We start from the raw sequence: 72,089 nt of genomic DNA on the forward strand, positions 1-72,089 counted from the left end.
AAAACGTTCATTGCAGCTCTATTTACAATAGCACGGAGATGGAAAGAACCTAAATGCCCATCATCAGATGAATGGATAAAGAAGATGTGGCACATATATATAATGGAATATTACTCAGCCATAAAAAAAAATGAAATTGAGCTATTTGTAATGAGGTGGATAGACCTAGAGTCTGTCACACAGAGTGAAGTAAGTCAGAAAGAGAAAGACAAATACCGTATGCTAACACATATATATGGAATTTAAGCAAAAAAATGTCATGAAGAACCTAGGGGTAAGACAGAAATAAAGACACAGACCTACTGGAGAACAGACTTGAGGATATGGGGAGGGGGAAGGGTGAGCTTTGACATGGCGAGAGAGAGGCATGGAAATATATACACTAACAAACGTAAGGTAGATAGCTCGTGGGAAGCAGCCACATGGCACAGGGATATCTGCTCGGTGCTTTGTGACCACTTGGAGGGGTGGGATAGGGAGGGTAGGAGGGAGGGAGACACAAGAGGGAAGAGATATGGGAACATATGTATATGTATATGTATAACTGATTCACTTTGTTATAAAGCAGAAACTAACACACCATTGGAAAACAATTATACCCCAATGAAAGATGTTTAAAAAAACAAAAAAATAAAAAGTAAAATAAAAAAAAGAAAATCAGAAATGAAAGAGAAGACATAACAACTGACAACACAGCAATGCAAAGAATCATAAGAGACTACTATCAATAATTAAACACCAACAAATTTGATAACCTAGATAAAATGCACACATTTCTAGAAATATATAACCTACCAAGTTTGAATCAGGAAGAAATAGAAAATGTGAACAGACTTATAACAAGTAAAGGGATTGAAATACTAATTTCCCAACAAAGAAAAGCCCAGGAGCAGATAGTTTCACTGATAAATTCTACCAAACATTTAAAGAAGTATTAACAGCAATCCTTATCAAACTCATCCAAAAAATTGAAAAGGGATCAAACTCAGTTTACAAGGCCAACATTATATTGATACCAAACCCAGATAAGGACACTATGAGAAAAAACAAACAAACAAACAAAAAAACCACAGGCCAATATCCCTGATGAATATAGATGTAGAAATTCTCAACCAAAAATTAGCAAACTGAATTCAGTAAGTCTTTAAGTATTATACAATTTACATTCCCACCAACAGTGCAGGAGGGTTCCCTTCTCTCTACACCCTCTCCAGCAGTTATTGTTTGTAGATATTTTGATGATGGCCATTCTGACCGGTGTGAGGTGATACCTCATTGTAGTTTTGATTTCCATTTCTCTAATGATTAGTGATGTTGAGCATCCTTTCATGTGTTTTCTGGCAATGTGTATACCTCTGGAGAAATGTCTATTTAGGTTGTCTGCCCATTTTTGGACGGAGATGTTTGGTTTTTGATATTTAGCTGCATGAGCTGCTTCTATATATTGTAGATAAATCCTTTGTCAGTTGCTTCAAATTCAAATATTTTCTCCATTCTGAGGTTTGTCTTTTCGTCTTGTTTATACTTTCCTTTGCTGTGAAAAATCTCCTAAGTTTCATTAGGTCCTATTTGTTGATTTTTATTTTTATTTCCATTTCTCTAGGAGGTGGGTCAAAAAGGATCTTGCTGTGATTTATGGCATAGAGTGTTCTGCCTATATTTTCCTCTAATGGTTTTATAGTGTCTGACCTTACATTTAGGTCTTTAAACCATTTCGAATTTATTTTTGTGTATGGTGTTAGGGAGTGTTCTAATTTCTTTCTTTTGCATGTAGCTGTCCAGTTTTCCCAGCACCATATATTGAAGAGGCTGTCTTTTCTCCATTATATATCCATGCCTCATTTAATAAAGATAAGGAGAACATATGTGGTTGGGTTTATCTTGGGGCTTTCTATCCTGTTCCATTGATCTATATTTCTGTTTTTGTGCCAGAACCATACTGTCTTGATAAATGTAGCTTTGTAGGATAGTCTAAAGTCAGGGAGCCTGATTCCTCCAGCTCCGTTTTTCTTTCTCAAGATTGCTTTGGCTATTCGGGGTCTTTTGTGTTTCCATACAAATTGTAAAATTTTTGTTCTAGTTCTGTGAAAAATGCCACTGGTAATTTGATAGGGATTGCATTGATTGTTTAGATTTCTTTGGGTAGTAGAGTCATTTTCACAATGTTGATTCTTCCAATCCAAGAACGTGGTATATCTCTCCATCTTTTTGTATTTTCTTTAATTTCTTTCATCAGTGTTTTATAGTTTTCAGCATACAGGTCTTTTGTCTCCTTAAGTAGGTTTATTCCTAGGTATTTTATTCTTTATGTTGCAATGGTAAATGGGAGTGTTTCCTTAATTTCTCTTTTAGATTTTTCATCGTTAGTGCATACGTATGTAAGAGATTTCTGTACATTAATTTTGTATCCTCTTACTTAACCAAATTCAATGATTAGCTCTAGTTGTTTTCTGGTAGCATCTTTAGGATTCTCTATGTATAGTATCATTTCATCTGTAAACAGTGAAAGTTTTAATTCTTTTCCGATTTGAATTCCTTTCATTTTCTTCTCCGATTGCTGTGGCTAAAACTTCCAAAACTATGTTGAATAATAGTGGTGAGAGTGGGCAACCTCATTTTGTTCCTGATCTTGGAGGAAATTGTTTCATTTTTCATCATTGAAAAAGATGTTGTCTGTGGTTTTGTGATATATGCTTTTTATTATATTGATGTAGGTTCCCTCTATGCCTATTTTCTGGATAATTTTTATCATAAATGGGTGTTGAAATTTGTTGAAATCTTTTTCTGCATCTATTGAGATCATCATATGGTTTTTATCCTTCAATTTGTTAATATGGTGTATCACATTGATTGATTTGCGTATACTGAAGAATCCTTGCATTCCTGGGATAAACCACAATTCATCATGGTGCATGATCCTTTTAATGTGCTATTGGATTCTGTTTGTGAGTATTTTGCTGAGGATTTTCAAATCTATGTTCATAAGTGGCATTGACCTGTGGTTTTCTTTTTTTGTGACATCTTTGCCTGTTTTGGGTATCAGGGTGATGATGGCCTTATAGAATGAGTTTGGGAGTGTTCTTCCCTCTGCTATGTTTTGGAAGAGTTTGAGAAGGATAGGTGTTAGCTTTTCTCTAAATGTTTGATAGAATTCACCTGTGAAGCCATCTGGTCCTGGGCTTTTCTTTGTTGGAAGATTTTTAATCCCAGTTTCAATTTCAGTGCTTGTGATTGGTCTGTTCATATTTCCTATTTTGTATTGGTTCAACTTTGTAAGGTTGCACTTTTCTAAAAATTTGTCCACTTTTTCCAGGTTGTCCATTTTATTGGCCTATAGTTTCTTGTAGTATTCTCTCCTGCTCCTTTTCATTTCTGCAGTGTCAGTTGTTACTTCTTTTTCGTTTCTAATTCTGTTGATTTCAGTCTTCTCCCTTTCTTTCCTGATGAGTCTGGCTAATGATTCATGAATTTTGTTTATTTTCTCAAAGAACCACTGTTCAGTTTTATTGTTCTTTGCTATTGTTTCCTTCATTTCTTTTTCATTTATTCCTCATCTGATTTTTATGATTTCTTTCCTTCTGCTAAGTTTGAGTTTTTAAATTCTTCTTTCTCTAATTGCTTTAGATGTAAGGTTAGGTTGCTTATTTGAGGTTTTTCTTGTTTCTTGGGTGAGGATTGTTTTGATAAAAATTCCCTCTTAGAACTGCTTTTGCTGCATCCCATAGGTTTTGGGTCGTCGTGTTTCCATTGTCATTCCATTTTAGGCATTTTTTGATTTCCTCTTTAGTTTCTTCAATGATCTCTTGGTTATATAGTAGTGTATTGTTTAACGTCCATGTGTTTGTACAGTTACAATTTTCTTAAATTTACCAAGGCTTGATTTGTGACCCAAGATATGATCTGTCCTGGAGAATATTCCATGAACACTTGAGAAGAAAGTGTGTTCTCCTTTTTTGGGGATAGAATGTCCTATAAAGATCAATTTACTCCATCTTGTCTAACGTGTCATTTTAAGCTTGTGTTTGCTTATTTTTTATCATTTTGGATGATATGTCCATTGGTGAAAGTGGGGTGTTAAAGTCACCTATTATTGTATTACTGCTGATTTCCCCTTTTATGGCTGGTAGCATTTGCCTTATGTATTGAGGTGCTCCTATGTTGGGTGCATAAATATTTCCAATTGTTATATCTTCTTCGTGGGTTGATCCCTTGATCATTATGTAGTGTCATTCTTTGCCTCTTGTAATAGTCTTTATTTTAAAGTCTATTTTGTCTGATATGAGTACTGCTACTCCAGCTTTCTTTCTTTTGATTTCTATTTGCATGGAATATCTTTTCTATCCCCTCAGTTTCAGTCTGTATGTGTCCCTAGGTCTGAAGTGGGTTTCCTGTAGACAGCATATATACATGTCTTGTTTTTGTATCCCTTCAGCCAGTCTATGTGTTTTGGTTGGAGCATTTAATTCATTTACATTTAAGGTAGTTATAGATATGTATGTTCCTATTACCATTTTCTTAATTGATTTGGGTTTGTTATTGTAGGTGTTTTCCTTCTTTTGTGTTTCCTGCCTAGAGAAGTTCCTTTAGCATTTGTTGTAAAGCTGGTTTGATGGTGCTGAATTCTCTTAAGTTTTGCTTGCCTGTAAAGATTTTAATTTCACCATTGAATCTGAATGAGATCCTTGCTGGGTAGAGTAATCTTGGTTGTAGGTTTTTCCCTTTCATCACTTTAAATATGTCTTGCCACTCCCTTCTGGCTTGCAGCATTTCTTCTGAAAGTTCAACTGTTAACTTAAGGGGATTCCCTTGTATGTTATTTTTGCTTTTCCCTTGCTGCTTTTAATATTTTTCCTTGTATTTAATATTTTATAGTTTGGTTAATATGTGTCTTGGCATGTTTCTACTTGGATTTATCCTGTGTAGGGTTCTCTGCACTTACTAGACTTGATTGAATATTTCCTTTCCCATGTTAGGGAAGTTTTCAACTATAATCTCTTGAAGTATTTTCTTAGACTCTTTCTTTTTCTCTTCTTCTTCTGGGACCCCTATAATTCACATGTTCGCACGTTTAGTGCTGCCCCAGAGGTCTCTGAGACAGTCCTCAATTCTCTTCATTCTTTTTTCTTTAATGTGCTCTGTGGCAGTTATTTCCACTATTTTATCTCCCAAGTCACTTATCTGTTCTTGTACTTTAGTTATTCTGCTATTGATTCCTTCTAGGGAATTTTTAATTTCATTTTGTGTTGTTCATAACTGTTTGTTTGCACTTTAGTTTTTCTAGGTCCTTGTTAAAGGTTTCTTGTATTTTCTCCATTCTATTTCCAGGATTTTGGATCATCTTTATTATCGTTACTCTGAATTGTTTTTCAGGTATACTGCCTGTATCCTCTTCATTTTTTTGGTCTGGTGGGTTTTTATCTTGCTCCTTCATCTGCTGCATATTTCTCTGTGTTCCTATTTTGTTTAACTTACTGTGTTTGGGGTCTCCTTTTTGCAGGCTGCAGGTTCGTAGCTCCCATTGTTTTTATTGTCTGCCCCCACTGGGTGAGGTTGGTTCAGTGACTTTTTTAGACTACTTTGTGGAGATACTGGTCCCTGTGTTCTTGTGTGTGTGGCTGGATCTTGTCCTTCTCCTTCTGGTGGGGAGGCCCATGTCCAGTGGTGTGTTTTTGCATGTCTGTGAACTTAGTATGATTTTAGGCAACCTCCCTTCTAATGGGTCGGGCTGTGTTCCTGTCTTGCTAGTTGTTTGGCAAGGGGTATCCAGCACTGGATTTTGCTGGCCATTTGGTAGGCCTGGGTCTTAGTGTTAAGAAGGAGATCTCTTGTAGAGTTCTCACTGTTTTGTTTTACTTGGAGTCAGGAGGTCTCTGGTGGCCCAATGTCCTGGACTTGGCTCTCCCACCTCAGAGACTCAGATCTGATACCCAGCTGGAACAGCAAGACATTGCCAACCACATGACTTGGAAGAAACGGAAGAAGAATCATGAACAGATATAACCTCAAACCAAATGGTAAAAGGAAAACTAAACAGACAGTATCACAGAAAGAAACATACACACACACACACACACTCTTAAAAAAAGTAAACAAACAACAACAACAAAAAAGAACAGTGAGAACCATAGGATAAATTGTGAAAGCAAACCTAAACAGACAAAAATCACACAAAGAAACATATACATACACCCTCACAAAAAGATAAAAAAGGAAAAAAATATAAAATATATTAAAATAAATAAAATAAAAAAAGAAGATGGCAACGAAGCCAATAAACAAATCTACCAATGATAACATGCACTGAAAACCAAACTAAGATTAACATAAAAACCAGAAACAAATCAGAAGCAGAAAGCAAACCCCAAGTCTACAGTTGCTCCCCAAAATCCACCACCTCAGTTTGAGGAACATTCATTGTCTATTCAGGTATTCCACAGATGCAGGGTTCTTCAAATTGATTGTGGAGATATAATCTGCTGCTCCTGAGGCTGAACAGAGAAATTTCCCTTTCTCTTCTTTTTTCACACAGCTCCTGGTGCTCAGCTTTGGTTTGGGCCTGCCTCTGAATTTTGGCTGGCCTCAGGCTTCTGTTCCCCACCCAGAAAGGAGGGAGTTAAAGCAGTGGTTGATTAGGACTGTCTTGCTCACTCAGTTCGGGGAGAGGGAGGGGTACGGTAGTCATAATTGGAATGCAGGTCGAGCCTGTGGCAGTAGAGGCCAGCATAACATTGCAACAGCCTGAGGCATGACGTGTGTTCTCCCAGGAAAATTGTCCCTGGATCTCAGGACCCTGGCAGTAGCATGCTGCACAGGCTCCTGGGAGGGGTGGTGTGGATAGTGACCTGTGCTTGCACAGAGGATTATTGGTGGCAGCATAAGCAGCCTTAGCATTTTATGCCCGTCTCTGGGGCCCAAGCTGATAGCCGTGGTTTGTGCCCATCTCTGGAGCTTGCTTACACAGTGCTCTGCCTTCTGTGTGCACAAAGAGCAGGAATCCCCTCTCCTCACACACCCAGAGACCATGGTATTTTGCTTCTTTGGCAGGTCCAGACATTATCTTTGACTCCTTCCCAGTTAGCTGTGGTGCACTAACCCACTGTAGGCTGTCTTCATGCAGCCAACCCCAGTCCTCTCCCTGGGGTCTGAGTTCCAATGCCCAAGCCTCAGCTCCCAGCCCCCACCTGCCCAAGTGGGTGAGCAGACAAGCATCTCAGGTTGGTGAGTGCTGGTCATCACCAATTGTCTGTGCAGGAATATCTCTGTTTTTTCCTCTGCACCCCTGTTGCTGCACTCTCCTCTGTGGCTCTGAACCGTCCCCCCACCCACCCTCCATCCCCACCAGTGAAGGGACTCCCTAGTGTGTGGATACTTTTCCTCCTTCACAGCTCCCTCCAGAAGTGTGGTTCCCATCCCTATTCTTTTGTCTTTGTTTTTTTTTTTCTTTTGCCCTACACAAGTATGTGGGGATTTTCTTTCCTTTTGGGTAGTCTGAGGTCTTCTTCCAGTGTTCAGTAAATGTTCTATAGGAGTTGTTCCACATGTAGATGTATTTCTGATGTATTTGTGGGCAGGAAGGTGATCTCAATGTCTTACTCCTCCACCAACTTGAAGGTCTCCTGTACGCTCTCACTTTAATGTGGAATCTAAAAAAGCTTACCTTATAGAAATATAAAGTTCATACAGTCAAATGAATAAGTTCTGGTGTTCAAACATATGTCATTGTGACTATTATTAATTAACAGTACTATATTATATACTCGAAAGTGTTAAGAGAGTAGACCTTAAAAGTATTGCTACCAGAAAAAGGTAATTATGTGAAGGGATGGAGAAATTAACTAACTCTATTGTGGTTTCACAATCTATAGAGGTATCATATCATCACTTTTTACTCCTTATACTTACATATGTTTTATGTCAATAATATCTCAATGAAACTGATGAAAATATGTAGCCTATATAAATATTGAAAGTTCAGAGAGATATAAAAATAAAATAATAATTATAGGCAATATTTTTATATTGTTTACCTGATGTCAGATAGTGTTCTAAGTGTTTTCCATAAATGAGATCATTCAATCTTCAATCATCCTTACTATTATTTTCCCATTTTACAGGTAAGGAAACAAGCTCATGGAAGTGAAGTCACCTGCTCACAGTCATATAGCTAGAAAATGGTGAAGTTGGGATTTGAACCCAGCAGTCTAGTTTTGTAGTCTGACTCTTAATCATAAAACAAATCACAAATGCAGGGACCACATAAGTGTGCTCTCTGGTTTCAGACTGCCTGGGTTTCAGTTCAAGCTCTGACATTTGCCAGTTGTGTGAAATCAATCAAATTACCTCATTTGTCTGTGCCTTGGTTTCCTCATGTGTGAAATAGAGATAATAATAGCACATACCTCAAGGGGCTGTTGAAAACCATCAATGAGATAAAGCATATATGTATGCCAAGGCTTCCTCTGACACACAATATGTTCAATAAATGCTACCTACCTGAGCATATAGAGAAAGAGGAGCAAAGAACAGAACTTTGTGGGACTTCTATATTTGGGAATGGCAGAAGCCAATAAAGAAGGATAGTCAGAGATTTCGAATATTGTGGACTAGAAGGATGTGAGCTCACTCCCTTCTTATAAGAACATCAAAAATCACAACTAACTGCTGAACAACCATTGGCAAAAAATGCTGGAACCTGCCAAAAAAGATTCCCTACAACAACAGAAAAAGAAGAAGCCACAGTGAGATGATAGGAGGGGTGCAATCACAATAAAATCAAATCCCATACCTGCCAGCTGGGCGACCCACAAACTGGAAAACAATTATACCACAGAGGTTATACCACAGGAGTGAAAGTTGTGAGGCACATGTCAGGCTTCCCAGCCTGGGGGTTCAGCAAGGGGAAGAGGAGTCCCCAGGGAATCTGCTTTGAAGGCCAGAGGGGTTTGATCACAGGACTTCCAGAGGACTGACAGAAACAGAAACTTCACTCCTGGAGGGTGCACACAAAGTCTCATGTGCACAAGCATCCAGGAGAAAATGCAGCGACCCCATAAGTGACTGGGCCAGACTTATCTGCTAGTATTGGAGAGTCTCCTGCAGAAGCAAGAACTACAATACAGCAGCCTGTTGAATGGAAACTGCAATCACAGAAAGTTCAACAAAATGAGGTGGCAGAAGAATATTTCCCAGATGAAGGAACAAGATGAAACCCCAGAAGAACAACTAAATGGAGATAAGCAACTTTCCAAAAAAAGAATTCAGAATATTGGTAGTGACAATGATCCAAGACCTTGGGAAAAGAATGGAGGCAAGGATCAAGAAGATGCAAGAAATATTTAAGAAAGACCTAGAAGAACGAAAGAACAAATAAACAGAGATGAACAATACAATAACTAAAATGAAAAATACACTAGAAGGAATCAATAGCAGAATAAGTGAGATAGAAGACTGGATAAGTAACCTGGAAGACAGAATGGTGGGAATCATTGCCATGGAAAAGATACAGAAAGAAGAATGAAAAGAAATGAAAACATTCTAAGAAAACTCTGGGACAACATTAAACGCACCACCATTCACATTAGAGGAGTCCCAGAAGGAAAAGAGAGAGAGAAAAGACCTGAGAAAATATTTAAAAAGATAATAGCTGAAAACTTCCTTAAAATGGGAAAGGAAACAGTGACCTAAGTCCAGAAGGCGTCCAGGAAGGATAAACCCAAGGAGGAACACGTGGAGACACATAGTAATCAAATTGAAGAAAACTAAAGTCAAAAAATATTAAAAGCAACAAGAGAAAAATGACAATTAATATACAAAGGAACTCCCATAAGGTTATCAGCTGATTTCTCAGTAGAAACTCTGTAGGCCAGAAGGGAGCAGCACAATATATTTAAAGTGATGAAAGGGAAGAAGCTACAACAAAGAATACTCTACCCAGTAAGGCTGTTATTCAGATTTGAGGGAGAAATCAAAAACTTTACAGAGAAGGAAAAGCTAAGAGAATTCAGCACCACCAGACCTGCTTTGCAACATATGCTTAAAAGAGCTACTCTAAGCTGAAAAGAAAAGACCACAACTAGAAACAAGAAAATTGGGAATGGAAAAGCTCACCAATAAAGGCAAACATACAGTAAAGGTAGAAAATCATCCACACACTAATATGATATCAAAAACAGCAATTCTGAGGAGACCACAAATGCAGGATATTGGAAATGCATTTGAAATTAAAAGGCCAGCAATTAAAAATATATATTTTTTATATATAGACTGCTATATCAAAACGTCCTGGTAACTGCAAACTGAACATCAATAGTAGATACACACACACAGAAAAGAAAAATGAATCCAAAGAAAACACTAAAGTTAGACATCAAATCACAAGAGAAGAGAACAAAAGAGGAAGAGAAGAAAAAAGACCTGCAAAAACAAATCCAAAACAAGTAACAAAATGGCAATAAGAAAATACATATCAATTATTACCTTAAATGTAAACAGATTAAATGCTCTAATCAAAAGCCATAAACTGGCTGAAGCGATACAAAAACAAGACCCATATATATGCTGTCTACAAGAGACCCAATTCAGATCTAGGGACATATTCAGACTGAAAAAGAGGGGATGGAAAATGGTATTCCATGCAAATGGAAAGCAAAAGAAAGCTAAGTAGCAATACTCATATCAGATGAAATAGACTTTAAAATAAAGAAAAGTTACAAGAGACAAAGAAGGACTCTACATAATGATTAAGGGATCAATCCAAGAAGAAGATATAACAATTGTAAATATATGTACACTCAACATACGAGCACCTCAATATATAATGAAAATATTAACAGCTATAAAGGGAGATGTTGACAGTAACACAGTAATAGTGGGGGATTTAACCCCCATTGTCATCAATGGAAAGCTGATCCAGACAAAATCAATAAGGAAACACAGGCTTTAGATGACACATTAGACCAGATGACTTAATTGATATTTATAGAGCATTCCATCCCAAAGCAGCAGAATACACATTCTTCTCATGTGCATGTGGAACATTCTCCAGGATTGACCACATGCTGGGCCACAAACTGAGCCTCAGTAAATTTAAGAAAATTGAAAACATATCAAGCATCGTTTTCAACCACAATGCTATGAGATTAGAAATAAACTACAAGAAAAATAAAACTGTAAAAAACACAAACACATGGAGGCTAAACAATATGCTACTAAACAACTAATGGATCACTGAATAAATCAAAGAGGAAATCAAAAAATACCTAGAGACAAATGAAAACTAAAACTAAACCTATGGGATGCAGCAAAACAGTTCTAAGAGGGAAGTTTATAGCAATACAATCTTACCTCAGGAAACAAGAAAAAAATCTCAAATAAACAACGTAACCCTACACCTAATGCAACTAGAGAAAAAGCACACACACACACACAAACAAACTAAAGTTAGTAGAAGCAACGAAATCATAAGAACAGAGAAGAAATAAATGAAATAAAGGTGAAGAAAGCAATAGCAAAGATCAATGAAACTGAGGGAGGAGTCAAGATGGAGGAATAGGAGGACACATAATTCGTCATTCCTCATAAGTACATCAAGAGTACATCTGCAAATGGCACAATTCTGGGGACTTCCCTGGTGGTCCAATGGGTAAGACGCCACACTCCCAATACAGGGGGCTGAGGTTAGATCCCTGGTCAGGTGACTAGATCCCACATGCCACAACTAAAGATCCCACATGCCGCACCGAATATCCCACATGAAGCATCAAAGATCCCACATGAAGCATCGAAGGTCCCACATGCTGCAACTAAACAAATGGGGCCTAATTAAGCTTAAAAGCTTTTGCACAGGAAAGGAAACCATAAACAAGACGAAAAGGCGACCCACAGAATGGGAGAAAATATTTGCAAATGAAGCAACTGACAAAGGATTAATCTCCAAAATTTACAAGCAGCTCATGTAGCTCAATATCAAAAAAACAAACAACCCAATCCAAAAATGGGCAGAAGACCAAATAGACATTTCTCCAAAGAAGATATACCAGATTGCCAACAAATACATGAAAGAATGCTCAACATCATTAATCATTAGATAAATGCAAATCAAAACTACAATGTGATATCATCTCACACCTGTCAGAATGGCTATCATCAAAAAATCTACAAACAATAAATGCTTGAGAGAGTGTGGAGAAAAGGGAACACTCATATGCTGTCGGTGGGAACGTAAATTGATACAGCCACTATGGAGAACAGTATGGAGGTTCCTTAGAAAACTACAAATAGAACTACCATACGACCGAGCAATCCCACTACTGGGCATATACCCTGAGAAAACCATAATTCAAAAAGAGTCATGTACCACAATGTTCATTGCAGCTCTATTTACAATAGCCAGGACATGGAAGCAGCCTAAGTGTCCATCGACAGATGAATGGATAAAGAAGATGTGGCACATATATACAATGGAATATTACTCAGCCATAGAAAGAAACGAAATTGAGTTATTTGTAGTGAGGTGGATGGACCTAGAGTCTGTCATACAGCGTGAAGTAAGTCAGAAAGAGAAAAACAAATACTGTATGCTAACACATATATATGGAATCTAAAAAAAAATGGTCATGAAGAACCTAGGGTCAAGATGGGAATAAAGATGCAGACATACTAGAGAATGGACTTGAGGGCATGGGGAGGGGGAAGGGTAAGCTGGGACAAAGTGAGAGAGTGGTAGTGTATATATGGACATATATACACGGCCAAATGTAAAATAGATAGCTAGTGAGAAGTAGTCACATAGCACAGGAAGATCAGCTCGGTGCTTTGTGACCAGCTAGAAGGGTGGAAATGGGAGGGAGGGAGATGCAAGAGGGAAGAGATATGGGGTTATATGTGTATGTATAACTGATTCACTTTGTTACAGAGCAGAAACTAACACACCATTGTAAAGCAATTATCCTCCAATAAAAATGTTAAAAAAAAAAGAAAAGACAACACTCAGAATGGGAGGAAATATTTGCAAATGAAGCAACTGACAAAGGATTAATCTCAAAATATACAAACAGCACTTGCAGCTCAATATTAAAAATAACAAACAACCCATTCAAAAAATGGGCAGAAGACCTAAATAGACATTTATCCAAAGAAGACATAGGGATAGCCAACAGACACATGAAAAGATGCTCAACATCACTAATTATTAGAGAAATGCAAATCAAAACCACAATGAGATATCATCTCACACCAGTCAGAATGGCCATCATCAAAAAATCTACAAACAATAAATGCTGGAGAGGGTGTGGAGCTAAGGGAATCCTCCTACATTGTTGGTGGGAATGTAAATTGATACAGCCAGTATGGAGAACAACATGGAGGTTCCTTAGAAAACTAAAAATAGAACTATCATAGAACCCAGAAATCCCCTTACTGGACTTATACCCAGTGAAACCATGATTCAAAAAGTCACATGGACCCCATTGTTCATTGCAAAACTATTTACAATAGCCAGGACATGGAAGCAAACTAAATGTCCATCAACAGGGGAATGGATAAAGGTGTGGTACATGTATACAATGGAATGTTACTCAGCCATAAAAATAATTAAACTGTGTCATTTGTAGAGACGTGGATGGACTTCGAGTCTGTCATACAGAGGTAAGTCAGAAAGAGGAAAAGAAATATCACATTAACGCATATATGTGGAATCTAGAAATATAGTGTAGATGATTTATTTGAAAAGCAGAAGTAGAGACACAGAGGTATAGCACAAATGTATGGATACTAAGTGGGAAAGGGGGGTGGGAGGAATTGGGATATTGGGATTGACATATATACACTACTGATACTATGTATAAAATAGATAACTAATGTGAACCTACTGTATAGGTCAGGGAACTCTATTAGATGCTCTGTGGTGACCCAAATGGGAAGGAAATGCAAAAATGAGGAGATATATGTATACGTATAGCCAATTCACTTTACTTTACAGTAGAAACTAGCACAACATTTTAAAGCAACCATACTCCAATAAAAAGTTATTTAAAAAAACTATTTGATTTATGACCAGTTGAAAACATTTGATGTTTGGGCATGGAGATAGGAGAGAGAGAGGAACAGGGATAAACTGCGAACAGAGCTATTGTTTATTAAACTTCAACTAAATGCCAGGCATTCTATATATAGTGCTTAATTCTCAGACCCCTAAAATTAGTTGTTGTTACCGCAAATTAGAAAACTGAGGCTCAAATATGAGAGCCTCATATTTGAGGCTGTTTGTTTTACCAGTCAAACAGCTGGTAAATTAAAGAGCAATTTGAATTCATGCCTGTTTGATTCCAAAACCTATGCTCTTTGCTCTAATCTATACTGTCTCTAGATACCTTACATAGATGTCATTAATCAATTTGGCCTTTAGTGTGACAAAAAATTTTGGAGATAACCAATGCCAAGACCAGGTGCTACTCTTCATCCTAATGGAAAAGAGAGAAATAAATAACTAAAGCAAAAATGACTGAACAGGGCTTCCCTGGTGGCACAGTGGTTGAGAGTCCGCCTGCCGATGCAGGGGACACGGGTTTGTGCCCCAGTCTGGGAAGATCCCACATGCTGTGGAGTGGCTAGGCCCGTGAGCCATGGCCGCTGGGCCTGCGTGTCCGGAGCCTGTGCTCCACAACGGGAGAGGCCACAACAGTGAGAGGCCCGTGTACTGCAAAAAAAAAAAAAAAAAAAAAAAAAAAGACTGAACAGAAAGATTAAAGGAAATAGTCATTGAAGAGTGTTCATATATCCACTAGATACCAATTTTTTAACCTCATAATGTCAATCAAGCAGACACTTAGCAGATGATCATTATATACAGGAGCCACACGTGGCATGGCAGAGAAAAAAAGGGAATCTACAGTCTAATGTGAATCTACAGTCTAATGTAAGTAGGAAGCAGGGGAGAGGGGAAAGGATTAGGAAAACTAGGTAAGAGCTGTATTACTATGGTCCGTAAGGTAGAATATAACCCCAAACAGCCTGAGTATTCCATCACATGCAGAGTACTCTTTCCTTTTTGCTTAAAGGACAACATTCCAGGCATAGAAATGAGGTTTTGTTCAAGTGAAGAGTATTCAAGGGCATGACGCCTGTAGCCCTTTGCACAGGTGTTGCCTTGCAAAGCCCTTGGCTTGAATTCTTACCTTTCTAAAAATAAATGCTAATTATTATTAAAAAATAATTCATGTTTTTTACAAAAAAACAATGTTGAAATATGGAAAATAAGAAGAAAATATTACCTTCCACTATTTCTCCGTGGCATGTATACACACACACACACATACCAGTACACATGTAGTACATATAGTGATCATTATATATTTATTTATTTATTTATTTATAGGATCATATTAGATCCATTGTTCCAAAATCAGCTTAAAAAAACACTTACCATACTTAACTTCTAAGGGCAAGTCTCGAGACAACTTTCTTCCTAAAAGTAAAAGAAACCGTGTTGTATATAAATTTTTTAAGAAATCAATGAAACTAAAAGATGGTTCTTTGGAAAGATAAACCAAATTGAAAACCTTTAGCCAGTCTCATCAAGTAAAACAGGGAGAGGACTCAATAAAATTAGAAATGAAAAAGGAGAAGTTACAACTGACATAACAGAAATACAAAAGATCATAAGAGACTACTACAAGCAACAGTATGCCAATACATTGGACAACCTGGAAGAAATGGACAAATTCTTAGAAAGGTACAGTCTCCCAAGACTGAACCAGGAAGAAATAGAAAACACGAACTGACCAATCACAAGTATTGACATTGAAACTAATTTTAAAATTCCCAGCAAACAAGAGTCCAGGTCCAGATGGCTTCACAGGCGAATTCTTCCAAACGCTTAGAGAACAGTTAACTATTGCCCTTCTGAATCTGTTCCAAAAAATCACAGAGGAAGAAAAACTTCCAAATGCATTCTATGAGGCCACCATCACCCTGATAGCAAAACTGACAAAGATACTACAACAAAAAGAAAATTACAAGCCAATATCCCTGATGAACATTGATGCAAAAATCCTCAACAAAATACTAGCAATCTGAATCCAAAAATACATTAAAAGGATCATACACCATGATCAAGTGGGTTTTATCCCAAGGATGCAAAGATTTTTCAACATCTGCAAATTAATCAGTGTGATACACCACATCAACAAATTGAAGAATAAATGCCATATGATCATCTCAATAGACGCAGGAAAAGCTTTTGAAAAAATTCAACCCACATTTATGATAAAAACTCTCCAGGGCTTCCCTGGTGGCGCAGCGGTTGAGAGTCTGCCTGCTGATGCAGGGGACACGGGTTCATGTCCCGGTCCGGGAGGATCCCACATGCCGCGGAGCGGCTGGGCCTGTGAGCCATGGCTGCTGAGGCTGCGCGTCCGGAGCCTGTGCTCTGCAACGGGAGAGGCCACAATGGTGAGAGGTCAGCATACCGAAAAAAAAAAAAACTCTCCAGAAAGAGGGCATAGAGGGAACATACCTCAATTTAATAAAGGCCATATATGACAAACACACAGCTAACATCTTACTCAATGGTGAAAAGCCAAAAGAACTTCCTGTAAGATCAGGAGGAAGACAAGGATGCCCAGTCTCACCACTATTATTCAACATAGTTTTGGAAGTCCTAGCCATGGCAATCAGAGAAGAAAAAGAAATAAATGGAATTCAAATTGGAAAAGAAGTAAAACTGTCACTGTTTGCAGATGACATGATACTATACATAAAAAATCCTAAAGACACTACCAGAAAACTACTAGAACTCATCAATGAATTTCATAAAGTTGAAGGATACAAAATTAATGCACAGAAATCCGTTGCATTTCTATACACTAACACCAAAAGATCAGAAAGAGAAATTAAAGAAACAATCCCATTTACCACTGCATTAAAATAAATAATAAGTAAAATACTTAGGAACAAACCTACATAAGGAGACAAAAGACCTCTACTCTAAAACCTGTAAGACACTGATGAAAGAAATCAAAGACAACACAGATGGATGGGAAGAATTAATATTGTCAAAATTACTATACTACCCAAAGCAATCTACAGATTCAATGCAATCTCTATCAAACTACTAATGGCATTTTTCACAGAACTAGACAAAAAATCTTAAAATCTGTATTGAGACACAAAAGACCCCAAATAGCCAAAGCAATCTTGAGGAAGAAAAATGGAGCTGGAGGAATCAGGCTGCCTGACTCCAGACCATACTACAAAGCTACAGTCAGCAAAACAGTATGATGCTGGCACAAAAACAGAAACACAGATCAGTGGAACAGGATAGAAAGCCCAGAAATAAACCCACACACTTATGGTGAATTAATCTATGACAAAGGAGACAAGACTATACAATGGAGAAAAGACAGTGTCTTCAATAAGTGATGCTGAGAAAACTAGACAGTTACATGTAAGAAAATAAAAGTAAAACACTCTTTAACACCATACACAAAAATAAACTCAAAATAGTTTAAAAACCTAAATGTAAGACCACACACTATAAAACATTTAGAGGAAAACATAGGCCAGAACACACTCTGCCATAAATCGCAGCAATATCTTTTTTGATTCATCTCCCAGAGTAATAGAAATAAAAACAAAAATTAAAAAATAGGACCTAGGGCTTCCCTGGTGGTGCAGTGGTTGAGAGTCCACCTGCCGATGCAGGGGACACGGGTTCGTGCCCCGGTCCGGGAAGATCCCACATGCCGTGGAGCGGCTGGGCCTGTGAGCCATGGCCACTGAGCCTGCGCATCCGGAGCCTGTGCTCCACAACGGGAGAGGCCACAACTGTGAGAGGCCCGTGTACAGCAAAAAAAAAAGGACCTAATTAAACTCAAAAGCTTTAGCACAGCAAAGGAAAACATAAACAAAACGAAAACACAACCAACAGAAGAGGAGAAATTATTTGCAAACGATGCGACCGACAGAGGGTTAGTCCCAAAATTTTACAAACAGCTCATGCAGCTTAGTATCGTAAAAACAAACAACCCAATCAAAAAATGGGCAGAAGACCAAAAGAGACATTTTTACGAAGAAGACATACAGATGGCCAAGAGGCGCATGAGAAGATGTTCAACATTGCTAATTATTAGAGGAATGCAAATCAAAACTACAATGAGATATCACCTCACACCAGTCAGAGTGGCCATCATCAAAAAATCTACAAACAATAAATGTTGGAGAGGGTGTGGAGAAAAGGGAATCCTCCTACACTATTGGTGGGAATGTAAATTGGTGCAGCCACTGTGGAGAACAGAATGGAGGTTCCACAACAAACTAAAAATAGAGCTACCATATGATCCTACAATCCCACTCCTGGGCATATATCCAGAGAAAAACATGTTCCCAAAGGAAGCATGCACCCCAATGTTCATTGCAGCACTATTTACCATAGCCAAGACGTGGAAGCAACCTAAATGTCTATCAACACAGGGATGGATAAAGAAGATGTGGTACATATATACAATGGATTATTACTCAGCCATTAAAAAGAATGAAACAATGTCATTTGTGGCAAAATGCATGAACCTAGAGACTGTCATACTGAGTGAAGTAAGTCAGAGAAATACAAATATCGTATGACATCACTTATATGCGGGGTCTAAAATAAATGATACAAATGAACCTATGTACAAAACAGAAACAGACCCACAGACTTAGAGAATGAACTTATGGTTACAAAGGGGGAAGGATGGGGGGAAGGATAGTTAGGGAGTTTAGTATTGACACATACACACTGCTACATTTAAAATGGAAAACCAACAAGGAACTATGGAATAGCCCAGGGAACTCTGCTCAGTATTATGTGACAACCTAAATGGGAAAAGAATTTGAAAAGGAATGGTTACATGTATATGTATAGCCAAATCACTCTGCTGTACACCTGAAACTAGCACAACATTGTTAATCAACTATACTCCAATAGAAAATAGAAAATCTTTAAAAACTAAAATCCCTTTTCCAAAAAAAAAAAGAGGAAGGTGATACTATCACAAAAGGAAATAGAAAATTCTAAATAAGCAGAACCATGACAGCCAAGAGAAGCGTTTGATAATGTAGTGTAGTAGTTCAGACCACAACCCCAGGGTATGTCTACCTGGGTTAAGTTCCAGATCTGCTATTTGCATTGGTTACATGACACTGAGCAGGTTACAATCCTAAATATGCCTCAATGTCTTTATACATAGAGGACACCAATAGTATCTACCTTAAAGGCTACTGTGAATATTAAATACATTAATGCATGCAGAGCACTTATAACAATGTTTGACACACAAGAAGCTCCTGAAGAATGTTGGCTTGTATTATTTCCAGAATGAGGGGAAGATTTCCCTAAAGAAGTCTGGTAGTGCTTGTGAAATGAAGAAGTAGACTGAACTAAGAGAAACTTACCTTTTAAGTGTGTATCTCTTCAAATCCATCCCCTATTCTTCATCCCCACTTCCTGGGACCTCATTTGAGTCTTTATTATTTCTCACCTGGTCTTACTGTATATGGATTGGGACAAGTAGAGCATAGGTTGAGGTATAGGAAGTAATCTTGTTTGCCTGGAGCACCAGACTGATGACGAGTCAGGTTGGATAAGGGTCTTGATTGCCTGGTGAAAGAGTTCAGACTTAATCACGTAGGCAATAAAAAGTCCTGGAAGATTTTGGAACAAATAATAATATTGCAGAATTGTATTTTAAGGAAAATTCTCTTAATGGGAGAAAGACTAGGTATGGGAAACTAGTTAAAAGGCTTCCGCATAATCCAGGTAGAAGTGGTTAGTGCCTGACAAGGTACTGAAGAAGGAAGAACAGGATGAAAGAGATATTGCGGAGGCTGATGATATTTTGCAAATTAGTTTATTCATTCAGTATTCATTGAACACCTACTATATGCCTGGCATGGTGCCAGGTATTGGGGACACAGCAACATATAATCATTCATTCATTCAACAAGTATTTATTGAACAATTACAAAGTGTCTCACATTGTTCTGGGAGCTGGAGATACAACAGTGGTTCCTGTCTTCAAGGAGCTCACAGCCTAGACTGGGGGAAAGAAAACTAAACAGATAATTATGGTACTTTTTGACAATGTTGGGATGAAGATTAAATCAGCATCTAACCCATTTTGTTTTGGCAATAGGAGCCATGCCACCTAAACTGTGGTGTTTGTGAGTAAAAGAGCAAAGGTGGAGGTCAGAGAGGGAAGAAGAGACAAGATTGTGAAGGTCTTTAATGTCACAATATGGGATTTGAGCTTTCTCGTGGGCAAAAGGGAAGGATTAGGGGATTTAAAAAAGGGTGTGCAAACCTATTTTAGAGATGTTGCTCTGGGAATTAAGGTAAGGGTGGCCTAGTTTGGAAGTGTAAAGAAAAGAGAAGACTTAGAATCCTAACAGGTCACAAAAGGCTCATAAATTTCCTCCAATATTAATCAACCCTTTCAGTTTTATGGACTGAGACCCTAGAGAGGTCAAGTGAACTGATCACACAGATAATAAAGTGACAAAGTTTAAATCTGAAGTTCTGCCCTGATTCTCAGTCTAGTGCCTTGATTACTACTCCCTGGTTTTGAACTTAAGTGTGATCAGCAAAAAACGACTACAGGGATGGGCATAGCAAGTGTGAAGAGCAAGAAAATGAAAGATCAGAAGAGGAGGTGTTAAGCTGGGTTCTTGGGGGGACGGCTTTGTTTTTTCCACATTTTTAACTACAGAGTTTTGCAAACTTTACTACTAAAAACAGACAAAAGAACATCCCTTGGTCAGAAGGCCAAGAATGGTTAGTGGTAAGAGGGTTTGAGGGAGTGCGTGCTAAGGAAGCTTATTCTGTCTGAGAAGAAAACATGTGGTCCAATCCCTAAAGAACAGGTCAGAAAGCTGAGGTTTCTGCCTATTTGGCTAACCACAGGCTCCACCTCGAAAGATGTACTCCAGCGCCCTCTGCTGAATCCTAAAAGCTGGTCTCCCTAGCTATTGCTGACGCAGACAGTAGGAGAAGCCAAAATGGTGGCGACGCCCCCACGCGCCGTACTGTGGAGGATGACGGGAAGGATTCAGCAGCAATGACTGGAGGATGGACCCCGGGCGCTGGCCGCTGAGTTTGGGGTTTTGGACCACCAAGCTGTGACAACACCTTCTTGTGAAAGCGCTTTGGAAAATTTAAAGAGGTCTCTAAGCTACAGGTATGGCGATGTTGTTGTCATTACAGCAGACAGTCCAGTAGGCGGCGGTAGAGTGTAGCATGGGAGCCTCAGCTGATCCCTATTTATTTCTAGAACTGGGCTGTTATGACAAGATTTGAGGCTAAATTAGAGTTTAAGATTGGTGGAATTTAGACTTTAAAGGAAGGAGTTTTAATCTGAGATACCTATATGAGCCACATGGCAGGGATTTATGGCAGTGGTAAAGATCAGTTAGTGAGCTCCTTGAAATAGTATGTAAAAACATATATGTGTGAATTTCTGTGTATTTCGGGAGAGAGAGGGTCCAAAGCTTTCATCAGATTTTTCCAAAAGAGTTGGTGATCCTTCCTTTAAAAGATTAGGTTCTCCTAGGGGCAGGACAGGAATAAAGACGCAGACGTAAAGAATGGACTTGAAGAAATGGGCATGGGGAGGAGGAAGGGTAAGCTGGAACGAAGTAAGAGGGTGGCATGGACATATATACACTACCAAATGTAAAATAGATAGCTAGTGGGAAGCAACCACATAGCACAGGGAGATCAGCTCTGTGCTTTGTGACCACCTAGAGGGGTGGGATAGGGAGGGTGGGAGGGAGATGCAAGAGGGAGGAGATATGGGGATATATGTATATGTATAACTGATTCACTTTGTCATAAAGCAGAAACTAACACACCATTGTAAAGCAATTATACTCCAATAAAGATGTTAAAAAAAAAACTGGCAGGTAGCATGTGCCGTTTTTGCCCTTCTCTCTGTTTTGTAATATGGATGTAACAACTGGAGTTCCAGTAACCATGTTGTGACCTTAAGGATGAAATCCATGTGCTAAGGATAATGGAGTCACCATACCGGCCCTGAACAGCCTACTACTAGATCGTTTTTACGTGATGGAAAAATAAATGTCTATGTTATTTGAAACAAAAAAAGATTAGGTTCTAGGCCAAGGGTACCATACCATAATGATTATGTAAAACTTTAGAGCTAGACTCTCTGGTTTCACATCTTTACTAAGATCCCTAGCTGGATGACCTTAAGCAACCATCTTAACCTGTCTGTACTTCAGTTCCTCATCTGTAAAATGGGGGTAATACCAATGCCTACCTCTGAGGGTTGTTATAAAATGAGTTTATTAACTCAAATTTTTTATAATAAGCATACATTAACTAAAAATATTTTTATGGCTTCCCCAAGAGTTTAGTAACCCTTGGCAGCATTATAGTGTGTGTGTGTGTGTGTGTGTGTGTGTGTATATATATATATAATATACATATATATATGTATCATATTATTACACTTTCAACATCCATTCTGTCCTTTGATCCTCCTTATGATTTTATGAGGTTGGTTTACACATAAAGAAAATTGAGACAGAGACAGGCTAAATAACATATATAAGGTTGTCCTGGTCAGTGACTGATTTGGGATTCTAGAACCAGGTCTGCCAGATTCTTGGCCTAGTGCTCTTTTCATTATGCCATGATGGACTTGTGCAAAAGACCTTATGGAAACGTGGGTTAAACCCTGACTGACTGACTAGAGTCAGTCTAACCCTGACTCTCATTTTAGAGTTGAGAAAAGAAATCCTCAGGTGGTTCTGTATCCAGCCTGGGCTTGAATACATGTGTCACAGAACAAATTGCATATTTGGCAACCCAATCTCATTTATAGAAGGGTAACTTCATTGTAATTTTTTTTTGGGAGATTATAATCTGTTTTTTAATCTTTATTTTCTTCTTCATTTAGCAATACAATATAAATGTTATACATAATAATTTTTCATGTAGTACAAGCATGGATGTACATAACATTTAATGATTACCCTACTGATACATATTTAGATCGTTTCCAGTTTTTTTTTTTTTTAACATCTTTATTGGGGTATAATTACTTTACAATGGTGTGTTAGTTTCTGCTTTATAACAAAGTGAATCAGTTATACATATACATATGTTCCCATATCTCTTCCCTCTTGCGTCTCCCTCCCACCCTCCCTATCCCACCCCTCCAGGCTGTCACAAAGCACCGAGCCAATATCCCTGTTCCATGCGGCTGCTTCCCACTAGCTATCTACCTTACAACGTTTGTTAGTGTGTATATGTCCATGACTCTCTCTCGCTTCGTCACAGCTCACCCTTCCCCCTCCCCATAACCTCAAGTCCGTTCTCTAGGAGGTCTGCGTCTTTATTCCTGCCTTACCCCTAGGTTCTTCATGACATTTTTTTTTCCTAAATTCCATATATATGTGTTAGCATACTGTATTTGTCTTTTTCTTTCTGACTTACTTCACTGTGGTAGACAACCCTCAGAATGGGAGAAAATATTTGCAAATGAAGCAACCAACAAAGGATTAATCTCCAAAATTTACAAGCAGCTCATGCAGCTCAACAACAAAAAAACAAACAACCCAATCCAAAAATGGGCAGAAGACCTAAATAGACATTTCTCCAAAGAAGATATACAGACTGCCAACAAACACATGAAAGAATGCTCAACATCATTAATCATTAGAGAAATGCAAATCAAAACTACAATGAGATATCATCTCACACCAGTCAGAATGGCCATCATCAAAAAATCTAGAAACAATAAATGCTGGAGAGGGTGTGGAGAAAAGGGAACCCTCTTGCACTGCTGGTGGGAATGTGAATTGGTTCAGCCACTATGGAGAACAGTATGGAGGTTCCTTAAAAAACTACAAATAGAACTACCATATGACCCAGCAATCCCACTACTGGGCATATACCCTGAGAAAACCGAAATTCAAAAAGAGTCATGTACCACAATGTTCACTGCAGCTCTATTTACAATAGCCCGGAGATGGAAACAACCTAAGTGCCCATCATCAGATGAATGGATAAAGAAGATGTGGCACATATATACAATGGAATATTACTCAGCCATAAAAAGAAACGAAATTGAGCTATTTGTAATGAGGTGGATAGACCTAGAGTCTGTCATACACAGTGAAGTACTTCATTGTAATTTGACCTATTAACATTCAGACTTGTGCAGGTTTCTCACGTGTTAAAGGAAAACCAGAAGTTTTCCTTGACACTGGTCTCTCTCCAGCTATCACCTCCTTCCCTTCTCTTCTCAGCAGGCTTCAAGAAAAGGGCTGTTTATTCAGGATTTCAAAGCTTTCACTTTCTGCTTCACCTATCAACTCACGTCCCTAAGCATTCTATCAGTGTCCTTCTCATTGGCAAAGCTAGTAGACACTCTTTTGACCCTTATGCTACGTTTTGGGGTTTTTTTCGGTACGCAGGCCTCTCACTGTTGTGGCCTCTCCCGTTGCGGAGCACAGGCTCCGGACGCACAGGCTCAGCGGCCATGGCTCACGGGCCCAGCCACTCCGCGGCATGTGGGATCTTCCCAAACTGGGGCACGAACCCGTGTCCCCTGCATTGGCAGGCGGACTCTCAACCACTGCACCAACAGGGAAGCCCCCTTTATGCTACTTTTAACCCTGTTGACCTATAAGGTACCATACTGTTCTCATTTTTCTTTAGCTTCTCTGTCCTTTCCTTATCCATTTTCTTCTATGGTTTATTTTCCTCTGTCTAATCCTTATTTACAAAGATATGTCCTTGGCCTTCTCTCTTTCTTATGTCACATTCATTCCCTGGATAATCTCATCCCCTCACTCAGTTTCAACACCTGGAGCTAATGGCTATTAAATTTATGTCCACATCCCAGGCTCTTTTCCCCAACTCCACACTCATATATCAAACTGCCTACCATATATTTCACAAGCAACTCCAACTCATTCTTCTAAAACCAAATTAATCATTTTACCCTTGCCTCGTATCTGAAGTGCTACCATCCAACTTAGTCACCAAAGCCAGAAACCTGGCTATAATTTTTGATTCCTCTTTCTACCTTAACTCTTTTTCTTTTTTCTTTTTCTTTTCTTTTTTTTTTTTTTTTTTTTGCGGTACACGGGCCTCTCACTGCTGTGGCCTCTCCCATTGCGTAGCACAGGCTCCGGATGCGCAGGCTCAGTGGCCATGGCTCACGGGCCCAGCCTCTCCGCAGCATGTGGGATCTTCCCAGACTGGGGCACGAACCCGTGTCCCCTGCATCAGCAGGCAGACTCTCAACCACTGCGCCACCAGGGAAGCCCTACCTTAACTCTTATATATCATCAATTTATCCATTCATTTAACAAATACTGAGTACCTACTTTGTTCCCAGCATTATGCTATGTGATGAGGATGTAGCATCTAGATCAGTCCCTAGCAAAGCCCCTGCCTTCATGCAACTTTCATTCAAGTACCAAGCTCAGTATTAAGCTGTGATTCACATACTAAATTAATCAAAATTTTAAATTTTGAAAATGAGAATAATAATGTGCTATGAGAGCACATAATCTGGGATCATGTAAGAATTCCCTGAGGAGGTGATGTTTGAGTTGAAGGATGAGGAATGAATAGGAATTAATTAGATAAAGAGAGGGAAGAGAGTATGGGCAGAGGAGAGAGCATGTGTACAAAGCCCTGAGGCGGTGAGGAGGGTGATGTATTTGAGGATCAAAAATAAGACCAGTGTGTAGTTGGCATGTAGAGAAACACAGGACAGAGTGTCATGAGACAAGGTTGGAGAGGTGGGCAGGAGCTTTATAGGCCACAGAAAGAATTTGGACTTTTTCTTGAGATTAATGAGAAGCTATTAAAGAGTTTTCATCAGGGAAATGACATGGCCAAATCTGGGTTTTGAAAAGATCACTCTGCCTGCTGAATAGCATATCAGAAGATTGGGGAGGCAAGTTAGGATGCTTTTGAGGTAAATGAGGCAAGAGAGGTGGTGGCTTCTATTGGATTTGTGACAGTAAGGGTCAGAGAGAGGAGTATATTAAGGGATTAATTAAGATGTAAAAGTAATAGGACATAGAGACAGATTAGATATGAGGGTAGGAGGTGGCGAGGTAGAGAGAAGTCCCAGGTTCCTAGTTTTTATCTTGAACAACTAAGTAAATGGTGGTATCATTTTCTGAGTTTGGAATACTACAAAGATAAACAAATTTGGGGTGCAAATAGATGATTTTAGATATCATAACTTAATTGGAAACATTTTTTACTTTCTTGGTGATACATAAAATAATAATGCCTCTTGCAATGGATGACATTAATTTTAGTTAAATTTTCTTGATGAAACCAAGAACATGGTTGAGATCACCCAGGAGAATACAGACTCAGAAAAAAAGGGAGCAGAGGCCTGAGACTTGAGGATTTCTAATGTTTAAATATCCAGGAGAGGGATATGAACTGGTAAAAAGACAGAGAAAGAACAGGAAGGGGATGTGAAATCCCTGTTTTATTTTCTTTTTTAAAAACTAATTGATTACTTAATTAATTATTTTAGAGCATAGTTGATTTACAATATTATATTAGTCTGAGGTGTCCAACATAGTGATTCAATATTTTTATAAATTACACTCATTTAAAGTTATTATAAAATATTGGCTATATTCCCCATGCTGTACAATATATCCTTGTATCTTATTTATTTTATACATAGCAGTTTGTACCTCTTAATACCCTACCCCTGTCTTGCCCCTCCCTGCTTCTGTCTCCCTACTGGTAGCCACTCATTTGTTCTCTATATCTGAGTCTATTTCTGTTGTTTATTCATTCACTTTGGTTTTTAGATTCCACATATAAGTAATAACATATAGTTTTTGTCTTTCTCTGCATATCATATTACACTAATACACTATGCACTGTACCTTCCAGATCCATCCATGTTGTTGCAAATGGCAAGATTTCACTCTTTTTTACAGCTGAGTAATATTCCATTGTATATATGTATACACCTTCTTTATCCATTCATCTGTTGATGGACACTTAGATTGCTTCCATATATTGGCTAGTGTAAAGAATGCTGCTATGACCATTGGGGTGCATATATCTTTTCAAACTAGTGTTTTTGTTTTCTTTGACCATATACTCAGACATGGAATTACTGGATCATTTGGTAGTTCTATTTTTAGGTTTTTGAGGAATCTCCATACTGTTTTCCACAGTGGCTGTACCAATTTACATTCCCACTACTAGGGTTCCCTTTTCTCCACATCCCCACCCAAATTTGTTATTTGTGGTATTTTTGATGATAGTCATTCTGACAGTTGTGAGATGATACCTCATTTTGGTTTTAATTTGCAATTCCCTGATTATTACTGACTTTGAGAATCTTTCCATGTGCCTGTTGACCATCCGTATGTCTTTTTTGGAAATATGTCTATTCAGGTCTTCTTCCCATTTTGAAATCAGGTTGTTTGGGTTTTTTTAGATTGAGTTATATGAGCCATTTATATATTTTATATATTAATCCCTTATTGGACATATCACTTGCAAATGCTTTTCCCATTCAGTAGGTTGTCTTTTTGTTTTGTTGATGGTTTCCTTTGCTGAGCAAAGGCTTTTAAGTTTAATTATGTCCCATTTGTTTATTTTTGTTTGTCTTTATCTTTGCATGAAGAGACAGATCCAAAAAATATTGTTGTGTCTTATGTAAAAGAGTGTTCTGCTTATGTTTTCTTCTAGTTTTATGGTTTTCAGTCATACATTTATGTCGTTAGTCCATTCTGAGCTTGCATTTGTATATAGTGTGAGAAAATGTTCTAACTTCATTATTTTTCATGTAACTGTTCAGTTTTCCCAGCACCACTTACTGAAGACACTGTGTTTTCCCCATTTTATGTTTTTGCCTCCTTTGTTGTAGACTAATTGACAATAAGTGCATGGGTTTATTTCTGGGCTCTCTATTCTTTTCCATTGATCTATGTGTCCATTTTTGTGCCAGTACCATGCTGTTTTGATTACTGTAGCTTTGTAGTCTGTCTGAAATCAGGGAGCATGATACTTCCAACTTTGCTCTTTTTTCTCAAGATTGATTTGGCTATTTGGGATCTTTTGTGGTTCCATGTTAATTTTAGTATTATTTGTTCTAGTTCTGTGAAAAATGTCATGGGTATTTTGATAGGGATTTTATTAAATCTGTAGATTGCTTTGGGTAGTATGGCTCTTTTAACATTATTAATCCTTGCAATCCATGAACATGGGTTATCTTCATAGTTTTATAGTTTTCAGAATATGGGTCTTTTTTATTCCTAGTTTATTATTTTTGATACAATTTAAGTAGGATTGTTTTCTTGCTTTCTCTTTCTGATAGTTCATGCTAGTGTATAGACAAGCAATGTATTTCTATGTATTAATCTTGTATCCTACATCTTTACTGAATTCATATATTACTTTTAATAGTTTTTTTGGTGGAGACTTCATGGCTTTCTATACATAGTATCATGTCATCTACAAACAGTGACAGTTTTACTTATTTTCTTCCACTTTGAATCCCATTTATTTCTTATTCTTGTCTGATTGCTGTGGCTAGGGCTTGCAGTATTTTGTTAAATAGAAGCGGTGAGGTGCACATCCTTGTCTCATTCTTGATTTTAGACGAAAAGCTTTCAGCTTTTCAATACTGAGTATGATGTAAGCTGTGGGTTTGTTATAAATGCCCTTTATTATGTTGAGTTGTGTTCCCTCTATAACACATTCATTCAGAATTTTTATTATAAATGGATGTTGAATTTTGTCAAATGCTTTTACTCTGTCTATTAGGGTGATCATGTGATTTTTATCCTTCCTTTGGTTAATGTGGTATAACAAATGGATTGATTTGTGGATAATGAACCATATTTACATCCCTGGAATAAAACCCACTTAATCGTGGTGTATGACCCTTTGTATATATTGTTGAATTTGGTTTGCTAATATTTTGTTGAAGATTTTTGCATTCATATTCATCAGGGATCTTGACATGTAATATTTTTCTATTTGTAGTGTCTTTGTTTTCAGATCAGGGTAATGGTGGCCTCATAGAATGAGTTTGTGAGTTTTTCCTCCTCTTTGATTTTTTGGAATAGTTTGAAAAGGATAGATATTCACTCTTCTTTATATGTTTGGTAGAATTCCCCTGTGAAGCTGTCCAGTGTAGTGATCAGTCTGTTCAGATTATCTATTTCTTCCTGATTCAGTTTTGGGTGTTGTATGTTTCTAGGAATTTATCCGTTTCTTCTAGGTTGCCCAATTTGTTGGCATACACCTGTTTGTAGTATTCTCTTAAGATTATATTTCTCTGATAATGGTTATTATTTCTCCTCTTTCTTTTTTTAGTTTATTTATTTGGGTCCTCTCTTTTTATCTTAATGAGACTGATGAAGGCTTATCTATTTTGTTTATATTTTTAAAAACACTCTTGGTTTCATTGACCTTTTCTATTTTTTTGTCTCATTTATTTCCTCTCTGATATTTATTATCTTTTTTTCCTTCTGCTGACATCGGGCTTTGTTTGTTCTTCTTTTTTCTAATTCCTTTAAATGGTAGATGGTAGGTTAGTTGTTTCCTTGAGAGTTTTCTCATTTCTTGAGGTATGCCTGTATTGCTATAAACTTCCCTTTTAGAAATGAATTTACTGTGTCCCATAGATTTTGGAAAGTTTTGTTTTTATTTTAATTTGTCTTGAGGTATTTACTTATTTCCTCTTTAATTTCTCCATTGACCCATTGGCTTTTTAGTTGACTATTTAGTCTCCACATGTTTGTGTTTTTCCCATTTTTCTTCTCATAATTGATTATTTTCATAATGTTGTGTTCAGAAAAGTTTTTTGGTATAATTTCTGTTCTCTTAAATTTGTTAAGACTTGTTTTATGGCCTAACATGTGATCTCTCCTGGAGAATGTTCCATGTGCACTTGAAGAGAATGTGTATTCTTCTGTTTTTGGATGGAATGTCCTGTAGATATCTAGTAAGTCCAGTTGGTCTAATGTATCATTTAAGGCCACTCTTTCCTTAATGATTTTCTGTCTGGATGATCTATCTGTTGATGTCAGTGGGGTGTCATAGTCTCCCACTATTACTGTATTATTGTCAATTTCTCCCTTTATATCTGTTAATATTTGCTTTATATATTTAGGTTCTCCTATATTAGATGCATATATGTTAATGAATGCTATAGTCTCTTTTTGTAGTGATCCCTTTATCATTATATAATGCCCTTCTTTGTGTTTTGTTATAGACTTTAAAAAAAGTCTTCTTTTTCTGAGATGAGTATTACTACCCCAGGTTTCTTGTCATTTCCATTTGCATGGAATATTATTCTCCATCCTCTCACTGTGTGTGTCTTCATCTCTGAAGTGAGTCTTCTGTAAGCAGCATATATATATGGGTCTTGTGTTTTTATCCATTCAGACATTCTGTGTCTTTTGATTGGACCATTTAGTCCTTTTACATTTAAAGTAATGATTGGTAGGTATGTACTTATTGCCATTTAGTTACTTGTTTTCTGGTTGTTTTTGTAGTTCTCTGTTCTTTTCCTCTTTTTTTAGTTTAGTCCCTTGTGGTTTGATGATTTTCTCTAGTGGTATGCTGTATTCCTTTCTCTCCAGTTTTTGCATATATATTGTAGAATTTTGGTTTTTGGTTACCATGGTGTTCGTATATATTGAACCATAACTATATATACTTGTTTTAAACTGATAATCATTTAAGTTCAAACACATTATAAAAGCTCCACATTTTTTATTCCATTCCCCCACATTTTGTGTTTTTGATGCTGTATTTTACATCGTCATGTCTATCTCTTAACTGTTTATTATAATTACAGCTGCTTTTACAATTTTTATCTTTTAATCTAATTTATTTAAGTGGTTGATCCACAACCTTTACTATATATTTGCCTTTACTAATTGGATTTTTCATTTCCTATAAATTCTTCTTGTTGTAGCCTTTTCTTTTCCACTTGAAGAAGACCTTTTAACACTTATTGTAAGATCAGTTCAGTATTGATGAATTCTTTTAGTTTTTGCTAGTTGAGAAGTTCTCCAATCTCTCCTTCAATTCTGAATGGTAACCTTGCTGGGTAGAGTATCCTAGGCTGTAGGTTTTTCCCTTTCAGCTTTTTAAATATATAATGCCACTCCTTTCTGGCCTGCAAAATTTCTGCAGAAAAATCAGCTGATAGTTTTATGGAGTTCCTTTGTACGTGACTCTTTTTCTCTTGTTGCCTTTAGAATTCTCTCTTTATCTTTAACTTTCCACTTTAATTATGATTTGTCTTGGTGTGAGTCTCTTTGGGTTCATTCTTGTTTGGGGAACTCTATGCTTCCTATACCTGGATATCTGTTTCCTTCTTCAGGTTCATGAAGTTCTTAGGCATAATTTTATCAAATACATTGTCTATCCTTTTCTCTCTTTTTTCCTTTGTGACCCCTATAATGTGAACATTAGTATGTTTTTATGTTGTCTCAGAGGTTTCTTCGACTGTCCTCATTTTTTAAAAGTTTTCTTCTTTCTGTTCTGATTGGGTGATTTCTATTATTCTATGTTCCAGATCACTTATATGTTCTTCTATATCCCCTAGTCTACTGTTAGTTTCTTCTTGTGTATGTTTCATTTCAGTTATTGTATTCTTCAGCTCTGATTGGTTCTTTTTTATATTTTCTATTTCCTTGTTAAAATTCTCACTGTATTTATTCTTTTCCCAAGTTCAGTTAGCATTCTTATTACTAATGCTTTAATCTTTATCTGGTAAATTATCTCTTCTTTTAGTAGGGTTTTCATGATTTTTTTCATGTCTTTTATTTTGTTTGTTTGAAATACATTTCTCTGTCTTCTCATTTTGCTTAATTTTATCTGTCTTTATGAAAGTAGGTGAAACAGTTACTTATCATGAGTTTGAAGGGATGTCCTTGTGTGAGAGTGTCCCTGTGCAGTCAGCATGTACCCAGTGGCTTTGGTGGGAGAGCCGGATCTGAGTGAACACAGGTCAGGTCATCACCCAGGGTTTGCTGGCAGTTACCACCTTGGTGGGAGGTAGGGATGGAGATGGAGGGACTAGATCCAGAGTCAGGTATGAGCCAGGGCTTCTCCTGTGTTCAGTGGCAGTCACTGTCCTATATGAGGTGGATTTGTAGACCAAGATGCTGGAGCAGAAGCCCTGAGGTCTGAGTCCAAGCTGGTTCCATTCCCCCTAAGTGTAGGTTCCCTCCCCTCCCCCTCTGCAAAGGCACCTCTTCCCTATTGTAGAGCAGCACTAGAGCAAGAGGGGTTGGGGTAGGTGGGCAGTGTGGGTCAGGCTGGGACAGTTCAGAAAAACCAGTTAAAGCCCCAGGTAGTTTCCAGTCCACTGTTGCCATGTGCCAGCAAGGGCCTCCCTCTCGGCATTCATAGGCAGGGTCAGGTCCAAGCTGGCTCCACTTTCTCCAAGTGCATGCACTCCCCCCACCCCACAATGGCACTTCCACCTCAGTGGGGAGCAGTGCTGGAGCAAGAAGGAACAGAGTGGGTGCCTGATGTGAGTGGGGCATTCTATGGGACAGTCTTGGCAAGCTATTCAAAGCCCCAGGCAACTCTCAATCTCCTGCCTCTGCGTGCACCCTGGCAATGGCCACTCTGGCCCTGTTCAGAGGCAAGACCAGGTCTGAGTGCACTCTCCTCGGCAATGGCATCTTCACCCCAATGGCGAGTGGTGCCAGAGCCAGGGGGCTGGACCCAGCAGCTGGCATGGGCCAGGGCCTGTGCTGGGATGATCCAGGCTAGTCGGTCAGAGCCCCAGGCAGTTTTCAATCTGCTGCCTCTGCATGTGTACTGGTAATGACTGCCTTCACCCTGTTCAGAGGCAGGGTGAGGTCCAAGCTGGCTATGTTCTCTCTAAATGTGCACTCTCTCCTTGGCGATGGCAGCCTTCACCTTTATGGAGAGCTGTGAGGGAGCAAGAGGGGCTGGAGCAGGCACTCAGTGCAGGCTGAGGTGTTTTCTGGGGCAGTCATGGGAAAGTGGCTAGAGCCCCAGATGTTTTCACTCTGCTTCCTCTCCCTTGTTCCTGGGAGTAAGCAAGTGTGTGCATGTGCTCTTCACAAATGGAGTCTTGGTTTCTTACAGCCCTCCTGTAAGTCCCACTGGTTTTCAAGCCAGCTAAGGGGACTGATTTTCCATTGTTGGACTCCAGGGCAGAGGTGCCCAATATGTGGCTCTAACCCCTCTTTCCTCAGGGAAGATCCCTGAGCCCATGATATCCCCCTCCTCTTCTGTGTCCACTGCTAGGGGTGTGGGTCCCTACCTGATTGCATCTCTTTCCTTACTTCCTGACTCTGTGTGGATTTTTCTTTATAGCTGTGGTTGTAGAAGACCCTTTCTGTCAGTCCTCAGTTTGCTTTCAGAGAGACCTGCTCTACCTGTAGATGTATTTTTGATGTGTTTTTGGGGGAATGTGAGCTCAACGTCCTATACATCACCATTTTGGTCTCCTTCCCTATTTTTACTTTCTAGTTGCTCTTAACATTTTTTCTTCTTCTTTTTAATCCTATCATCTCTTCTGTATTTGTTAGTGGTATCTTTTTTGTTTTGGGGTTTTTTTTTTAGAGAAGTTTCCCTTCTCTTCTCATTCTAAGTGTGTGATGTAAAAATGAATATCTTCATATGTTTGCACACTCAGATCTTAAGGGAGAAGGATTTTTATTTATTTATTTATTTATTTTTGTGGTACATAGGCCTCTCACTGCTGTGGCCTCTCCCATTGCGGAGCACAGGCTCTGGACACGCAGGCCTAGTGGCCACTCACAGGACCAGCTGCTCCACAGCATGTGGGATCCTCCCGGACTGGGACACGAACCTGCGTCCCCTGGATCGGCAGGTGGACTCTCAACCACTGCGCCACCAGGGAAGCCCAGGAGTAGGATCTTTTGTTAATAGATATGGCCATCAGGTGATGGTCATTTAACCATTATTATTATTTGTTGTAACTGATCCATTTTAGAACAGGTTGAAAGACTCTCCCTTATGATCAACATCTGGTCAATAAAGTTCTCTTACAGCCAAGTATCTACAAAGGCTTACATAGGCAGTGGTAATCTTTCACCTTGATTTTTCAACATTAACCACAAGGTTCAAGACTAGAAAACAATGGACTACAGAGTCAGTAGATTGAACTGGCTAAGATTTTTCCCACAAGCTGGCCACATTGTTTCACCCAACCATGGGCTGATTGGCAGGAAGGATCTAGGGACATAGTCAACCTAATTATAACACAGGGACAACTGACACTTTTATCAACTGTAATACTTGACCAGGATAAAGCATATTTCTAGTTCATTCACTCTGATAGTGGACCACAGAATATGGTCTCTTTAGGCTATAGATACAAGATTCTGGTCTTGGACAAGTGAGGAAACTCAATCTCTCATACTGCTGAAGACACCCAAGTTATTTAATCCTAGACGAGACATCTGAGTTTTATTTGAATGACACAGGAATTCTCTAATACATATTCATGATTAGCTGTATTAGATGACCAGGAAGTTGAATTGTGTCTTGATACTTGACAAGGAACTTGAGATAAGCTGAAGTGGTATCTACAAATTGTACCAAAGTTTTCAGGTCACTGTACATGTTTCTAGAAGACTCAGGTCTCTATGCCTAGGGAGACACTGCAGAACCACTAACTACTTCCACTTCAGACTCCTCCTTTTTCTAGGAATTCCCTTTTCCATCCCAACACACCACAAGTTAAAAAAGAAAATTTTAGAGGATCTAGGGGAAGATGGCAGAAGAGTAAGAGGCGGAGATCACCTTCCTCCCCACAGATACACCAGAAATACATCTACACGTGGAACAACTCCTACAGAACACCTACTGAATGTTGGCAGAAGACCTCAGACCTCCCAAAAGGCAAGAAACTCTCCACGTACCTGGGTAGGGCAAAAGAAAATAGAATAAACAGAGACAAAAGAATAGGGACGGGACCTGCACCAGTGGGAGGGAGCCATGAAGGAGGAAAGGTTTCCATACACTAGAAGCCCCTTCATGGGCAGAGACTGCGGGTGGTAGAGGGGGGAAGCTTTGGAGCCGCAGAGGAGAGCACAGCAAAAGGGGTGCAGAGAGCAAACCGGAGAAATTCCTGCACAGAGGTTCGGTGCCGACCAGCACTCACCAGCCCGAGAGGCTTGTCTGCTCACCCGCCATGGGGGGCGGGGGCTGGGAGCTGAGGCTCAGGCTTCGGTCGGAGTGCAGGGAGAGGACTGGCAGCGTGAACACAGCCTGAAGGGGTTAGTGCACCATGGCTACCCGGGAGGGAGTCCGGGAAAAAGTCTGGACCAGACGAAGAGGCAAGAGACATTTTCTTGCCTCTTTGTTTCCTGGTGCGTGAAGAGAGACGATTAAGAGCGCTGTTAAAGGAGATCCAGAGATGGGCGCAAGCCGTGGCTAACAGTGCAGACCACATAGACGGGCATGAGACGTTAAGGCTGCTGCTCCCGCCACCAAGAAGCCTGTGTGCGAGCACAGGTCACTATCCACCCCTCCCTTCTAGGGAGCCTGTGCCCCTGCCACTGCCAAGGTCCCGGGATCCAGGGACAACTTCCCCGGCAGAACACACAACATGCCTCAGGCTGGTGCAACGTCGTGCCGGCCTCTGCCGCTGCAGGCTCACCCTGCATTCCGTGCCCCTCCCTCCCACAGGCCTGAGTGAGCCGGAGCCCCCGAATCAGTGGCTCCTTTAAACCCGTCCACTCTGAGCAAAGAAGAGATGCCCTCCCACAACCTACACCCAGAGGCGGGGCCAAGTCAAAAGCTGAACCCTGGGAGCTGTGCCAACAAAGTAGAGAAAGGGAAATCTCTCCCATCAGCCTCAGAAACAGTGGATTAAAGCTCCACAATCAACTTGATGTACCCTGCATCTGTGCAATACCTGAATAGAAAATGAATCATCCCAAATTGAAGACGTGGACTTTGAGAACAATATTCATTATTTTTTCTCCTATTCCTCTTTTTGTGAGTGTGTATGTGTATGCCTCTGTGAGAGATTTTGTCTGTATAGCTTTGCTTTCACCATAGGTCCTAGGGTTCTATCCGTCCAGGTTTTGTTTGTTTGTTTGATTTTAACTTTAAAAAAATTTTTCTCTTAATAATTACTTTTTCTTTTAATAACTTTATTTTACCTTACTGTATTTTATTTTCTTTTATCCTCTTTCTTTCTTACTTTCTTTCTACATTTTCTGCCTTTTGTTCTGAGCCGTGTGGATGAAATGCTCTTGGTGCTGCAGCCAGGAGTCAGTGCTGGGCCTCTGAGATGCGAGAGCCAACTTCAGGACACTGGTCCACAAAAGACCTCCCAGTTACATGTAATATCAAATGGCGAAACTCACCCAGAGATCTCCATCTCAACAACAACACCCAACTTCACTCAAGGACCAGCAAGCTACAACACTACACACTGTATGCCAAACAACTAGCAAGACAGGAACACAAACCCACCCATTAGTAGAGAGGCTGCCTAAAATCATAATAAGTCCACAGAAACCCCAAAACACACCACCAGATGTGGACCTGCCCACCAGAAAAAAAAGATTCAACCTCATCCACCAGAACACAGGCACTAGTCCGCTCCTCCAGGAAGCCTACACAACACACTGAACCACTTTAGCCACTGAGGAGAGACACCATACACAAAGGGAACTACGAACGTGCAGCCTGCAAAAAGGAGACCCCAAACACAGTAACATAAGCAAAATGAGAAGACAGAAAAACACAGCAGATGAAGGAGCAAGATAAAAACCCACCAGACCTAACAAATGAAAAGGAAAGAGGCAGTCTACCTGAAAAATAATTCAGAATAATGATAGTAAAGATGATACAAAATTTTGGAAATACAAGAGAGAAAATGCAAGAAACATTTAACAAGGACCTCGAAAAACTAAAGATGAAACAATCAATGATGAACAAAACAATAAATGAAATTTAAAATACTCTAGAAGGGATCAATAGCAGGAAAACTGAGGCAGAAGAACGGATAAGTGACTTGGAAGATAAAATAGTGGAAATAACTACTGCAGAGCAGAATAAAGGAAAAAGAATGAAAAGAACTGAGGACAGTCTCAGAGACCTCTGGGACAACTTTAAACGCACCAACATTCGAATTGTAGGGCTTCCAGAAGTAGAAGAGAAAAAGAAAGGGACTGAGAAAATATTTGAAGAGATGATAGTTGAAAGCTTCCCTAATATGGGAAAGGAAATTGTTAGTCAAGTCCAGGAAGCACAGAGAGTCCGATACAGGATAAATCCAAGGAGAAACACACCAAGACACATATGATTCAAGCTGTCAAAAATTAAATACAAAGAAAACATATTAAAAGCAGCAAGGGAAAAACAACAAATAACACACAAGGGAATCCCCATAAGGTTAACAGCTGATCTTTCATCAGAAACTCTGCAATCCAGAAGGGACTGGCAGGACATATTTAAAGAGATGAAGGAGAAAAACCTACAACCAAGATTATTCTACCCAGCAAGGATTTCATTCAGATTTGATGGAGAAATTAAAACTTTACAGATAAGCAAAAGCTGAGAGAGTTCAGCACCACCAAACCAGCTTTACAACAAATGCTAAAGGAACTTCTCTAGGCAAGAAACACAAGAGAAGGAAAAGACCTACAATAACAAACCCAAAACAATTAAGAAAATGGGAATAGGAACATACATATCGATAATTACCTTAAATGTAAATGAATTAAATGCTCCCACCAAAAGACACAGACTGGCTGAATGGATCCAAAAACAAGACCCATATATATGTGGTCTACAAGAGACCCATTTCAGACCTAGGGACACATACACATTGAAACTGAGGGGATGGAAAAAGATATTCCATTCAAATGGAAACCAAAAGAAAGCTGGGGTAGCAATTCTCATATCAGACAAAGTAGACTTTAAAGTAAAGAGTATTAGAAGAGACAAAGAAGGACACTACATAATGATCAAGGGATCAATCCAAGAAGAAGATAGAACAATTGTAAATATTTATGCACCCAAAATAGGAGCACCTCAATATATAAGGGTAATGCTAACAGCCGTAAAAAGCGAAATCAACAGTAACAGAACCATACTAGGGAACATTAACACTCCAATTTTACCAATGGACAGATCATCCAAAATGAAAATAAATAAGAAAACACAAGCTTTAAATGATCATTACACAAGATGTACTTAATTAATATTTATACGACATTCCATCCAAACACAAAAAAATACACATTTTTCTCAAGTGCTCATGGAACATTCTCCAGGATAGATCATATCTTCGGTCACAAATGAGGCCTTGGTAAATTTAAGAAAATTGAAATTGTATCAAGTATCTTTTCCAACCACAATGCTATGACACTAGATATCAATTACAGGAAAAGATTTTTTTAAAAAATACAAACACATGGAGGGTAAACAATACACTACTTAATAACAAAGTGATCACTGAAGAAATCAAAGAGGAAATCCAAAAATACCTAGAAACAAATGACAATGGAGACACGACGGCCCAAAACCTATGGGATGCAGCAAAACATGTTCTAAGTTGGAAGTTTATAGCAATGCAATCCTAACTTAAGAAACAGGAAGCATCTCGAATAAACAATGTAACCTAGCAGCTAAAGCAATTAGGGAAAGAAGAACTAAAGAAACCCAAAGTTAGCAGAAGGAAAGAAATCATAAAAATCAGATCAGAAATAAATGAAAAAGAAATGAAGGAAACGATAGCAAAGATCAATAAAACTGAAAGCTGGTTCTTTGAGAAGATAAACAAAATTGATAAACCATTAGCCAGACTCATCAAGAAAAAATGGGAGAAGACTCAAATCAATATAATTAGAAATAAAAAAGGAGAAGTAACAACTGACACTGCAGAAATAGAAATGATCATGAGACTTTACTACAAGCAACACTATGCCGATAAACTGGGCAACCTGGAAGAAATGGGCAAATTCTTAGAAATGCACAACCTACCAAGATTGAACCAGGAAGAAATAGAAAATATGAACAGACCAATCACAAGCACTGAAATTGAAACTGTGATTAAAAATCTTCCAACAAACGAAAACCCAGGACCAGATGGCTTCACAGGCAAATTCTATCAAACATTTAGAGAAGAGCTAACACCTATCCTTCTCAAACTCTTCCAAAATATAGCAGAGGGTGGAACACTCCCAAACTCATTCTCTGAGGCCACCATCACCCTGACACCAAAACCAGACAAGGATGTCACAAAGAAAGAAAACTACAGACCAATATCATGGATGATCATAGATGCAAAAATCCTCAACAAAATACTAGCAAACAGAATCCAACAGCACATTAAACGGATCACACACCATGATCAAGTGGGGTTTATTCGAGGAACGCACATTAAACGGATCACACACCATGATCAAGTGGGATTTATTCGAAGAACGCAAGGATTCTTCAATGTACACAAATCAGTCACGTGATACACCATATTAACAAATTGAAGGGGAAAACCCACATGATCATCTCAATAGATGAAGAGAAAGCTTTCGAAAAAATTCAACATCCATTTATAATAAACACCCTGCAGAAAGTAGGCATAGAGGAAACTTTCCTCAACATAATAAAAGCCATATATGACAAACCCACAGACAACATTGTCCACAATGGTGAAAAACTGAAAGCATTTCCAGTAAGATCAGAAGCAAGACAAGGCTGCCCACTCTCACCACTCTTACTCAAAATAGTTTTGGAAGTTTTAGCCACAGCAATCAGAGAAGAAAAGGAAATAAAAGGAATCCAAATCGGAAAAGAAGAAGTAAAGCTGTCACTGTTTGCAGATGACATGATATTATACATAGAGAATCCTAAAGATGCTATCAGAAAACTACTAGATCTCATGAATGAATTTGGAAAAGGAGCAGGATACAAAATTAATGCACAGAAATCTCTGGCATTTCTATACACTAATGATGAAAAATATGAAAGTGAAATCAAGAAACACTCCCATTTACCATTGCAACAAAAAGAATAAAATATCTAGGTATAAACATACCTAAGGGGAAAAAAGACCTGTATGCAGAAAATTATAAGACACTGATGAAAGGAATTAAAGAAGATACAAATAGATGGAGAGATATACCTTGTTCTTGGAGTGGAAGAATCAACATTGTGAAACTGACTGTACTACCCAAAGCAATTTACAGATTCAATACAATCCCTATCAAACTACTACTGGCATTTTTCACAGAACTAGAACAAAAAATTTCACAATTTGTATGGAAGCACCAAAGACTCTGAATAGCCAAAGTAAATTTGAGAATGAAAACCGGAGCTGGAGGAATCAGGCTCCCTGACTTCAGACTATACTAGAAATCTACAGTAATCAAGACACTATGGTACTGGCACAAAAACAGAAATACAGATCAATGGAACAGGATAGAAAGCCCAGAGATAAACCCACGCACATATGGTCACCTTATCTTTGATACAGGTGGCAGGAATATACAGTGGAGAAAGGACAGCCCCTTCAATAAATGGTGCTGGGAAACTGGACAGGTACCTGTAAAAGTATGAGATTAAATCACTCCCTAACACCATACACAAAACTAAGCTCAAAATGGGTTAAAGACCTAAATGTAAGGCCAGAAACTATCAAACTCTTAGAGGAAAACATAGGCAGAACACTCTATTACATAGATCACAGCAAGATCCTTTTTGACTCACCTCCCAGAGTAAAGGAAATAAAAACAAAAATAAACAAATGGGACCTAATGAAACTTCAAAGCTTTTGCACAGCAAAGGAAACCATAAACAAGACCAAAAGACAACCCTCAGAATGGGAGAAAGTGTTTGCAAATGAGGCAACTGACAAAAGATTAATCTCCAAAATTTATAAGCAGCTCATGCAGCTCAGTAACAAAAAAACATACAACCCAATCCAAAAATGGGCAGAAGACCTAAATAGACATTTCTCCAAAGAAGATATACAGACTGCCAAGAAACACATACAAGAATGCTCAACATCATTAATCATTAGAGAAATGCAAATCAAAACTACAATGACATATCATCTCACACCAGTCAGAATGGCCATCATCAAAAAATCTAGGAACAATAAATGCTGGAGAGGGTGTGGACAAAAGGGAACCCTCTTGCACTGTTGGTGGGAATGTAAATTGATACAGCTACTGTGGAGAACAGTAAGGATGTTCCTTAAAACTACAAATAGAACTACCATATGACCCAGCAATACCACTACTGGGCATATACCCTGAGAAAACCATAATTCAAAAAGAGTCATGTAGCAAAATGTTCATTGCAGCTCTATTTACAATAGCCAGGAGATGGAAACAACCTAAGTGTCCATCATTGGATGAATAGATAAAGAAGATGTGGCACATATATACAATGGAATTTTACTCAGCCCCAAAAAGAAACAAAATTGAGCTATTTGTAATGAGGTGGATAGACCTAGAATCTGTCATATAGAGTTAAGTAAGTCAGAAAGAGAGACAAATACCGTATGCTAACACATATATATGGAATTTAAGAAAAAAATGTCATGAAGAACCTAGGGGTAAGACTGGAATAAAGACACAGACCTACTAGAGAATGGACTTGAGGATATGGGGAGGGGGAAGGATAAGCTGTGACAAAGTGAGAGAGTGGCAAAGACATATATACACTACCAAATGTAAAATAGATAGCTATTGGGAAGCAGCCACATAGCACAGGCAGATCAGCTCGGTGCTTTGGGACCACATAGAGGTGTGAGATAGGGAGGGTGGGAGTGAGGGAGACGCAAGAGGGAAGAGATATGGGAACATATGTATATGTATAACTGATTCACGTTGTTATAAAGCAGAAACTAGCACACCATTGTAAAGCAATTATACTCCAATAAAGATGTAAAAAAAAAAAGAAAAGAAAAGAAAATTTTCGGGCTTCCCTGGTGGTGCAGTGGTTGAGAGTCTGCCTGCCAATGCAAGGGACGTGGGTTCGTGCCCTGGTCCATGAAGATTCCACATGCCACGGAGTGGCTGGGCCCATGAGCCATGGTCGCTGAGCCTACGCATCTGGGGCCTGTGCTTCGCAACTGGAGAGGCCACAACAGTGAGAGGCCCACGTAGGGGAAAAAAAATAAATTTCAAAGAACAACTGTTTTCTTAATTTTTATTGGGTGCATTTTATCTTAAACTTATCTTTTATGCTTACTTTTCTGCAAATTTGGCTACATTACATTGCCTTTTTTGAAACATCTTTTTTTTTAGTATAACTGCTTTAAAATGGTGTGTTAGTTTCTGCTTTATAACAAAATGAATCAGTTATACATCTACATATATCCGCATATCTCCTCCCTCTAGCATCTCCCTCCCACTCTCCCTATCCCACCCCTCTAGGTGGTCACGAAGCACCGAGCTGCTCTCCCTGTGCTTTGTGGCTGCTTCCCAATAGCTATCTATTTTACATTTGGTGGTGTATATATGTCCATGCCACTCTCTCACTTTGTCGCAGCTTACCCTTCTCCCACCCCGTGTCCTCAAGTCCATTCTATATGCCTATGTCTTTATTCCTGTCCTGCCCCTAGTTTTTTCAGAAACTTTTTTTTTTTTTAGATTCCATATATATGTGTTAGCATACGGTATTTGTTTTTCTCTTTCTGATTTACTTCACTGTGTATGACAGATTCTAGGACAATCCACCTCACTACAAATAACTCAGTTTCATTTTTTTATGGCTGAGTAACATTCCATTGTATATATGTGCCACATCTACTTTATCCATTCATCTGTCGATGGACAATTAGGTTGCTTCTATGTCTGGCTATTGCAAATAGAGCTTCAATGAACACTTTGGTACATGACTCTTTTTGAATTATGGTTTTGTCAGGATACATGCCCAGTAGTGGGATTGCTGAGTCATATGGCAGTTCTATTTTCAGGTTTTTAAGGAACCTCCATACTGTTCTCCATAGTAGCTGTATCAATTTACATTCCCACCAACAGTGCAAGAAGGTTCCCTTTTCTCCACACCCTCTCCAGCATTATTGTTTGTAGATTTTTTGATGATGGCCATTCTGACCAGTGTGAGAGGATATCTCATTGAAGTTTTGATTTTCATTTCTGTAATGATTAATGATGCTGAGCATCCTTTCATATGTTTGTGGGCTATCTGTGTATCTTCCTTGGAGAAATGTCTATTTAGGTCTTCTACCCACTTTTGGATTACGTTTTTCTTTCTTTTCTTTTTTTTTTCTATTGAGCTGCATGAGCTACTTGTAAACTTTGGAGGTTAATTCTTTCTCAGTTTCTTCATTTGCAAATATTTTGTTCCATTCTGATGGTTGTCTTTTCATCTTGTTTATGTTGTCCTTTGTTGTGCAAAAGCTTTTAAGTTTCATTAGGTCCCATTTGTTTATTTTTGTTTTTATTTCCATTTCTCTGGAAGGTGGGTCAAAAGGATCTTGCTGTGATTTATGTCATAGAGTGTTCTAGCTGTTTTTCCTCTAAGAGTTTTATAGTGTCTGACCTTACATTTAGGTCCTTAATCCACTTTGACTTTATTTTTGTGTATGGTAATAGGGAGTGTTCTAATTTCATTCTTTTACATGTAGCTCTCCAGTTTTCCCAGCACCACTTATTGAAGAGGCTGTCTTTTCTCCATTGTATATTCTTGCCTCCTTTATCAAAGATAAGGTGACCATGTGTGCGTGGGTTTATCTCTCGGCTTTCTATGCTGTCCCATTGATCTATATTTCTGTTTTTGTGCCTTTACCATACTGTCTTCATTACTGTAGCTTTGTAGTATAGTCTGAAGTCCAGGAGCCTGATTCTTCCAGCTCCGTTTTTCCTTCTCAATATTGCTTTGGCTATTCAAGGTGTTTGTGCTTCAATACAAATGGTGAAATTTTTGTTGTAGCTCTGTGAAAAATGCCATTTGTAGTTTGATTGGGATTGCATTGAATCTGTACATTTCTTTGGGTAGTACACTCATTTTCACAATGTTGATTCTTCTAATCTAAGACTTGGTATTTCTCTCCATCTGTTTGTGTCATCCTTAATTACTTTCATCAGTGCCTTACAGTTTTCGGCATACAGCTTTTTACCTCCTTAGGTAGGTTTATTCCTAGGTATTTTATTCTTTTTGTTGCAATGGTAAATGGGAGTGTTTCCTTAAATTCTCATTCAGATTTTTCATTGTTAGTGTATAGGAATGCCACAGCTTTCTGTGCATTAATTTTGTATCCTGCTACTTTACCAAATTCATTGATTAGCTCTAGTAGTTTTCTGGTAGCATCTTTAGGATTATCTACATATAATATCATGTCATCTGCAAACAGTGACAGCTTTACTTCTTCTTTTCCGATTTGGCTTCCTTTTTTTTCTTTTTCTTCTCTGATTGCTGTGGCTAAAACTTCCAAAACTATGTTGAATAATAGTGGTGAGAATGGACAACCTTGTCTAGTTCCTGATCATAGTGGAAATGGTTTCAGTTTTTCACCATTGAGGATGATGCTGGCTGTGGGTTTGTCATATATGGCCTTTATTATGTTTAGGAAATTTCCCTCTATACCTACTCTCTGGAGTGTTTTTATCATAAATGTGTGTTGAATTTTGTTGAAAGCTTTATCTGCATCTATTGAGATGATCATATGCTTTTTCTCCTTCCATTTGTTAATATGGTGTGTCACGTGGATTGATTTGCATATATTGAAGGATCCTTGTATTCCTGGGATAATCCCCACTTGATCATAGTTTATAATCGTTTAAATGTGCTGTTGGATTCTGTGTGCTAGTATTTTGTTGAGGATTTTTGCATCTATGTTCATCCATGATATTGGCCTGTAGTTTTCTTTCTTTGTGACATCTCTGTCTGGTTTTGGTATCATGGTGATGGTGGCCTCATAGAATGCGTTGGGAGTGTCCTCCCTCTTCTATATTTTGGAAGAGTTTGAGAAAGATATGTTTTAGCTCTTCTCTAAATTTTTGATATAATTCGTCTGTGAAGCCATCTGGTCCTGGACATTTGTTTGTTGGAAGATTTTTAATCACAGTGTCAATTTCAGTGCTTGTAATTGGCCTGATTATATTTTTCATTTCTTCCTGGTTCAGTCTCAGAAAGTTGTGCTTTTCTAAGAATGTGTCCATTTCTTCCAAGTTGTCCATTTTATTGGCATATAGTTGCTTGTGGTAATCACTCATGATCCCTTATATTTCTAGTGTCAGTTGTTAATTCTCCTTTTGCATTAGTTATTCTATTTATTGCAGTCTTCTCCCTTTGTTTCTTGATTGTCTGGCTAATGGTTTATCAATTTTGTTTATCTTCTCAAAGAACAGTCTTTTAGTTTTATTGATCTTTGCTACTGTTTACTTCATTTCTTTTTCATTTATCTGTGTTCTGATCTTTATGATTTCTTTCCTTCTGCTAATTTTGTGGGGTTTATGTTCCTCTTTCTCTAGTTGCTTTAGGTGTAAGGTTACGTTGTTTATTTGAGATGTTTCTTGTTTCTTGCAGTAGGATTGTATTGCTAAAAACTGCCCTCTTATAATAGCTGTTGCTGCATCCCATAGGTTTTGTATCATTGTGTTTTCATTGGCCTTTGTTTCTAGGTATTTTTGATTTCCTTTTTCATTTCTTAAGTGATCTCTTGGTTATTTAGTAGTGTATTGTTTAGCATTTATATGTTTGTATTTTTTACATGTATTTTCCTGTAATTGTTATCTAGTCTCATAGCACTTTGGTCAGAAAAGATACTTGATATGATTTCAATTTTATTAAATTTACCAAGGCTTGATTTGTGACCCACGATATGATCTATCCTGGAAAATGTTCCCTGAGCACTTGAGAAGAAAGTGCATTTTGTTGTTTTGGATGGAATGTCCTATAAATATCAATTAAGTCCACCTTGTTTAATGTGTCATTTAAAGCTTGTTTGTCCTTATTTATTTTCATATTGGATGATATGTCCATTGGTGAAAGTAGGGTGTTAAATTACCCTACTATGATTGTGCTACTACGAATTTCCCCATTTATGGCTGTTAACATTTGCCTTATGTATTGTAGTGTTCCTATGCTGGGTGCATAAATATTTTCAATTGTTCTGTCTTCTTCTTGGATTGATCCCTTGATCATTATGTAGTGTCATTTGTCTCTTGTAATAGTCTTTATTTTAAAATCTATTTTGTCTGATATGAGAGCTGCTACTCCAGCTTTCTTTTGATTTCCATTTGCATGGACTATCTTTTTCCATCCCATCACTTTCAGTCTGTATGTGTCCCTAGGTCTGAAGTGGGTCTCTTGTAGACAGTATATATACGGATCTTGGTTTTGTACCCATTCAGCCAGTCTATGTCTTTTGATGGGGACATTTAATCCATTTACATTTAAGGTAGTTATCAATATGTTTGTTCCTATTATCATTTTCTAAATTTTGGGGGGTTTGTTATTGTAGGTCTTTTCCTTCTCTTGTGTTTACTGCCTAGAGAAGTTATTTTAGCATTTGTTGTAAAGCTGGTTTGGTGGTGCTGAATTCTCTTAGGTTTTTCTTCTCTGTAAAGTTTTGATTTCTTCATTGAATCTGTATGTGATCCTTGCTCGGCACAGTAATCTTGCTTGTAGGTTTTTCCCTCCATCACTTTATATAAGTCCTACCTCTCCCTTCTGGATTGCAGAGTTTCTGCTGAAAGATCTTCTGTTAACCTTATGGGGATTGCCTTGTATATTATTTGTTGTTTTTCCCTTGCTGATTGTAATATTTCTTCTTTGTATTTAATTTTTGATAGTTTGATTAATATGTGTCTTTGCTTGTTTCTCCTTGAATTTATCATCTATGGGACTCTATGTGCTTCCTGGACTTGATTAACTATTTCCTTTCCCATATTAGGGAAGTATTCAACTATAATCTCTTCAAATATTTTCTCAGTTCCTTTCTTTTTCTCTTCTTCTGGAACCCGTATAATTCGAATGTTCGTGCATTCAGTGTTGTCCTAGAAGTCTCTGAGTATGTCCTCAATTCTTTTCTTTCTTTTTTCTTTATTCTGCTCTGTGGTAGTTATTTCCACTATTTTATCTTCCAATTCACTTATCCGTTCTTCTGCCTCAGTTATTCTAATATTGATTTTTTCTAGAGAATTTTTAATTTCATATTTTGTGTTGTTCATTATTGTTTGTTTCCTCTTTAGTTCTTCTAGGTCCTTGTTAAACGTTTATGTTTTCTCCATTCTATTTCCAAGGTATTAGATCATCTTTACTCTCATTACTCTGAATTATTTTTTCAGGTAGACTGCCTATTTTCTCTTCATTTGTTTGTTCTTTTTGGTTTTTATCTTGGTCCTTCTTCTGCTGTGTGTTTCTCTGTCTTCTCATTTTGCTTAACTTATTGTGTTTGGGGTCTCCTTTTCGCAGACTGCATGTTGGTAGTTCCCATTGTTTTTGGTGTCTGCCCCAGTGGCTAAGGTTGTTCCAGTGCGTTGTGTAGCCTTCCTGATGGAGGGGACTGGTGCCTGTATTCTGGTGGATGAGGCTGGATCTTGTCTTTCTGGTGGGCAGGACCACATCTGGTGGTGTGTTTCGGGTTGTCTATGACTTTGTTATGATTTTAGGAAGCATCTCTGTTAATGGGTGGCTTTGTGTTCCTGTCTTTCTAGTTGTTTGGTGTATGGTATTTAGCACTGTAGCTTGCTGGTCATTGAGTTGAGCTGGGTCTTAGTGTTGAGATGGAGATCTCTGGGAGATCTTTTGCTGTTTGATATTACATGGGGCTGGGAGGTCTCTGGTCGACCAATGTCCTGAACTCGGCTATCCCACCTCAGAAGCACAGGCCTGAAACCCAGATGGAACACCAAGACCCTATCAGCCACACAGCTCAGAAGAAAAGGAAGAAAAAAGGAAAGAAAGGAAGAACAAAATTAAATTAAAGTTATTAAAATAAAAAATCAAAAAGTTATTGAAATTAAAAACAATTGAAAAGTAATTTTAAAAAAGAAAGAAAGAAGAGAGCAACAAAACCAAAAAAACAAATCCACCAATGATAACAAGTGCTAAAAAGCTATCCAAAAATAAATGAAAAATGGACAGACAGAACCCTAGGACAAATGGTAAAAGCAAAGCTATATGTACAAAATCACACAAAGTCCATCACCTCAATTTTGTGATGCTGCATTGTCTATTCACGGATTCCAGAGATGCAGCGTACATCAAGGTGACTGTGAAGTTTTAATCTGCTGCTCCTGAAGCTTCTAGGAGAAATTTCCCTTTCTCTTCTTTGTTCCTTCGCAAAGCTCTTTGGGTTCAGGTTTAGATTTGGCCCCGCCTCTGAATGTAGGTCGCCTGAGGGCATCTGTTCTTACCTCAGAGAGGATGGTGTTAAAGTAGCAGCTGATTAGGGGCTCTGGGTCACTCAGGACTGGGTGGGTGGGAGAGAGGGTTACGGAAGCGGGGGAAAGCCTTTGGCAGTAGAGCCCATCATGACATTGCAACAGCCTGAGGTGCGCCGTGTGTTCTCCCGGGGAAGTTGTCCCTGGATCACGGGACCCTGGCAATGGTGGGCTGCACAGACTCCCGGGAGTGGAGGTGTGGATAGTGACCTGTGCCTGCACACCAGCTTCTTGGTGGCTGCAGCAGCAGCCTTAGCATTTCATGCCCATCTCTGGTGTCTGCACTGATGGCTGTGTCTCGCACCCATCTCTGGACCTTGTTCAGGTGGTGCTTTGAATCCCCTCTCCTCGCACACTCTGAAACAATGGTCTCTTGCATCTTATGCAGTTCCAGACTTTTTCCTGGACTCCCTCACAACTAGTCGTGACACACTAACCCCGTTCAGGCTGTGTTCACGCAGCCCACCCCAGTCTTCTCCCTGGGGTCTGACCTCCGAAACCTGAGCCTAAGCTTCCAACCCCCACTCACCCTGGTGGGTGAACAGACAAGCCTCTCAGGCTGTTGAGTGCTGGTTGGCAATGACCCCTGTGTGGGAACCCCTCACTTTGCCATCAGCACCCCATTTGCTGTGTTCTCCTCTGTGGCTCTGAAGCTTCCCCACCTCCACCCCTGCTCTCTGCCAGTGAATGGCCTTCCTAGTGTGTGGAAACCTTTCCTCCTTCACAGCTCCCTCTCAGTGGTGCAGGTCCCATCCCTATTTTTTGTCTCTGTTTTTTTGTTTTTTCTTTTGCCCTACACAGGTACATGGGGAGTTTCTTTCCTTTTGGGAAGTCTGAAGTCTTCTGCTAGCATTCAGTAGGTTTTCTGTAAGAGCTGTTCTACATGTAGATGTATTTCTGATGTATTTGTGGGGAGGAAGGTGATCAGCATGTCTGACTCCTCTGCCATCTTGAAGGTCTCTGTTCCATTGTTTTCCTTAAAACTGATATATATAGACAGCTTTTTTTCCCCTGATTTTAAGATCAATATATGCTCACCACAGACCATTTGAAAAATACAAAAATTAAAGAAAGAAAGAAAAATCATTCATTGTCCTACTAAATAATGATAATCATCATTAATGTTTAGATATGTTTCCTTCTAATCTGTTTTCTATACATTACTGTTTACATAGTTGCATTCATACTATATGTATATTTGTGTGATTTTATATGACTTTATATGAGAAATATACTCTAATTTTGCTTTTAAAGTTCCATGTAAACATCATTTTAATAGCTACATAATACCCCATCAAGCTATGATTCATTTAAACCTGAAGAGGTTTATTGGACATTGAAATTGTTTGCAATGAAATTGTTTGCAAAGTGTTACCATTATAAACCTCACCACTGTAATGAACATCTTAATGAATAAATTATGTCTATACCTTTTCTATGGTTCCTTAGAATGGATTCTCAGAAGTGGGATTACTAGATCAATGCCCATGAATATTTCTAACATTTTTTACTACATATTGCAAAATTGCCTTCCCAAAAATGGATACCAGCACCATTGCTTTGTAAAAACAGTGAGACACCTGAAACACAGTCTTTTCTCAGACCTGGGAAAGTGACTATCTTCTCTTCAAAGGGCCCTGGATCTGTTCTGGCAAGAAGAGTGCAAGGGCAAGGAGACATTTTACATTGCCCTGAGTGTCATCTAATAGGGTTATACCAGAAAAGTTGTTCTTTGAAGTTGGCAGACAGCTTAGGTTATATGTAATCCCCAAAAATTTGTTGGTTAATTTCCAATATATCCTGATCTTCAGCCAGTTCTCACTTCTTACTGGAATTGTAAAATTTGTGTTTTACATACCATTTTCCCTCTTTTCTAAGGATCCAGTTCATTTCATCGTTTCCTGAACTTCCTTTCCTGCATCTCCTCACAAGATGATATACAGCAGACCCTTTGTCATCATACTGATATGAGTTCCATATCAAAGTGAACATTGCTTATAAACACTTTCAACAATCTTAGCAAGCAAATATCAGCACTGTACATAAAAAGCCTAAGTGAGGTACAGGAAAATAAAACAAATTCATTTATAGAAAACCTTTTCCTTATTCAGACTCAAAATGTTACAATTTCCTCAATGTTGTTTGATGGACTGAGGATCTTTTTGTTGGAGCCCAGAGTAAAGCTATCAAACCACAAACTTCAGTCAACCCAGAATAATGTATTTAATGCACTTTTTCTTTAGTATTCTGGTTTGTGTCAACATACATTCCCAGGTACCAGTGACACAGCTGGTTAATTTCTTTTTCCAGAGATTTCAAGCTAAGGTCAATTACCTGTGGTCTGGAGGGCAGAGAGGAGGTTCAGCCAGTAGTTAGACACAAACTGAATGCCCTAATCCAAAGTGCTTTCTAATTACTTATTGTTTATACCTTATATAGCTCCAGGAAGTAGCTAAAATGATGTGTATCCTCTTGCATCATTCCTCCTGGCTCTGTTCTCTTGACTTTGGTTGAAGCTAGCCCTACTAATCCCTTCACATTTAAGCTCATCTCTTCCTTGCAGTGAAGACTAATTTTGGTTTCAGGAAGGAATTACCAAAGAAGTCTTTCCCGTACACCTCCCTACTTACCTAAGTATAAGTAAGTAAACAAATAAATAAATAAATCTATTTGTGTGTTTGGAGGCTGTGAGATAGGAAGGCTTAGTATTGAGTCATCTTCCCTGTTAGATGGATTCACAGACAATGAACATTTAGGCAATGACAATGTGGCCCTGTTCTGGTGGTGGGGACCATGTATAGACAGATGCACACATTCCATTCTCTTACTTCCTTGCCTCAGTATGGAAGGAAGAGTGAAGGTGGATTCTTTAGGGCCAGGAAATTATCATCATCCCTCTAAACAATAAGGAGGCACAGAGGAAAAGAGAGGCATGGAAAATCAAAATGTAGGGAAGTCAGGGGCCCAAATGCAGAAAGGAGAAAGTGTGGGAGAATTCTTAATTCTGGTAGGGTCAGAGCTATGGGCTGGAGTCAGAGTAGAAATACATAAATTTAATAAACAAATAAGGATGAGAACAGAGGAAGTATGAAACAATTGTCTTAAATGTCATCTAGTAATTGTGATTTGCATCTGTGGGGCATATATCATATAAACAACAGCGTTCTGTAGCCCCAAATGCTCCTTCGTACACACCAGTTCTTGACAATAGACAACTGGCCTTTTTGTTCCATCCCGAGGATGGGAGGAAGCAGGAAGAATACAAAAAAATGTTTTCTGCCCCTCATACATGTCTAGTGTGCACAAGGTGCTTTCATTAATCTTATCAATTCAGTGAGGTAGTTATTATTCTTATTTTACAGATGAGAAGATAAAACCTCCTAATTCTCAGGCAAGAGCCCTTCCTCCTGTGAACCATCATGATGTAGTAGTCTTCAGCCCTGTTGCCAATGTTCCAGTCTTTCTTCCCCATCCCAAATATGGGTCATTCTATATGACATCACTCCAGTCTGTTTGTGCCAGTGAAAGATGCAGATCTTACTTCCTATTTCTGGCTGCCTCATCTCTGCTAATGCTCTGGTCTCTGCCTGCTTCACAAGTGTCTCCTTCACCAAGTCATGCCTCTAATTCAGACCTTGCCACTTGTGTGGCAAAACTAGGCATGGTCAGCCTGATAATAATAACAATAATGGCATGTATCATTTTTTGAGCACTTACCATGCACCAGATTTGGATCAAGCTCTTAACATGCATTATCTTATTTAGTCCTTGTTCTACCCCTTGTAAGTACTATTATTATCCCCACTTTACAGAAGAGGAAAAATAAATTCTTGCCTACATTATAAATATCATCTAGTACAACTCCCCCTCTCCCTGCATCCTGCCCCAGCCCATTGGCTTTCTTGCTGAGCCAGTGGGCTAGAGTCAGAGTAGAGAGCCATGAATTTAACAAACACATGATGATGAGGACCAGGTTTAACTTGCTCAATATAATATTTCTTGCTGTTCCTCAGATGCTTCAAATGTGTTCCCACCTCACAGTCTTTATATTTGCTATTCCCTCTGTAAGGAACTCTATTCCCCCAGATTTATTCTCATGGCTGACTCCTTTACGCATTTGAATCTCAATTCAGATGTCACTTTGAGGCTTTCTTTGCCTCTAAAATAGCATACATATACACATACCCCTATCACTGTTTTTTCCCGACCCTGCTTTCCCTGCTTTTTTTTCATTCTCTTCTTTCTCTCCTTCTTTCTTTCTCCCTCCCTCTTTCTTTCTTTCTTTCTTTCTTTCTTTCTTTCTTTCTTTCTTTCTTTCTTTCTTTCTTTCTTTCTTTCTTTCTTCCTTCCTTCCTTCCTTCCTTCCTCCTTCCTTCCTCTCTCTCTCCCACCTCCCTCCCTTCCTCCCTTTCTTTCATTCTTGTAGTTGATATCATTCTAAAGGTTTCTTAATTTTTTGACTTATTTATTGCCTTTCTCCCCTACCAGACTATAAGCTCCATAAAACCAGGGATTTCATATGTTTGTTTATATCTATGTATTGTCCCCAATGCATAGTAAGCACTTAACTTATGTCTGATAGATGAATCTAGTGCTATCTGACTCCATAATCAGTGTTTTTAATTACTACACTTGACTCCTAGTTTGTCGAAAATGGGTAGTCACTTCTCTTTGGGCAGAGACAACTTACCCCTTAAAACTTTTATATGAAATAATTAGAGAACAATTATTTTTTAAATTAGGATGTGAGCTGCCCAAATGCAGGAATTTTATCTTCCCTCCTGTGCTGTAATGGAAGAAAGGTGAACATTAGGGCCAGAGAGAACTAGTTTTAAGTCCCTGGGCTGCCTTAGGTATCTTCATGACTTTAAAATGTTTATTCCCTTGTGAGCCTTAGTTTCCATATATGTCACATATAGTTATTGTGACAAATAAATGAGCTATCATAGGTAACTTGCCTAGTTTACTGGCTAGCACATCGTAGGCACTTAATAAATATCAGTGCCTCATCTCTTGACACTTCTCCCAGAGTGAAACTTATCATGACATTTGTTAATTAGTGGATTGAATATTTATTTCATACCCTTCAGTAGCATCTAATATAGGGGTTTGCACATGGATGGTACTGACAGACTTTTTTCTCTAATTAACTTGCTTGATTAATATTCATTTAATTCCTACTTGGAGGCATGTCTGGAAGGTATGTATATCCAATGTGGGAATATTATGAAGCTGGAAGGAAGAGAAAATAAGCTTGATGACAAAAGAGGGTCTAAAAATATATGTCCACAAACTGATCTAATTAAGACAAATACAGTAATGATTATAAAGTAAAGTTCTCCATTTGAATCCAAAAATACAATTGTCTAAGTTCAGGTTGAAAGTGGTATGGTATGGCCCAGTATGTGTGCAAAGTTTAACTTAGGAATCTTGGTTGTCAGAAAGTTCAGTAAGAATAAACAGTGTGATATGCCTATTAAAAAAGAAAAATGAATATCATATGGATTTCAGGGTACCCTTTGGATCTTGTCATCACCTGGAATTGATCCACTTACGGAATCTTAAATAACATTTTCTTCCTTGGACCACAATCCTTTAACCTTCTAGCTTTCTAATTGGTTCCTACTCAATGTATTTTATTCCTCTTTAACACCAGTCTGATTACCCTGGTACTTCCTCCTAGTCAATTAATCTTGTATGGCTCTACCTCTTTCCCTATGGAGCTTAGACCCCACAACACATCATATTAACCATAACTTTAATGACATAATCCCCTTGTATTTTACATACACTCACGCTGATAAAAGATTCTCAGCCAAGGATTATCTCAGAATATCCAGGATGGTGGATCCAGAGGAGTAGGGTGAAGTGAGGAAGGAATATTCAAAGTCAATATAACTCCTTCCCAGAGATTCTGTTCCACACCCACTCCAGCCTGGGTTGATATTCACTGCCCTGTAATAAGCGACAGTTGTAGTGTTGTAGTTACAAGTGTGGACTCAGATTGAGACCACCTGTGTTTGAATCCTGATTTTTTTTTTTTTTCGTTTGCTAGCAGTGTAGATAACCTCTGCATTTTGGTTTCTTTGTCTGTAAAATGAGAATAGAATAGACTCTTTAACCCTAGAATTGTTGTAATGACTAAATGAATGAGCATATGTAAAGCATTTATAACAGTGCCTAGAGGATGGTAAGTGCTCAGAAATTGTTAATTATTGTTCCTGTCACACACACTTCAGGAGTATTTCAGTGGGAAAAGTTTGAGAACCCTTGCTGTTTACTCCCTTCTCACCATATTAGGGCCCTACAAAATCTATGTGCTCCATCCTTAACTGGGCTTTCATTGCTACACTTCACAATCATTTTAATGTGTCCTAGGTCAGCCCGCCTTCCCGTTCCCTACATCAGGTATTCCATAATTTTCACCCACTCCTCAAACTATTTATCCCACTCCAGTTGGAATATTTCCTTAAATATTTAAGTATTTTCTTAAATATTTTGAATCACATATTAACATACACATCTACCTTCCTCTATTAAGTTGTAAGCTCCTTTAGGGCAGGGGTTTTGTTTTGATTCTGTTTTAATTTACTGCTTGCCATAACACTTGATACCACAGCATTGTTGGTTGAATGAATGAATGCATGAACAACTCATGAGTGTACTAATAAAAATGTGCATCTTTAGGAGGATGGAAGATAATCTTCCTGATTTTATTACTTTTTAAAAAATTTCACCAAAGTTAGACAAAAGAGAAAAGAGCCCTAGTTAAAAGATCTTTCAGATCCCTTCCACTTCCAAGAGTTTGTGATTCTACCTTGTCCTTGATACTATGGGGAATACTGAAGTGTAAGATATAATATGTGTTCCAGTGACCTTAAAGTATATGTGAGAAGGTCAGTCTAACATCTATGAAAAACCTAAATAACAATATGATAAAGGTGATAAGGCAATAGGGCTAGACATCAAATTAGCCACATACCATAAATAACGTCTCAGAGGATGGAGTATATACTAATGGCTGGATTGGTTAGACAAGGCTTCCTGAAAGGGATGGACTTGAGCTGGGCTTTAGCAGATAAGAAGGCATGAGTAATGTAGTAATAACAGTAAAGAGCCAGTGTAGCAAGTGGTTAGGAGGATGGGGCCTACAGTCCAACTTTCTGGCTTTAAACCTAGCTCTCCCACTTACTGGCCATGTGATTTGGGACAAGTAACTGCATCTCTCTGAGCCTAAACTACTTTCATACATTTAAGATGGTAATCTTGTTTGCCTCATGTTTTGAGGGATAAATAAGATATTGTGTATAAAGAACATAGCAGAATGACTAGTTTATAGTAAGCACTTAATAAATCACGTAATAAATGTTGGTTGTTGCTATTATACCTTACATATACTGAGGGCTTCTATTTTGAAGAAGTTTTTTACAGCTATCCTCAGCAATGCTCTTAGAGCAGGGAAAATATTATTATGTCCACTTGACAGATGGAGAAGCTCAGGCCTAGAATACAGGAGTGACTTATCAAAGGTGAGCTAATGGAAGACTCAAGCCTCTTGAATCTCTGGCAGACCAGAGCTTTTCTTAAGGCCTCCCTTTGACCATCAGTTGATCTTTCATACTCTGCTACAACACAGCTTCTGAACAGCTATTTTATTCATGTCTAGGCGATAGAGCAGGGTGAAGTACAGCAAGGTGGGAGAATATGTAGGGAGAGTGTTGAGAAAAAGCCAGAATGACCTTTAGGATTTGATGTATGTTAAGGATGACCTGGTTCAGTGGAAAAGGTCCAGGCTCTGGCTTCTAGGACATGGAAGAGGTAAAACAGATAACTCACCCCACTGTGATAAAAATCATTTGGTGGGGAGGGTATAAAAGTAGTCCAGGAAAAAAAACAAAAACAAAAACATGGGCTTCCCTGGTGGCGCAGTGGTTGAGAGTCCGCCTGCCGATGCAAGGGACACGGGTTCGTGCCCCAGTCCGGGAAGATCCCACATGCCGCGGAGCGTCTGTGCCCATGAGCCATGGCCGCTGAGCCTGCGCGTCCGGAGCCTGTTGCTCCGCAACGGGAGAGGCCACAGCAGTGAGAGGCCCGCGTACCGCAAAAAAAAAAAAGTAGTCCAGGCCTCACACTCCTTATCACTCATAAAGGCAAATAGAAAGTGTTGACAGGGTTGAGTCAATTTCCCGAGGAGGAAGGAAGAACTTTTGTACAATAATTAATAACACCTGGCAAAACTCTTTCTGATTGGCAACATATAACTCTTTAGGATTCAGTGTTGTGCAGTTCATGTCTGGTTATCACAGTAAGACAAATGTAAAAATAACAACACTTTCTTTAGATCACTCGCTCATTAGAATCCCCCACTCAGAGAAAAAACGCATCTTGGGTTAGACTTTCTTTATTTTTTTGCAGGATCCTGTTCTAAAGTGTCCCCTCCCTCTCTCTAAGCAAGTTTAGGTCAGACCACAGGTAAATAGCCTCACCATTTCAATGTGCTTCATTTTCACAGTTAGCTGCTGCCTGTCTGTGCTAAGCTGTGAGATTGATACTCTCTTACCATATGTATGGTGTAGTTTCTAAAAACCACAGCCTAGAGTGTCTAAAAAATCAACTCTGCCAACTGCCTACCATATTGCCAGGTATCATACTTTTTTTAATAGGAAACCTGTAACAAAAATTGGTTGGGAACGTAGTAAGGTAGATAGCTAGTGGGAAGCAGCCAAATGGCACAGGGATATTGGCTCGGTGCTTTGTGACAGCCTGGAGGGGTGGGATAGGGAGGGTGGGAGGGAGGGAGACGCAACAGGGAAGACATATGGGAACATATGTTTATATATGACTGATTCACTTTGTTATAAAGCAGAAACTAACACACCATTGTAAAGCAATTATACCCCAATAAAGATGTTAAAAAAAAAAATTGGTTGGGAGACTTTTTATTGAGATATATTTGACATAATACATTATATTAGTTTCACATGTATATCATAATGATTCAATATTTGTATATATTTTGATGATTGGGATATTAATTTTTTAACATTTTTATTGGAGTATAATTGCTTTACAGTGTTGTGTTAGTTTCTGCTGTATAACAATGTAAATCAGCAATATGCATATGTATATCTCCATGTCCCCTCCCTCTTGCATCTCCATCCTACCCTCCTTATCCCAAGCCCCTAGGTCATTGCAAAACACCAAGCTGCTCTCCCTGGATCTACTTCCCACGACCTATCTATTTTATATTTGGTAGTGTATATATGTCAGTGCTACTCTCTTAGTTTGTCCTAGCTTACCCTTCCCCCACCCCGTGTCCTCAAGTTCATTCTCTTCGTCTGTGTCTTTATTCTTCTCCTACCCCTAGGTTCATCAGAACCACTTTTTTTTAGATTCCACATATATATGTTAGCATACAGTATTTGTTTCTCTCTTTCTGACTTACTTCACTCTGTATGACAGTCTCTAGGTCCAACCACCTCACTACAAAAAACTCAATTTCATTTCTTTTTATGGCTGAGTAATATTCCATTGTATATATGTGTCACATCTTCTTTATCCATTCATCTGTCAATGGACACTTAGGTTGCTTCCATGTCCTGGCTATTGTAAATAGAGCTGCAATGAACATTTTGGTACGTGACTATTTTTGAATTATGGTTTTGTCAGGATATATGCCCAGTAGTAGGATTGCTGGGTCTTATGGTAGTTCTATTTTTAGTTTTTTAAGGAACCTCCATACTGTTCTCCATTGTGGCTCTACCAACTTACATTCCCACCAACAGTGCAAGAGGGTTCCCTTTTCTCCACACCCTCTCCAGCATTTATTGTTTGTAGATTTTTTTATGATGGCCATTCTGACTGGTGAGAGGTGATACCTCACTGTAGTTTTGATTTGCATTTCTCTAATGATTAGTGATGTTAAGAATCTTTTCATGTGTTTGTTGGCAATCTGTATATCTTCTTTGGAGAAATGTCTATTTAGATCTTCTGCCCATTTTTGGATTGGCTTGTTTGTTTTTTTGATATTCAGCTGCAGGAGCTCCTTATATATTTTGAAGATTAATCCTTTGTCAGTTGCTTCATTTGCAAATCTTTTCTCCAATTCTGAGGGTTGTCGTTTCATCTTGTTTATGGTTTCCTTTGTTATTCAAAAGCTTTTAAGTTTCATTAGGTCCCATTTGTTTATTTTTGTTTTTAATTTTCATTTCTCTAGGAGGTGGGTCATAAAGGATCCTGCTGTGATTTATGGTGTAGAGTGTTCTGCCTATGTTTTTCCTCTAAGAGTTTTATAGTGTCTGGCTTTACATTTAGGTCCTTAATCCATTTTGGGTTTCTTTTTGTGTTTGGTGTTAGGAAGTGTTCTAATTTCATTCTTTTACATGTAGTTGTCCAGTTTTCCCATCACCACATATTGAAGAGGCCATCTTTTCTCCATTGTGGAGAATGTTGTTAATCTCCATCCTACAGATGAGCAAACTGAGGCTTGAAAAAGACAACAGAGGAAATGGAACTAGAAATCAATGCCAAGTATCTGGTTCCAAAGCCACATGTTCTGTGAATTGAAGCTTCTCATTGTGGAAGAAAAGGAGCACCATCCAGGCATTATGCATGCTAAACTTGTATCTGTCTTGAGTCTTAATTCTCACAACAAACTAATGAGTTAACTAGTTCTGTTATCTCCACTTTACTGATGAAGAAATTAAGGCTCATACTCACTTCCACAGAACATAAACTAAAATAGGAGCAATAGGTACATGATTTGCATGGCCCTATATAAAGGGGACATATAAATTCATAGGTTATACTACATTTTGTATATTTGTTCAATAAAATGATGACTGACAACAAGAATGAATGAATAACTGTAATACCCAATATCTTGAATGAATCTCACATTCATAATACTGAGTGAAATAAGCAAGACACAAAAGAGAACATAGTATATGATTCCATTCATATGAAATTTAAAAATAGGCTAAACTAAACTATAGTGTTTATAGAGAGAGAGAAGAAAGGAAACTATTATTTATTATTGTATATTGTCATTTATATTCCTCTCCTCATTTGCTCACTCCCTCTGTACCTTCCTTTCTCTCTCCCTCACTCCTGTCACTTTTCTTAATGTGTTATATATCTTAAAATAAAATTGTTACTCTTCTATGTCATAGAGAAGGGCCTGAGACTTTCCTGAGGGGAACTTTACAGGCTCCAGCTTGGGATACACCACATCCTAAGTCTAAGCATGACAATTTTAAGAGGGCCAAAATATGGTACAGAGATGGGCTGGGGACAGTTACCATACATGACACTGTAGTGGGTAGAGCAATAAGCTCACAGGGAACAAGTGGGTCTTCGAAAATGTATGTCACATGGCAAAAAAAAAAAAAAAAAGCCTCATGGCTCACTGTACTCCAAACCCCCAGAATGAAAAACTCCAGGAACTCTAGAGGGGCTAAAATGCTAATGTTAAAACTTCATAAATATTGATATAAACCATTATTCCTTCCTCTAATCCAGAAGTTGTAGGGACCAGAGAATAATGGCTGGTTTGCATGGTATAGTAGAAAAAGAACAGAGTTTGGGTGTCAGACTGACTTAGGTTATATATTGGATCTGGCCAAGATGTGTGACATTGAGTAAGTCATTTCCTCTCTCTGAGTCTCAGTTTCCTCATAAATAATGATGAGCTTAGCACATATATACAAATCAATAAAATTTAAATTCAGTATTAATACTATGTAATTTACAGAGTTGTTTTAGGAAAGAGTCTGGAAATTAGTAGGTGCACAATAAATAAATGTTCCTTACATGTCCTTTATTTTGGGGCCCCAGCGAGTCCTCAGGAGGTAAAGCAGAAAACTCAGTGCCAGATGACTTGAGAGGATATGTTCTAGTTTATTTTTGGAAGAATGTACTTCAAAACCTACAAATTTATCATTGTCAAAAGGAGAAGACACTCCTGAACACCAAACATCAATCTTCCAACTCTTCAAACTCTCTGTTGTATGGGAGAACAGATAAACAGAGAGAGGAGCTCTACCTGGCTCTCTACCTTCATCAAAACAATATTCTGGAGAGGAGCTTCAAGATGGCAGAAGAGTAAGATGTGGAGATCACCTTCCTCCTGACAAATACATCAGAAATACAACTAAATGTGGAACAACTCCTACAGAACACCTACTGAACGCTGGCAGAAGATGTCAGACTTCCCAAAAGGCAGGAAACTCCCCATGTACCTGGGTAGGGCAAAACAAAAAAGAAAAAACAGAGACAAAAGAATAGGGACTGGACCTGCACCTCTGGGAGGGAGCTGTGAAGAAGAAAAGGTTTCCACACACTAGGAAGCCTCTTTGCAGCCTGAGAGTGCAGGTAGAGGAGGGGGGAAGCTTCAGAGCCTCGGAGGAGAGTGCAGCCACAGGGGTGCGGAGGGCAAAGCGGAGAGATTCCCGCACAGAGGATCAGTGCCGATGAGCATTCATGAGCCTGAGGGGCTTGTCTGCTCACCTGGGGGTGGGCGGGGCCTGTGAGCTGAGGCTCGGGCTTCAGAGATCAGACCCCAGGGAGAGGACTGGGGTTGGCTGTGTGAACACAGTCTGAAGGGGGCTAGTGTGCCACAGCTAGCTGGGAGGGAGTCCAGGAAAATGTCTGGACCTGCTGAAGAGGCAACAGACTTTTCCTTGTTTCCTGGTGTGCAAAGAGAGGGGATTAAGAGCCCTGCTTAAAGGAACTCCAGAGATGGTCATGAGCCGCAGCTATCAGCACAGACACCAGAGACGGGCATGAGATGCTAAGACTCCTGCTGCAGCCACCATGAAGCCTGTGTGCAAGCACAGGTCACTATCCATGCCTCCCCTCCTGGGAGCCTGTGCTACCTGCCACTGCCAGGGTCCCGTGATCCAGGGACAACTTCCCCGGGAGAACACATAGCATGCCTCAGGCTGGTGCAACGTTAAGCCTGCCTCTGCTGCTGCAGGCTCACCCCAAACACCATAAAACTCCCTCCCTCTGGCCCGAGAGAGCTAGAGGCCCCGAAACAGCTGCTCCTTTAACCCCATCCTGTCTGGGCAGGAACAGATGCCCTCAGGTGACCTACAGGCAGAGGCAGGGTCAAATCCAAAGCTGAATCCCAGGAAGTATGCGAACAAAGAGGAGAAAGGGAAATTTCTCCCAGCTGCTCCTGCTCTCAGGAGCAGTGGATTAAATCTCTGCAATCAACTTGATGTACTCTGCATATGTGGAATACTGAATAGACAACAAATCATACCAAATTGAGGAGGTGGACTTTGGGAGCAAAGATATATATTTTTTCCCCTTTTTCCTTTTACCGTGTGGATGACAGGCTCTAGATGCTACATCCAGGCATCAGGGCTGTGCCTCTGATGTGGGAGAGACAAATTCAGGAAATTGGTCCACAAGAGACCTCACAGCTCCCAATAAAATCAAATGGCAAAAATCTCCCAGAGATCTCCATCTCAATACCAAGACCCAGCTCCACTCAATGATGAGCAAGCTACAGTGCGGGACACCATATGCCAAAAAACTAGCAAGAAAGAAACACAACCCCACCCATTAGCATAGAGGCAGCCTAAAATCATAATAAGGCCACAAACACCCCAAAACACACCAACAGACATGGACCTGCCCACGAGAAAGACAAAATCCAGCCTCATCCACCAGAGCACAGGCAATAGTCGCCTCCACCAGGAAGCCTACACAACACACTGAACAAACCTTAGCCACTGGGGGCAGACACCAAAAACAACAGGAATTACGAACCTGCAGCCTGTGAAAAGGAGACAACAAGCACAGTAAGTTAAGCAAAATGAGAAGACATAGAAACAAACAGCAGATGAAGGAGCAAGGTAAAAACCCACCAGACCTAACAAAAGAAGAGGAAACAGGCAGTCTACTTGAAAAAGAATTCAGAATAATGATAGTAAAGATGATCTAAAATCTTGGAACTAGAATGGAGAAAATACAAGAAACGTTAAAAAAGGACCTAGAAAAACTAAAGAGCAAACAAAGAATGATGAAAAACACAATAAATGAAATTAAAAATTCTATAGAAGGGATTAATAGAATAATAACTGAGGCAGAAGAACAGATAAGTGACCTGGAAGATAAAATAGAGGAAACAACTACTGCAAAGTGGAATAAAGAAAAAACAATGAAGAGAATTGAGGACAAAAAAATAATAATAATAATTGCGGACCATCTCAGAGACTTCTGGGACAAAATTAAATGCACGAACATTTGAATAATAGGAATCCCAGAAGAAGAAGCGAAAAAGAAAGGGACTGAGAAAATATTTGAAGAGATTACAGTTGAAAACTTCCCTAATATGGGAGAGGAAATAGTTAATCAAATCCAGGAAGCACAGAGAGTCCCATACAGGATAAATCCAAGGAGAAAATTTCCAAGACACATATTAATCAAACTATCAAAAATTAAATACAAAGAACAAATATTAAAAGGTGCTATGGAAAAACAACTAGTAACACATAAGGGAATCCCCATAAGTTTAACAGCTAATCTTTAAGCAGAAACTCTGCAAGCCAGAGGGAATGGCAGGACATATGTAAAGTGATGAAAGAGAAAAACCTACAACCAGGATTACTCTATGCAGCAAGGATATCATTCAGATTTTATGGAGAAATTAAAAGCTTTACAGACAAGCAAAAGCTAAGAGAATTCAGCACCACCATACCAGCTTTACAACCAATGCTAAAGGAACTTCTATAGGCAGGAAACACAAGAGAACGAAAAGACCTACAATACTAAACACAAAACAATTAAGAAAATGGTAATAGGAATATACATATTGATAATTACCTTAAATGTAAATGGATTAAATGCTCCAACCAAAAGACATAGATTGGCTGAATGGATACAAAAACAAGACCCATATATATGCTGTCTACAAGAGACCCAATTTAGACCTAGGGACACATACATACTGAAAGTGAGGGGATGGAAAAAGATATTCCATGAAAATGGAAATCAGAAGAAAGCTGGAGTAGCAATTCTCATATCAGACAAAACAGACTTTAAAACAAAGACTGTTACAAGAGACAAAGAAGGAAACTACATAATGTTCAAGGGATCAATCCAAGAAGATGATAGAACAATTGTAAATATTTATGCACCCAATATAGAAGCACCTCAATACATAAGGCAAATACTAACAGCCATAAATGGGGAAATCGACAGTAACACAATCACAGAAGGGGATTTCAACACCCCACTTTTACCAATGGGTAGATCATTCAAAATGAAAATAGTCTTCCGGGAAGATGGCGGAGGAGTAGGACGCGGAGATCGCCTTCCTCCCCACAGATACACCAGAAGTACATCTACACGTAGAGCAACTCCTGCAGAGCACCTACTGAACCTTGGCAGAAGACCTCAGACCCCCCTAAAGGCAAGAAACCCCCCACATATCTGGGTAGGGCAAAAGAAAAAAAAATAAACAGAGACAAAAGGATAGGGAGAGGACCTGCACAAGTGGGAGGGAGCTGTGAAGGAGGAAATGTTTCCACACACTAGAAACCCCTTCTGGGGCAGAGACTGCGGGTGGCTGAGGGGAAAACCTTCGGAGCCAAGGAGGAGAGCACAGCAACAGGGGTGCGGGGGGGGGGGGGGGCAAAGCGGAGAGATTCCCGTCCAGAGCATCGGTGCCAACTGGCACTCACCAGCCCGAGAGGCTTGTCTGCTCACCCGCCGGGGTGGGCGGGGCTGGGAGTTGAGGCTCGGGCTTCAGTCAGAGCACAGGTGTGAACACAGCCTGCAGGGGGTTAGTGCACCACGGCTGGCTGGGAGGGAGTCCGGGGAAAAGTCTGGACCTGCCGAAAAGGCAAGAGACTTTTTCTTCCCTCTTTGTTTCCTGGTGCGCGAGAAGAGGGGATTAAGAATGTCATTCAAAGGAGATCCAGAAATGGGTGCGAGCCGCGGCAAACAGCCCGGACCCCAGAGACGGGCATGAGACGCTAAGGCTGCTGCTGCCACCACCAAGAAGCCTGTCTGTGAGCACAGGTCACTATCCACACCCCCCTTCCGGGAAGCCTGTGCAACCCGCCACTCCCAGGGTCCTGTGATCCAGGGACAACTTCCCTGGGAGGACGCACGACGTGCCGCAGGCTGCTGCAACGTCACGCCGCTCTCTGCCACACAAGGCCCGCCCCACACTCCATACCCCTCCCTCCCCTCGGCCTGAGGGAGCCAGAGCCCCCGAATGAGTGGCTCCTTTAACCCCCACCGGTCTGAGTGAAAAACAGAGGCCCTCCAGTGACCTGCATGCAGAGGCGGGCCAAATCCAAAGCTGAGCCCCTGGGAGCTGTGAGAACAAAGAAGAGAAAGGGAAATCTCTCCCAGCAGCCTCAGAAGCAGCGGATTAAAGCTCCACAATCAACTTGATGTACCTGCATCTATGGAATACCTGAATAGACAATGAATCATCGCAAATTGAGGAGGTGGACTTTGAGAGCAAGATTTATGATTTTTTCCCCTTTTCTTCTTTTTGTGAGTGTGTATCTATATGCTTCTGTGTGAGATATTGTCTCTATAGCTCTGCTTCCACCATTTGTCCTAGGGTTCTATCCGTCCATTTTTTTTTCTCTTAATAATATTTTTTATTTTAATAACTTTATTATATTTTATCTTATTTTATTTTACTTTATCTTCTTTCTCCCTTTTTTTCCTTCCTTCCCTCCTTCATTCCTTCCTTCCTCCCTCGCTCCCTCCCTCTGTCCCTTCTTGTTTTCTTTCTTTCTACTTCTACTAATTCTTTCTTTCTACATTTTCTCCCTTTTATTCTGAGCCGTGTGGATGAAAGGCTCTTGGTGCTGCAGCCAGAACTCCGTGCTGTGCCTCTGAAGTTGGAGAGCCAACTTCAGGACACTGGTCCACAAGAGACGTCCCAGCTCCACATAAAATCAAAGGCCAAATATCTCCCAGAGATCTCCATCTCAACACCAGCACCCAGCTTCACTCAACGACCAGCAAGCTACAGTGCTGAACATCCTATGCCAAACAACTAGCAAGGCAGGAACACAACACAACACATTAGCAGAGAGGCTGCCTAAAATCATAATAAGTTCACAGACACCCCAAAACACACACAAGATGTGGACCTGCCAACCAGAAAGACAAGATCCAGCCTCATCCACCAGAACACAGGCACTAGTCCCCTCCACCAGGAAGCCTACACAACCCACTGAACCAACTTTAGCCACTGGAGACAGACACCAAAAACAACAGGAACTACGAACCTGCAGCCAGGAAAAGGAAACCCCAAACACAGTAAGATAAGCAAAATGAGAAGACAGAAAAACACACAGCAGATGAAACAGCAAGATAAAAACCCACCAGACCTAACAAATGAAGAGGAAAGAGGCAGTCTACCTGAAAAAGAATTCAGAATAATGATAATAAAGATGTTCCAAAATCTTGGAAATAGAATAGACAAAATGCAAGAAACATTTAACAAGGACTTAGAAGAACTAAAGATGAAACAAGCAATGATTAACAACACAATAAATGAAATGAAAAATACTCTAGATGGGATCAATAGCAGAATAACTGAGGCAGAAGAACGGAGAAGTGACCTGGAAGATAAAATAGTGGAAATAACTATTGCAGAGCTGAGTAAAGAAAAAAGAATGAAAAGAACTGAGGACAGTCTCAGAGACCACTGGGGCAACATTAAACGCAACAACATTCAAATTATAGGGGTTCCAGAAGAAGAAGAGAAAAAGAAAGGGACTGAGAAAATATTTGAAGAGATTATATTTGAAAACTTCCCTAATATGGGAAAGGAAATAGTTATACAAGTCCAGGGAGCACAGAGAGACCCATACAGGGTAAATCCTAGGAGAAATATGCCAAGACACATGTTAATCAAACTGTCAGAAATTAAATACAAAGAAAATATATTAAAAGCAGCAAGGGAAAAACAACAAATAACACACAAGGGAATCCCCATAAGGTTAACAGCTGATCCTTCAGCAGAAACTCTGCAAGCCAGAAGGGACTGGCAGGACATATTTAAAGTGATGAAGGAGAAAAAACTACAACCAAGATTACTCTACCCAGCAAGGATCTCATTCAGATTTGATGGAGAAATTAAAACCTTTACAGACAAGCAAAAGCAAAGAGAGTTCAGCACCACCAAACCCACTCTACAACAACTGCTAAATGAACTTCTCTAGGCAAGAAACAGAAGAGAAGGAAAAGACCTACAATAATGAACCCAAAACAATTAAGAAAATGGGAATAGGAACATACATATCGAAAAGTACGTTAAATGTAAATGGAATAAATGCTCCCACCAAAAGACACAGATTGGCTGAATGGATACAAACACAAGACCCATATATTTGCTGTGTACAAGAGGCCCACTTCAGAACTAGAGACACATACAGACTGAAATTAAGGGGATGGAAAAAGATATTTCATGCAAATAGAAACCAAAAGGAAGCTGGAGTAGCAATTCTCATATCAGACAAAATGGACTTGAAAATAAAGACTATTAGAGGAGACAAAGAAGGACACTACATAATGATCAAGGGATTGATCCAAGAAGAAGATGTAACAATTGTAAATATTTATGCACCCAACATAGGAGCACCTCAATACATAAGGGAAATACTAACAGCCATAAAAGGGGAAATCGACAGTAACACATTCATAGTAGGGGACTTTAACACCCCACTTTCACCAATGCACAGATCATCCAAAATGAAAATAAATAAGGAAACACAGCTTTAAATGATACATTAAACAAGATGGACGTAATTGATATGTATAGGACATTCCATCCAAAAACAATAGAATACACATTTTTCTCAAGTGTTCATGGAACATTCTCCAGGAAAGATCATATCTTCAGTAACAAATCAAGACTTCATAAATTTAAGAAAATTGAATTTGTATCAAGTTTCTTTTCCGACCACAATGCTATGAGACTAGATATCAATTACAGGAAAAGATCTGTAAAAATACAAACACATGGAGGCTAAACAATACACTGCTTAATAACTGAGGAAATCAAAGAGGAAATTTAAAAGTACCTAAAACAAATAACAATGGAGACACAACGACCCAAAATCTAAGGGATGCAGCAAAAGGAGTTCTAAGAGGGAAGTTTATAGCAATACAATACTACCTTAAGAAACAGGAAACATCTCGAACAAACAACCTAACCTTGCAACTAAAGCAGTTAGAGAAAGAAGAACAAAAAAACCCCAAAGTTAGCAGAAGGAAAGAAATTATAAAAATCATATCAGAAATAAATGAAAAAGAAATGAAGGAAATGATAGCAAAGATCAATAAAACTGAAAGCTGGTTCTTTGAGAAGATAAAAAAATAGATAAACCATTAGCCAGACTCATCAAGAAAAAAAGGGAGAAGACTCAAATCAATAGAATTAGAAATAAAAAAGGAGAAGTAACAACTGACACTGCAGAAATACAAAACATCAGGAGACATTACTACAAGCAACTCTATGCCAATAAAATGGACAATCTAGAAGAAATGGACAAATTGTTAGAAATGCACAACGTGCCAAGACTGAATCAGGAAGAAATAGAAAATATGAACAGACCAATCACAAGCACTGAAATTGAAACTGTGATTAAAAATCTTCCAACAAGCAAAAGCCCAGGACCAGATGGCTTCACAGGCGAATTCTATCAAACATTTAGAGAAGAGCTAACACCTAACCTTCTCAAACTCTTCCAAAATACAGCAGAAGGAGGAACACTTCCAATCTCATTCTACGAGGCCACCATCACCTTGATACCAAAACAAGACAAGAATGTCACAAAGAAAAGAAACTACAGGCCAATATCACTGATGAACATAGATTCAAAAATCATCAACAGGGCTTCCCTGGTGGCGCAGTGGTTGAGAGTCCGCTTGCTGATGCAGGGGACACGGGTTCGTGCCCCGGTTCGGGAAGATCCCACATGCCGCGGAGTGGCTGGGCCCGTGAGCCATGGCCGCTGAGCCTGTGCGTCCGGAGCCTGTGCTCCGCAACGGGAGAGGCCACAACAGTGAGAGGCCCACGTACCGCAAAAAAAAAAAATCATCAACAAAATACTAGCATACAGAATCCAACAGCACATTAAACGGATCATACACCATGATCAATTGGGGTTTATTCCAGGAATGCAAGGATTCTTCAATATACGCAAATCAATCAACGTGATACACCATATTAACAAATTGAATGAGAAAAACCATATGATTATCTCAATAGATGCAGAGAAAGCTTTTGACAAAATTCAACACCCATTTATGATAAAAACCCTGCAGAATATAGGCATAGAGGGAACTTTCCTCAACATAATAAAGGCCATATATGACAAACCCACAGTCAACATTGTCCTCAGTGGTGAAACCTGAAAGCATTTCCACTAAGATCAGGAACAAGACAAGGTTGCCCACTCTCACTACTCTTATTCAACATAGTATTGGAAGTTTTAGCCACAGCAATTAGAGAAGAAAAGGAAATAAAAGGAATCCAAATCGGAAAAGAAGAAGTAAAACTGTCACTGTTTGTAGATGACATGATACTATATATAGAGAATCCTAAAGATGCGACCAGAAAACTACTACAGCTAATCAATGAATTTGGTAAAGTAGCAGGATACAAAATTAATGCACAGAAATCTCTGGCATTCCTATACACTAACGATGAAAAATCTGAAAGTGAAATCAAGAAAACACTCCCATTTACCATTGCAAAAAAAGAATAAAATATCTAGGAATAAACTTATCTAAGGAGACAAAAGACCTGTATGCAGAAAATTATAAGACACTGTTGAAAGAAATTAAAGATGATACAAATAGATGGAGAGATATACCATGTTTTAGATTGGAAGAATCAACATTGTGAAAATGACTACTACCCAAAGCAATCTACAGATTCAATGCAATCCCTATCAAACTACCACTTGCATTTTTCACAGAACTAGAACAAAAACTTTCACAATATGTATGGAAACACAAAAGAGCCCAGTAATCCAAAGCAATCATGAGAACAAAAAACGCAGCTGGAGGAATCAGGCTCTCTGACTTCAGACTATACTACAGAGCTACAGTAATCAAGACAGTATGGTACTGGCACAAAAATAGAAAGATAGATCAATGGAACAGGATAGAAAGCCCAGAGATAAACCCACGCACATATGGTCACCTTATCTTTGATAAAGGAGGCAGGAGTGTACAGTGGAGAAAGTACAGCCTCTTCAATAAGTGGTGCTGGAAAAAGTGGACAGGTACATGTAAAAGTATGAGTTTAGATCACTCCCTAACAGCATACACAAAAATAAGCTCAAAATGGATTAAAGACCTAAATGTAAGGCCACAAACTATCAAACTCTTAGAGGAAAACATAGGAAGGACACTCTATGATATAAATCACAGCAAGATCCTTTTTGACCCACCTCCTAGAGAAATGGAAATAAAACAAAAATAAACAAATGGGACCTAATGAAACTTCAAAGCTTTTGCACAGCAAAGGAAACCATAAACAAAACAAAAAAACAACCGTCAGAATGGGAGAAAATATTTGCAAATGAAGCAACTGACATAGGATTAATCTCCAAAATTTATAAGCAGCTCATGCAGCTTAATAACAAAAAAAACAAACAACCCAATCCAAAAATGGGTAGAAGAGCTAAATAGACATTTCTCCAAAGAAGATATACACATTTCCAACAAACACATGAAAGAATGTTCAACATCACTAATCATTAGAGAAATGCAAGTCAAAACTACAATGAGATATCATCTGACACCAGTCATAATGGCCATCATCAAAAAATCTAGAAACAATAAATGCTGGAGAGGATGTGGAGAAAAGGGAACACTCTTGCACTGCTGGTGTGAATGTGAATTGGTTTAGCCACTATGGAGAGCAGTATGGAGGTTCCTTTAAAACTACAAATAGGACTACCATATGACTCAGCAATCCTACTACTGGGCGTATACCCCGAGAAAACCATAATTCAAAAAAAGTCATGTACCAAAATGTTCATTGCAGTTCTATTTACAATAGTCAGTACATGGAAGCAACCTAAGTGTCCATCAACATATGGATAGATAAAGAAGTTGTGGCATATATATACAATGGAATATTACTCAGCCATATAAAGGAACAGAACTGAGTTATTTGTAGTGAGGTTGATGGACCTAGAGACTGTCATACAGAATAAGGTAAGTCAGAAATAGTAAAACAGGTGCCATATGCTAATACATATATTTGGAATCTAAAAAAAAAAAAAAAAAGAAATACGTGGTCAGAAAACCCTAGGGGCAAGATGGGAATAAAGATGCATACCTACTAGAGAATGAACTTAAGGATATGGGGAGGGGGATGCATAAGCTGGCACAATGTGAGAGAGTGGCATGGACATATATACACTACCAAATGTAAAATATATTGCTAGTGGGAGGCAGCCACATAGCACGGGGAGATCAGCTCGGTGCTTTGTGACCACCTAGAGGGGTGGGATAGGGAGGGTGGGAGGGAGGGGGATGCAAGAGGGAATAGATATGGTGACATATGTATATGTTTAACTGAATCACTTTTTTATATAGCAGAAACTGTCACACCATTGTAAAGCAATTATGCTCTAATAAAGATGTTAAAGAAAAAAAAAAGAAACATGACAAGTTGTTTATGGAATCTGCCCCAGCTGTCCTTAAGAGATTTCCCACTTAGCAGAAAAAGAGAATTTGAAATAGCACAAAAGTTATAAAAAAAAAAAAGCAAAACTATCAATATTTCATACTAGTGCTCTGGTGAGCATCTCTTTTCAACAAATCTGTTATGCCATAAATCAGTTTATCTCACTTTCTTAAAACTCTCCAAATGCTTCCCATCTCACTCAGAATAAAACCAAATTCTAAGGAATTTGTTGTCAGACAAAGCCCAACATGATCTCTCAATGCTTTATCCACTTTATTATATTAATATTGACTATCTTATGTTCATTTAACCCAACTCAATTGTCCCCACTTTTCCAAGTTGCTGTTTCCTTTGTATACAGTCTTCTCATAGATCTCACAGGACTTGTTCTTGTTATTCAAATATCAGCTGAAACATGACTTCCTGGGAGAGGCTTTTGTGGATCATCCTATCTAATATGGCCTCTTTGCACTTCCTTCTTCACTTATATTAAAATTATCTTAATAATATTTATTTGCTTGTTTGTCTCCCTTCTCTGTACGTTCCATGAAAATTGGGAACGTTTTTGTCTTATTCACTGCTGCATCCTCAGTACCCAGCACATTGGTTGGCATATTGAAGGAACTCAATAACTACTTGCTGATTAAAAAGGTGAAATACCTATAAAACCATAGTATAAAAACTATAGATTCGAAATAAACTGAGAAATTTCAGTTCAACTCCCCATCCATTGCTTAATCTGTGTCTATAATATTACTAGCCAAGTTGATTATTCCCAACTTTGCTTGGACACTTCCAAGAAAAGGGAATTTGTTACACCTCTGGGCTGTCCATTTCACCTGTGGACAGCTCTGTGAAATTGTTAGATAGAATAGATGTTCTTTTCCCTGTTGCTCCTGCTAGGTACAACTAAAACCCCTGGACATAGTTTATAAAACAAGCATAAGAAGACTGACTAGGGCCTTCAGGAGCCAAGAAATCA

The sequence above is a fragment of the Pseudorca crassidens genome, chromosome X, assembly GCF_039906515.1.
Source record: "Pseudorca crassidens isolate mPseCra1 chromosome X, mPseCra1.hap1, whole genome shotgun sequence".
Lineage (NCBI taxonomy): Eukaryota > Metazoa > Chordata > Mammalia > Artiodactyla > Delphinidae > Pseudorca > Pseudorca crassidens.